Source organism: Nelumbo nucifera, chromosome 4 (genome assembly GCF_055504915.1).
Source record: "Nelumbo nucifera cultivar China Antique chromosome 4, China Antique-T2T, whole genome shotgun sequence".
In the NCBI taxonomy this organism is placed as follows: Eukaryota; Viridiplantae; Streptophyta; class Magnoliopsida; order Proteales; family Nelumbonaceae; genus Nelumbo; species Nelumbo nucifera.
The window spans coordinates 32,859,658-32,931,746 of NC_142652.1; the positions used below are offsets into that span (position 1 = coordinate 32,859,658).

The following is a 72,089-nucleotide window of genomic DNA, read 5'->3' on the forward strand; positions in this document are numbered from 1 at the left end:
AGGGAGTGTTTGATATAGGTGGGGACTGAAGAGCTAGCCATGATATGATGAGAGTGCAATTACCACATCTCACTAAGTCAATTTCCATAAACTGGTTTTAATAGCTCCCACCCACCCAAGCCATGCATTGCTAAATGCTAGCTCATGTGTTGCTTGCTTGCAATTTTTTGGCATCTTCATTATCTTCTTTGCATTGTCCTCTTCATATCATTGCAAGAGCAAAACCTTTACAATCCGGTCCCACCAGGCAGGCAGCTGGTTTGATAGCTGTCTACATTAATATTAATCAATTTACTTCATATCAGTCCCACTCATCAGGCATCATGTATTCCATATTTCACTGATCTTGGCTGTCCATCTTTATTGCTAAACCTAAGTCCTCAGTGGGAATTCCTTCAATCTATATTCTGGGTGGATTTTGATGAAGAACAAGATGAGTGAAACTTTCAACCAGTAGGTTAAAACAATGTTGTCAGACTTGAATCAGACCTGTTCTTTGGTTGCCCAGTTCTTTAGAAAATATTGATTGGTCAAGGTTATCATGTGCTTCCTTTTGATATGTAAAATAGTTTCAAAATTTGCTCTAGAACTACTTTGAAAGAATGGAACAATTGAACCGTTTGACCTGTGACAAATCACCCAAACACATTCATGTCTCATCCCAGCCTGACAACATTTCTGGGTGAAAAACAGATAGAAAGCGCTCTCTCTCTCTCTATGTGTGGGTGGGTTGGGGGGACTTTCTTTAAATAATTAAAGACAAATATAGAAGCTCTGTATCTGTATATTCTTCTCACCAAAATCCAAAATATGAAGAAGTCAGGTAGCAGAGAAGAGCTGTAACAAAGCTAGATTTCAAATTTCAAGTGTATTAATGTTTGTTCACGTGTGATGAAACTCCTGGAAAGAGTCATTTATAGCCTGAGACCGACTCTACTCACTACTTGGATGCACTCCAACAGCCCATCCTATGGACCCACGCGTCAAGGGGACCAGTGATTTTCTACCCGTACACGGTTGGGTACTTAAATAGGAGAAGTCTTGTCCACCTGTCAATCCAGCAGTTCTCCACGTGTAGAGTTCTGGGAGAGAGTTGACAGAATACCTCTCTCAAACCAAGTAACCTAACAGTCATTTTCCAGAAAAAAAAAAAAAAACAAAGTAACCTAACAGTGAATGCAGGAAATCTCTCTCTTTAACCGACCATCTTTAATCCCTGAAGGAATGTTTTATTTTACTGCCACTCCCCCCTTTTGCTTGGCCGGGTCACTTCCTTCCCTTTAATTTTAGAATAGTTATTGCATTGGACTAAATTACCCTCTAGATCATATTTATTCTCCAAAAGCTCCCTTCATTAATGCCACGTATATATGTCCAGATTAATGCCTACCCAATTATTTCATTCCTATCTCTATCATTGGATTCAATAAAATTAAATTCAATTGATTTAAAAGCTTGCTGGTTTAGGAAGTCCAAAAACTACCCTAGAGCTTGGGTCCCACCCCCACCCCAATATGATATAACCACTACCTTGTCAAAGTTCAAAAACTGATATGTATTTTTGTTTTAATGATTCTCAGTTTGGTTGCAGTGCAATAATGTGATTATGTGAATGTATGGGAGTGCAAATAACATAGGTAGTAAATTCTATTTTACTTTTGCTTCATATTTGACTTTGCTTTATTTGTTTGTGAGAAATAAAATAAGTAGCAAGATGAAGTTGTCCCCACCATTATAAAGAAGAGAATAGAGGAAGGTTATTTGTTTAGGAGTGTGGTTGGAAGTAGGGATGTTAATAGGTCAGGTCTGACCCGATGGAGTTGAACCGATTTAGCTGGTTTTGGTTTCAGGAACTAGGACCGACGGGTTGGTTTCGAGTCCTAATGTAGTATCCTGATTATTATTGGTTTAAAACCACTTCTATTCGATCCCGAACCGATTCAGACCTGACCCGAGTTATATTCATATAATACATAATATATATTAAATAAATTATATATAATATACATATAATATATATAATATTTAATATGTTAAACATATTTATTTATTATAACTGGGTCCACCGGGTCAGACCCGATTATCCCGAGAACCAATCGGTTTGGTTCTGGGTCTGAAATTATAAACCCTATCAAGTCCAGTTCAATTCTAGGTCTTCAATATTTCGTATCGGATTGGTTTTGGTTCTAGCTAGTCCCGGCCTAGACTCGACCCGTTGACAGCCCTAGTAGGAAGTTAAATATGCAAACCCTTCTTATCAAAAAAAGAAAAAAATGTAGGAAGCTAGATGATGTTGTCCCCACTTTATATGAGAGAGAATTGAGGTAGGTGGATACAAATTTGCACTGACAATGAATACAAATGAAACAAAAGGTACAAATTTTGTATTAGATAAGAGTTGAAATCGTGAATACAAACATGGATGCAAAAATGAACCGAGTGCAAAATCTATATCCAATTCGTATTTGCATTGCAGACGATAGAGCCTAAGGATTCAATCTAAATGCAAAAAGTGGTTTGGCTATTCATTTATATATGAGACCCAGCCTCAATTCAACTCCAAAGGGGCTTTGTCTTTTGCTTCATGGGCCCACACAAAGAGGGGTAATCTGTCACTCTAACAATAATCCTGCAACCCTGATAACAGCTGGATTTGATCCAAGTATGAAAATATGTATTAAGTCTTAGAAAGTCACTTTGTGCAATAAAATACTCAAATCTGTATTCAATTCATTAGTCCCAAGACCCCAACCATATTGCCAGAAGTTCATAAATTTCAGTTTCTTCTTTCAATGGAAAGATCGGCATTACCCTCATCACCTCATGGTTGCCTCCATTTTGAGAACAAAAACATTAAGGATATAATTGGTTTGAAGGAAAAAGTAGGAAAATGAAGGAAAAGGTAGGGAAGTCTTTACAAATCTTGTATAGGTTGTCCTATCTTTCCCTTCCTTTTCTTACTTTTTCCTTCAAACTAAACATGGGTGTATTCATCAACATGTATGAATTTGATACAAGGATGTTTTCCATGTATGATTTTGTTTTCTAAACAAAAACAACCTGTCACATTAGCAAAAATAATGTGTTCCACCAACGATCTTGATACCAGAAAAACGTGAAATCAATCAACTGGTATCATAAAAGAAATAACCAATGAGGTGGTTATTTATCATGGGGGGATTTGATTGGTCAAAGCCCTTCTGGTATCTTGTCTTTCTGGTAGCATAGATTTTTTTTCCAGGCCATGTGACAATTGCTTTTTGTTTCAAAAAACAAAATTGAAACACAAATAACATTAACCACGTGGCAATTCATAGGAGAACAGCTCTCCTAAGAATAATATATAGATGGGATTATGGTAGGATGATTATATGAGTATGGCCTTTTTCTTGAACCGATGAGGTAATGAGCACAGATAGATATCAACTTTCCCAGAAAGAAAAATAAACTTACAATCAATGCCTTCATTTCCTTCTTTTTCTTTCATCTAGCCAACTTCAGCAATTCATCATGTTCCATTTAATTACAGCACAGGAAAGCCATGGAAAATTGAAAATGTCTACCCAAAATCTAGCTCGGCTCTGTTTGGATTGAAAGAAAATAAAGAAAAAACTGAATCTTTCAAACCAAACACAGCCTAGGGACTGGATGTCTCCACTCTCCACTGAAAAAGTGGATGAACAATTTCTTGGGGTGTTTGGATGGTCAAAAATAAAAATTAAGCATTAATTGAAGGCACAACCACTTTACTGTTAGCAGGAAAGGAAGTGATTGAGTGGGCTTTGAATTTGGACAATTTTAGCATTAATGGAAATACCATAGGATGTAGAGGGACATGAGCTGGACGGTAATTTAACCCAAAGATCTGGTTGATAAATTAAAGAGGAGGGGGCCGACTTACGAGCAAAATAGGAAATGTTATTAGGGCTTGCCAATTATTTATTTAGACTGTCTTTTCTGTTTCTACCTAAAAAGTTTTAGATTGATTAATATAGGCGGTGTTTGAGGCATTTTTTCATGAGAAAATGGCGTTGCATATTTTTCAGGTTTTTTATTTGGTAACATTGATGTTTTTGCCATATAGGCATTTTTTAATGCCATGTCAGCATACTGTTGCTAGTAATATATAATAGAAAAAAACGGGAAAACCAAAAAAGGGTGTTTTCTCATGCCATATCTCTCCTGATTTTCAAGGCATAGTCTGAGAAAATGTTTTTCAGAAAAAGGCTAACCAAACAATAGATGTCTTCCAAAAACGGATTTCTGATATGGCACTGTTTTTCTGAGGAATTGGCATTGATATGGTCCTAACTTTTGGTTTTTTTGTACAAAGTGATTACTCTCATAACGTAGAATGCTTGCCGGGGAGGCATTTTATCATTACACCCAGTGATAACCCTTAAAAATACCTTAAAAGTGCATATGCCGGAGGCTATTTATAAAAACATTATGTTTGGTTTCGTGGGAGTTTCTTGAGAGGCATTTTTTTAGATAAATGTTTATCTGAAAAGTGTTACTTTAAATGTTTTTTATGCTTTTTCGGTTAGGTTGGATGTTTTATGAGGATTTTAAGTAATATCCCATAAAATTGCTTTCCACCTCAGATAAAGAGTGCAACATCAGCATTTCATTTCAAGAAATGCCCTTGGGGGAAATATGAATTTGACGTTTCTCCAAATGCCCTATGCACATAAATCAAAGCATTTTAGTTTTCTAATGTACATTTGATAAATGGTGAAACAAAACAGTTGTTTCATATGCAATAAACACCAATGCCTATGTGACACTGATGTGACAGCATTTTTTCAATAAACTCCCACGAACCAAACATATACCAATAATTGACACTTCTTACTCTAAGTGGGTGAATTCTAATCATTCTAACTCAAAGGAATCTTATATGTATGTGACAACACATGTTTCTCACCAATTTGTTCTGATCAACCGAAAACATTTCAGGTAGAAATGACAATGATACCAAACAAAACTTTAATTGGTCATCTATACCAATTAGCCATTCACAGGGCACTCTATTGAAGCAATAGCTTCTTCCAAAGCAACTACTTACAATCTAAGATAAAGGTTAAGCCCATTTAATCAGGCCCATTGGCAGTCAATCTACCTATATATTTGTTGAATAAGCTAGATTACTGCTTACCTTTATGCTGTTTGCAAATAATTTTCAGCTGTTTCTTTTTTCAAAGAGATTTGGAAAAAGAAAAAATAGAAAACTGAAAAACCAAATAACTTGAAGCATCTATTAACCTTTTCTTAGAACCATAAACAACCCTATTTTGATTGCATATGTTTATTTTTTTTTTCTTCCAAAATTGAAACCAAAAACGTTTTCTTGAGTTTCTGGTAAAAAACATGTTTCTATTTAATAATATCTCTTTATCTTGTTTCTTGAATCATGTAGCTTTGGTTTTAAAAACCTTCATCATCATGGTTTTCAAAAACATGAGTGGACGTTTTATGGCGGTTTCAGGAATAAATGAAAACAAAAAACATTCATATCGTATAATACCGCATTAGTGTAGTTTTCAAAAAATAACATAATGAGACTCTCCAGCCCGCCCACATGGAGAATTTTTTTTTGAAAAAATCCCACATGGAGAACTTTAATTAGCATTTTGAAAATACGATATAAAGGGTTTAATTTATGGTTACACCACAACTTGTGATATTCAAAATCAAGAATCAAAATATCGATAACCCGATACGCTCAGGTAAGCACGAGTGTGATACCTCACGTGAGTAGCTAGGTTGGCAAACCGGATCCATTTACATCCCTAATTACATTCTTTCTGTAACTTGAAGAGAAACCGGATTGTCCAATTTCACAGAAAACTGGGTTTCATTTAATAACATTACTCCCTGGGTTGTGATTGTGACTCCCTTGTCTTATTCTTAATATGAGTGGTTCTTCCCCAAGGCTATGTTTGGTTTGAAGAAAAAAGTAGGGAAAGGAAAGGAAAGATATCAAAACCTATACAAGGTTTGTAAATGTTTCCTTGCTTTTCCTTTCCTTCAAATCAAACATTGCCTAAATGTCAAGCAGCTGACAAAAAAAAAAAAGAACTCCTGCAAGTAGGAACCATATTAATATCAAGAGAACAACTAGAAACCCTTCTGGTATTTGATTTATATTGGTTTACTTGTTCAGTCAAATTGCTCAAATCACTCAAAGCTAACTCCTACCCAAGACTAATCTTTTATATATCCAAAGATAAGTACATAAAAAGCCCTTGAAAGTCTACTTTTGGTTAATGTTTTGTGATTTTCATTTTTGTACAAATATAATACACTTGCCAGAATTTCCTTTTTAAGTACAAATACATACAGAATACAAAGGTTTTACACTCGACATATTTGTATTTGTACTTCCAAACTGAGTCTTAGCCAGTGTGCTAAACTGAATCTGCATTACACCCGTGAACTCTTTGGTTCAGATTTTTCTTCTTCTGTTTTGGCAAAACCTCCCCTCTTGAGATTACCTTGTTTTGAACCAAAACTATAGATAACCAGAAATTTTCTTATGCTCTTTTGACCAAAAAACAATTAATCCAGAAAATATTTTCTTATCAAGTTTCCAACTAAAAATAAAATTATAAATGCTGCTTTAATTTATCTGTGTCTAAAATTGTTAAAAGGCTGATTACTTCAATTATTTGTGCAAGCTTGAAGTTGTCAATTATACAAGACCATTTCCCTGTCTTAGCAAAGGTATCTAACAAAGTTAGAAGTTAGAACCTATCTAAATCAGTGAAAGTAGAATGCAGTAGCCCCACAAGTAAAGAGTCTCATGCTGAGTGTAGCAGAGACCTAGACCCAATATGCCTTGATCAGGGTTGGGGAGTTTTGGGTTTGGGAGAGGGCTCCTGCTGCTGCTGGATATGGTTCTAACAATCTAACCTTTGCCTTCTTTTGCAGAAAGAAAGTGACCACTCTCAGACTGGAACCTGTGTTTCATGCTTATCAATCTGAGATTTGAATCCTCTGGAATACTTTTTAATTTTTGCCACTTCTCTTTCAAGGAAACCTCTCCCATGTTTTATTAATAAAAAATTTTCATTCACTACTAATAAAAAAGAATGTATAATAGAAACCAGAATATACCCCTACCATCTTTTTTCTGTGTTGAAGTTTGCTAAGGTCTAACAATAAGCATTGACCACATAAACATGAATAATATAGAATGGAGATTCTTGGGAACTAGTAGTTTTTTTAAAGGAGTTGCTGTCCATGTCATCTACAATATATTGACTGCCTCTTTTTCTGCTTGAAGCTTTGTACCGATGGCACAACCACAGTTGGTCATGCTTTATGACAACCACTTTATTACTGTACTCTTCTAATGTGTGCACCTATAGTGGTCTGATGTATGCTCTGCAGGCAGCTTCAAACATGAACCCAAATACATCAATCACTTGAAACCAGGGTTCAGAATCCTCAAATTTCAGCCCATAAAAAGTTAAAAGGTTCCTGGATGAGACTTGACTGCATCACTTGGAATTGATGATCAATTTATTTTTCATTTCTATGTTGAGGGCCCGAGAATAGGATCTCGTCACGGGTCGGTCCACGGGGAAAACCTCCTGTTTTCCCTTGTTCCTTCCTGCTCTTGATAAACCTATCTTGGCGCCTTGGTGATTTGTTCAAGAGATCACCAACTCTCCTAACTCACTTCTTTAACTGAATATTCGATATCTCATTCAATAATGGTGTCTCCTTAAATAGGAGATTACAAGAGTCCTAATTTTAGGGAGTCTCCTTGCTGAATAGGGAGACTTCCAGTTCTATCTTGCTAAGGATAAGATAAGTTAATCCTAATATGATAATCCACTAATAAGATAAGATAAGAGCAATAGAATAAGATAAGAACAATAAGATAAGAAGAAGCAAGATGATCTAATCTAATCTGCTGTTGCCGAACTGGGTAGGATGAGGATCATTGAATCACTGCTGCTGCTGGCGGTGGGTCAGGTTCCTGTTGCTGCCGGCGGCGATGATACTTTTTCCCGAGGAATGCGTCCATAACATTCTACTAGTGAGCCAACTCTAGCTCAAGTGCTGAACCAAATTCTTCTTTTGAGTTACAAACTTATAATCTAAGTGTTGATTCTCAAGTTTAGTTGATTAAGTTTTGAGTGGAATCAACTAGTTCTATTCTCACAAAGGAATGGAACAAGCTTTTGATACAAAAGCATGCAGTGTATAACCATTCAATCAAGAAAGTATGACATAAAGACAAACTGATCTGGCGGTTAAAAAAAAATCTAAAAACCAGTTGGTTATCTTGTATGGCCAGAGAATCAGAGAGCTGCTGGGTTGGAAAACTCACAAAATGGTGATTGGATCCAGTTAATAGCCCATATAGAAACTAGTAAAGCTTAAATGGATGTCCGACGGCAGGACTCGGTAGGAGTGCCAGTTAGCTTGCATCACCAAACACATCTCCCATATTCAAAACCCTGACTTCCTGTCCGGGCCATCTGGCCTAGTATGGTTAAGGATGCCACGTGCTCAATTGGATAGTGATCTGCTGTCTTTCTCTCAGTTTCAAGAAAAAAATGAATTACTAGCTGAACCAAGCTTCTATAGATTATCCGGCGGATGTTTTTTAGCTACATCACACGCTCAGACTGAGTCCTTTTCTCCACAGTGAAATCAATTCTACTCTCATATGATGCTTTTGATATGCTACTTGCTCAATCATGGCTAAGGACTCAGATACATCATTGGCCATTGACCTGAACAAGCATCAAATCCAGGCTTTAAATCAGTTGGAGAACCCCTCAATGTAGAATAACGAATGATGCCAAATCCCATCATTTGGAAGGTAGGGGGTCTTGATCTACCACAATGAAGTTTTTCCCCTCCACGAAAACTATAAATCTTTAAATGCCTTTTCTAGATCTGGCTCAAATCAGATCATGCTTATCAATAAGGAAAATCTCATCTATTATCACCAAAAATCCTTGCAAGAACAAAGACCATCTTTGAAATGATGGAAACGATTCTTATCTCTCATGATGATCTCTCTCTTGGTAATACTGGAGACAAGTTTGGAGAAAGTATGGCAGTCATCACAAATTCTTAAGTTCTTCATCACTCTTATGGGAGACTCACTTCTCACACTAATGAGGCCAAATGCAATAGCAAGTTTTTCACTGTGAGTGCTGAGTGTGGCTTCTTTCTCCTCAACTTGCACATCATGCAGCACAGCACTGGTATTTGGCATGTAACCAATACTGCTCATTTTCTTGGTTATCTCAGCTAACACCTCATATATACTTGTAGACAGTGGATGCGATTTATCCCCCCCATAGAAAACATGAATCTCACCATTTGATTCAACAGAGCTGTAACCAGCCACCTTCTTAATACTTTTTCCTCTCATTTTCTGCCTGACTTTTTTGACATCATCCCACCTCCCTGCTGCTGCATATATGTTCGACAATAGTACATAATAGGAGGCGGTTTCTGGAGCTAAGTCAAAAAGCACATCAGCTACTAGCTGGCCCAATTCAATATTGTTATGGGTTGAACATGCACCCAAAAGAGCACCCCAGACCCCTGAGTCTGGCTCAACTGGCATGCTTTTGATGAATCCATAAGCCTCCTCAAGATGTCCAGACCGGCCAAGAAGATCAACCATGCAGGCGTAATGCTCTAGTCTTGGATGGATATTACTGTCAGAGGACTCGACCATGTAGTTGAAATAATTCTTACCTTCACTTACTAAGCCTGCATGGCTACAGGCAGAGAGAACCCCAAGAAAGGTGACATGATTTGGCTTTACCCTCTCATGCTGCATCAGAGAGAAAAGATGCAGGGCTTTCTCAAAGTCCCCATTGATTGCATACCCTCCAATCATAGTGCTCCAGGAGATAATATTTCTCTCCTGCATCTCATTAAACAGACTGCTTGCAAGATCCATGTTTCCGCATTTCGCATACATGTCAAGCCGTGCATTGTTAACAAATATATTTCTCTCAAGCCCCTCGTCGACAACAAACTGATCAATCTGCTTTCCAATTCCCAAACACCCCAACTGAGCACAAGCCCCAAGCACACTCACAACAGTCACAGAATCAGGCTTAACTCCAGCTGGACCCATTTCACGGAACAATCGAAGAGCCTTACCTGCGTTTCCAATCTGCACATATGCCGCAATTAAAGCATTCCAAGAGACCAAATCTCTCTCACTCATACTCCTGAATAAATAATCTGCTGAACCCAATTCCCCAACTTTGGCATACAATAGCATCAATTCAGTCCTCACTATAGCATCAAAGTCTATGCCAAACTTAACAACCAGAGCATGAACCTCAGCACCAGCCCAAAAATCATCAATTTCGGCACACGCTTTGAGCACAAAGGGGAACGTATACTGATCGGGGCGGGCACCAAGGCAATGCATTTTTTGGTAAACAGCTATAGCCTCGACGGGAAGATTGTTTTTCACGTACCCTTTAATGAGGGTATTCCATAAGAAAGCTCGTGGCTTATGCATTTCGTCGAAGATCTGGCGGGCATATGTCATATCACCTAGTAACGTCAAAGAAGAAAGAATTTGGGTGATGAGGCTGTTCTTAATGGAGAGGCCGGCTGTCAGAAGTAGTGCATGAATTTGCTTCAGTTGGTTGGGCTGTGTAGAACAGCAGTTTATGAGAGAGGTGAAAGCTGGTTTAGTAAAGAGTGGTGATGGATTGGACTTGTGGGTATGGAGAGAATAGAATTGGAGGGTTGAAGCAAGGAATTTTAGTTGGGGAACGAAGTAGGGACTGATGGAGGGTGATCTCAGTATCATGATTTCTGCGTTCAGTCTCGTATGAAGACAATCTTCTTCATGAGGTCCGACCTCCGCTCCGCTCCGCATTGACCTATTGTCCGTGCTGCAATTTCTACTTGCCCGTGTCACGCTTACGGGTCTTCTCTATAGCAGATCCGGACTCAAATCATTTAACATTGGAGCGTGGAAGTCCGAATCATAAGAGCATAGAAGTCCATCAATCTGGTTCATCACACCCCGTGAGCTGTGAACTGATCCGATTCAAACCCGATGGGTTAAACCTTCTCCTGGTATTTTCAGAAAGACATTCGGTCTAATGCTCCATGGTGGGTTTGGATTTTGGAAAGAAAACCGGAAGTTAAATGGCAAAGTATTGCTCCATTTGGTTGCAGGTAAAATCAAGGAAAATGAATGATTTCCTGAAAACTGCTATTTAATGGAGTTTGGTTGCATGTAAAATAACTTTGGAAAATGGATATTTTTCAAGAAAATGAATGTTAGGAGAATGATATCTATTTTAATTTTCTGTAAGTCAATTTCCAAATGAGATGGTCACCTTTGATTCATATCTTCATGTATTTCTCTATTATCCATGTTTATTTCCCAAGTGAAACAACAGAGAAGAAGAAATATGATTTATTTTCCTATTGAATATCATTTTCCAATTAAATCATTCATTTTTTGTTTTCAATTTATGCAACCAAATGCGGCCTCGATTGACCATCCTAGTAGACAAAGGCTGCATTTGGAAGCAATGTAAATCAAAAACTGACATAGAAATTTATATCGGTTCGGTTTTGTAGGCATTTGGAAGAAGCGTGTAATTATGATCGACGTAAAACTCCACTTCGGTTCAGTTTTGTGTGCGTTTGGATGGGGTGGAGTTTTATATTGATAATTAATGTAAAACCTCATCAAGCATAAAGTTTTACATCGATAATCGATGTAAAAACTATATCGATTTTATCAATATAAAACTTTACACTCCTTCACCCATCACGTTTTTCAGAAAGCAATGGTCACTTTCACGGTTCAGTGTAAAACGTTATCAGTGTATTTTTACACCGATGACGCTTTACACTGATTCTAAACGCAGCCAAAGGGACCCAATCAGACCAACTCTGTGCTACAAGCAAGTTTCACTTACCAGTAACAGACTCAGAAATTGTTGCAAAGATACTTGACTGATTGAGACAAATCCATTTCAGAAATGGCTGAAATTTTCAAGATTCTAAAACCATGGACCAAAAATCAGCTTAGTGTATACTGAAGCTACTCCAGTTTATGATAGGTAAAGGCTATGAATCCAAATCAATCATTCTACACATGAATAGCATAAATTGCATTGTTGTGTTATTTATTGACAACATAAATAACACTTGATAACCTATTGCCAGATCTGCATATTTATTTCTGAGAGTCCAACTACCAACTGTCCAATGCGAAATTCCACTCATTTATCTCCTTATTATGTTGTTTCTTTCTTTTTTTTTTTTTTTTTTTCTCTTTTACATGTTTATGTGGATATCCTTGAAGCTTTTGTCGTGCCAATTTGATCAAACCCTCTTCCTTCTATACATTGAATCCCCATATTTAATTAGAAATTATATTTATGAAATGAAAGCTCAAAACGACAATATAAAGAAGATCTTCTCAGCTCATGACCCTGAAGGAAAGGCCATTTTTACAAAATTTACCAAACCAGTGGCACCCAAGACACAGAAAACTGGCTAGAAATAACAAAATATTAGGTATGTCCTCCATGACTGGTCAGTAATTAGTCTATGAAATTAAGTGTCAAGGTTTGGACTTTGATATTAAGCAGCAGTGTGCTTTCACTATTAGGAACTAATTATGAAGACCATAAACTGACGACTGAAGGAAAGAAACAAACCTTCAGTTTACTTGCCAGTTTTGGCAAGTTTTCCCCTCTCCTTTGTTACTCCATTCACTAGCATCTGCTCTACTGCTTTGTTACTCCATTCACTAGCAACTGCTCCACTGCTTTCATACTTCATTAGTTCATTTCTTCGAACTCCGTATTGGCTTTCACAGGATAACCTTGTTCAGCAGCATTGCCATCTTCCTGGGAGCTCACTTCTGATTCTACATTAACTTCAACTTCAGAAACTTGCTTTATATGATTAATATCACTTTGCTCATCAACATTGTTCGCCTTGAATTCATTCTTATTGACTACACCTTGTAGAGAAGATTCTTTCTTTGAGACCTTACATGGTGAGGAAGATTCTTCATTGCCAATCTCATACGAGTGCTTGAATGCCCTATCTCTTCCCCATGTGAGGTTAATGTTATTGTCAGGATTGTATGTCCTGCCAATCAACATTGCCTCCTTTTTCCTTGCTTTGGAGTGTGAACTGATATGCCCTCCTAAAGCCTGACTAGTAGGGAATACCTTGCAGCATATAGTACATACATGGATGTCATTGTTATTGGTCCAATGTCTAGTAATTGGGATCTGGCTAAGAGGTGGTTGTTTTTTGTTGGAAACTAAATGATACATATCAGGCTTAGTAATGGAGGAACTAGAAAAGGACTCTTGCTGGTTTGTCATTGGTAATGAGCTATAAGGATTTAGTTGAGAAATAGCGGTATGGGTAGTATCAAGTCTTGGGTGTTTTCTCAATGGGATGGAACCATTTGAGTCGAAACAAGGTGCCGAGGTAGGGATAAGAGAAAGGGCTAAGTTGTTTGGCATTTTGAAGAATCCACTTGAGTCAGGGATGTATGCTTTGCCAAAGGTAGCATGGTTAGTTAGTTGGTGCTTCACAGGAAAAGATCCTTCTGAACTAAAACAATGTCTGCTAGGAAAACTTTGAACATGATTTTGTTGGTTTCTTATGGAAACAAGTCCATCTTGGCCAAATAAAGATGTATGAGCCAGACTTGGGACATGGGGACGTTGTTGTTTGAAGCCAAACCTAGGTGTATTGGAAGGATTAGGATTGTAAGTTGGCTGGCTTGCCCTAGGGAAGTAATCGTTTGATCCAAAGGAAGCTGAGGCACTAAGGACAGGAACATGGGTCTGCTGGTTTCTCAAAGGGATGGAACCATCTGAGCTAAAGCAAGATGTATTGGGAGAAATAGGAACATGGGCTTTTTCATCTCTCATTGGAAGAAAGCCAACTGAGCTTAAACTAGGTCCATTAGTAAAGACAGGAACATCTCTAATTGAAAATGAACCATTTGAGCCCATTGAAAGGTTGCTTGCGAAGTTACAAACAGGTGTTCCAATTGGTGTTGTGATAGTTGAGACAAATGAAGTTACCTCAATACAGCTGGAGACATGGGCTTGTTGAGCCATTGTGGAAGTGGTGTTGAATCCAAAAGAAGGCTCATCTGTAGATCTTATTGTATTCTGGGAGTCTAGGAATGGTCCTTCCAGAGCTGATGTAGATGCATGTACTAAGCTAGGAGTAATCAAAAGATCTGGAGCAAACGAATAGTCAGCATCACAATGTGGGTTTATTGTGCTTGAGATACTTGGGAGTTTGAATTCTGATGCAGATGGGCTTGCCAAGTCAAACAAACCTTCATTGAGTTGGGCTAAAACATTCTGGTGTCTGTTCTCCATCAGCTAAGAAATCAGTTTAGTTAGGGAAGGTGTTGGAAGAAGATGGATATATAAAGGATTTTAGAACTAATGAGATTCCTACATTGACATATAACAATTCTTAAACTTTTGATTCTTAAGAAGGAAAGAGGAAGGGAGGGAGGCCTCTATCACCCAAACTATGTTTCTGAGAAATGTTAATAGACTCGATAAGGTAGCATAAAAATAAAGATGCAAATATGGAAAGTGATTATTTATCTATATATTTTACTCGAATTTCATGTCAAGTAATAAACTCAATATATATCTTAAATGGTTCTTATAAACCAAGGGCTGAATGCCGGAAAAAAAATACCAATTTGAAAATCTGAGATTTTATCACTCAGTAATCTGCATCATTATTGCCGAATATGTTGAAAAGATTCCAATGTTTAGTGACTATTTACTCCTAGAGCCTTTATTATATTCCCAAAAATAGACCTAGAATTCAGGAAGATTTTCATGTTTAAAATTTTCCAGCATTGAGCATTTAATTCCTAATTCATCTGTTATCAAATACCACCTTTAGGGTGCTTATGATTTCTTTTTATTTTTTATTTTGGATAGCTAGCATATAATTTCTGCTTCAAATTTAGCTAAGAGTCTGACACTTCAATTGGTTCATATCTAGTCTAAATAAAGGAAATCAGCTTGGGTCATGCTTGATTTTCTTATACTCCATCTGTTTCTCCATAAAATTGACACATCTTCTTTTCAGGTTGAAATACTTCAGATATAATTTCCACCCCTTTATAGTGAATGAATTTCCAGCTCTTCTAATTTGTTTGATGTTAAATTACATGGAAAAGAATGGTTTTATCTTAAAAAGGAAGAAAATATAGCTGAAATACTTCAGCCTGAAGAAATTTATGCCAATTTATAGAGAAACAGAAGCAGCCTACTAGGAAAACAATAGTAAGTAGATAAAAAGATAGAAAGAGAAATAATCTAATGGCTACATTGATCTATCAGGAACTGTTTGTTTTACAATATTTATATGAAAATCTTCAGGATGAAAAGCTATAAACTAAATTTGCGAGGGGTGACGAGTTTAAATGGAGAGTATTTTCTTCATCCTCTTTCAATCCTATTTACTTCAGCTTATGGATTCCCCATTGGGTGCCCCAAAACTGTACCTTCAATTAGTATCATGTTTCTCAGATATGCAGTAATCCCATTCAGGATGTTGGACCTCGAAAGGCTGCATCTGCTTTATCAGAATATTACTGAGAAAGGGAAAGTTGTGCAAAAGTCCTTGAGGGATTTTGAAAGTCCTTAACTACTTACCATTTCTTGCTTATTTTCCAGGAAAGCAATACATATTCTGTATTTTCATATTTTCAGTCATTATTTATTTCATTTTCGCCATAAACAAATATAGCATTCTCATATAATGTTAGTATGTGCTTCTTATGCTGAAACATGATGATACCCATGAAAACACATTAAAAAACAAAAGTTGATATGTGCACCACCATGTCTGTAGCCTGCAGAAGTCAAGGTAGATGCATAAAGTGCAACCTGAATGAATCTAAATAAAAAAAAAGAAAAGAAGAAACTGCAAACTCACCATGATGCAATCCCAATTTTATTTTGAATGAAATTCTAGGAGATGGTTATAAAACCCACCTAAGAAATGCTTGAGGCTTGTTTGCGCAAGAAGAAAAATAGATACTAATCTAGTTTTCGTCTTAGAGGCTAGCTCTCTAGTCTCCCTTGCTCAATATGGACTGATCACTTTCTTTAATTTTGTGTATAAAATAAATTTGTGGTGTTCTGTGAAAAGTTCTAAGAAGAATGATCATCATGTACTTGTGTCTCATGAATTATTTTACTTCTTAAGAAGGAAGATGAAGAATAGTAACAAAGAGATGGCTATGGCACCTAAATTGATATGGACAAGACACAATCAAGGGAGGCTTTCTCATTAAGATTATTTAATTCATAGAATTACATATTTACAGGTGCTTTTCTTGGATTTCATAAATGGCAACCAAACAAAGTATTTCAAACATTTTATAAGACAAGTGGATCAGGCCCTATAATTTCCTATGTGTTTATAACACCATTCAGATTATCTAATAAAGCAGTACATGCTACAGGAAAAAAATGGTGTCATGTCTGACTCTGTAATAAACAGCATCTCAGGGCAATTTATCAGCTATGTAGCTCCAGATCTCATCCTTATTTATCATTGGAAGAAGGTCCAATTACCTTCCATGAACTAAATAGGTAACCACCCACATAGAAGTCCCCCCCCCGAAAAAAAAAAAAAAAATACATAGAATCGGAAAAGGATAAGATAATGTCCTATGGGAAATAAGAATTAAGAACTTAGGTCCCTAGGAGAGAGAGCAATGATTTGGGCACATTCCATTTTTGATAAACAGGGCACACCCCTGGTCAAAAGACTTCCTTCACATGCTGTAAATATTGTACATTGTGCAATGTTAGATTTACAGCCTTAGTTTACAGAGGTTTTGGGTTGAAACTTTATGAGCCAAGTTGGCAAGATTTATAGTACTACAATGATTTTGTAGCAGTAGTGGACCAAGAAAACAAACTTAATCTCTTTCAAATATACAGAACATTATTGGCCCAAGAGGATGGGATGATATCATTCAACTAGAAAGTGGCCAAGAACTGTACAATAATAAAGGCCTTCGTTTTCAATGTAGCTGTTAGACAACTAAATGGATCCTAAGGATGTTCTCAATAGTAATGAAATCCAATTTCAGCTTCAGCCACTAAGGAACCCACATCCTCTTAAAAACTTATTCACTAAAAAGCAAAGAAATAAGCCTTTCAGTTCAGCCACTTCAGATGTTATCAAAGGGCTCCCTATTTAAATTGGATAAGATCTGATAACAGGTGCCTCAGAATGGGGCCAAGCCGGACTAGTTGACATCCCTGTTAGATTCCACAAGATTTTCTATTAAATATCCAAAAAACATTCCACCTTTTTGAGGCTACAGTGAAGGACCTGGTTTTAGCCATGCATCTACATTAGCTATTATGGTGTCCTTAATAAATGTTGAATTTCTCTGCTTGCATTCTCTATGTACACAGATTGGTCAAACAAGAAATGCATGACGCCATAGATATCCACCTTTCATCCAAAATCCCATTAGTCTATTAATAAAGATCGAATCATTATTATAAGTTAATTGTTATCCTGTCAATACATTAACAATTAGAGGTGTTTTGTTTAATGAGGAATTATCTCCCTAAATGCAAATGAGATAAAATCATCTAAATACCCCCTTTGTGTTATGCATATAGGGTTCTTATTTTGGTAACTATCTAGGGTTCTTATCAAAATCAAGATATTAAAAAAAAAAACAATTATCAAAATATCCTTCGTCTCTCCATATTCTACATAAAAATGCACAAATACCCCTACAAGAGAAGATGGCATAGCATTCCATTTTTGTTCAATATATGGGATTTTTTTTAACTTTGTATATTGACCAAAATTACTAATACATGCTGACTAAATTACCATTTTTAAATTATTTTTCACATTAATACCAGTCTAAGAGTAGCGGCCATTACTTGGTGTAACAGTAAAAGCTTAGGATGGCAAGCATGAGAACATGGATTCGAGTCTGAGAGTGGTCACTTTGTGCAAAGAAAATATCAAGGCCTTGTTCGTTTACAAAGTGGCCATTTACCTAGATAAGTGCACTTACCCATGTTCTTTTTTGTAAATTTACCTATGTAAATGAGGCTTCACAACTTTTCCATGTTCTTTGTCGCACCCACTTTCCCTAGGTAGGTGGTTAATTTTTCTATCTTTTGTCATTTTTACCCTTGGGCCCAAGTCCATGATTTTAGGATTATATTGTTTTAATGGGTATTTTTGACATATTATATTTTGAGCATTCACTCTCCCACTTGGGAAAGTGGGAGAAGGGTAACACTTCCCTGAGTAAGTGATATTTGGGGAAAACATATTTACCATGGATCTCACCTAAATCTTAAAAAAGAACGCAGGAGAATTGGTCAATGCGAATCACAATCCTATTGACCGACTTTCCCTCCTATTAAAAATCCGCGATACAAACGAGGCCCAAAGCTTTACCCCTCTCAAGACCCTAAATAGCTGGGACCAATTAGTATGTTTAGTTAAAGATGATGGCGGCAATTCATTCATCAAGAAGTACTTATCAGATTACATTGAATTAGTACCACCATTACCATACTTGGGGCTGCAACTTGGGACAGGTTGGTTCAGGCATTTATCAATTTCTCACTGGATTAAAGTCCAAACCTGAGCCCGATGTAGTTGAAATTATTCTTCACGACTTGTAACTCCAACCGTAGTTGCATCTAAACCAATTGTTGGTGCTTGTGTAAATGTAAACATTTTCCTATGAATGTTCCGTAGGGTAGAAGTTGAAAATGGCATTCATTGCCGGTGTTACTACCTTGGTAGAATTCTACGGACCCATCAACATCGTATCTGCATTGCAACACATGAAGAATCTCATTGGCTGTTCAGGTATCTTGCTTGTGAGACGATGTTGATGGGTTCATAGAATGGAGAAAAAAAAAATCAATGCATGGTTTCTTGAAAATTGATATTCAATAAAAAATGGATTTTTTTTGCTCTACTTGAAAAATCAAGGTGGACTGATAGCTATCTAAGGCAAGTGTTAAAAGATATGAAGTGAGAGGACCAATCCTGTTTGAAAACCAACTACGAAAAGATGGAAGGAATTTAATTGTCTTACAATTATTATTCACTTTTTGGAAAAAGTTCAGTTTTCGCAGACATTAATAGCATTTTTTTTTGGAGTACTTATGAAATTTGTTACAGACTTACAGTGTTTCTTGCCTGCTGCTGATGATGGTGCCTTTCTCACAGTATTATGTTGTGAAATCCATCAGTCATGGGGAAAACTGCTGATTTCATCTCCATTGTAGTTATCAATTTCTCTCTTTCTTTTTTTTTTCTCTCTCATTAAAACACCTGGAATCACCCTTTGATTTGATATCACATGGGAGATAAAAGACACATGAGCAAAGACCTTTCAACTTCAATCTCTCTCTCTCTCTCTTAATTGTGCCCAAGCTCATCAGATATTAAATAATCAGCTTTTCAATACATAAATCAGAAAATTATATTAAGAGGGTGATACCCATTTCCTAGGTGGGTAAATAACTTTTCCACCTAGGGAAAAGTTGCTAACACTTGAATGGGACAAAAATGCCTCTTTTAATAATGGGTTTTTAAGGCTAAAATGGTCACTATCGTATTTACCTAGGAAATAAAAGAACATGGGTAAATGCACTTACCCAGTTAAGTGTTTCCCAAGAAAAACTTATCCAAATAATTGCATTTACCCGGATAAATAACTTACTGAAAAGTAAACGGGCCTTAAGAATGAAACTAGGCCTAATCAATTGAAAATCCCTTCCTTGACCCCAACCCTCCACCTCAAATAATCCCTTCCTTGCAAGGGGGTTTTCACCCTAGATTTGAGACGTTTTCACCATAGATTATGACTATGTTGACCCAAATGCAATGGACAACCACAATAAAATAGTGTTGTACAAAATCAAGCTAAAAAGGAAAAAGACTTTTTGACTTTTTAACTCGATCCATACAATATTAATCTGTAAAAGATGATAAGAACTAACCAGTTCTTGGGATAATGGGTGGTACCCAAAGAAACAACATTATTGAATGATATATATTTTTCCGGTTCTAAAAAATATGTTGTTTATACTATCTAAATGATCACATTAAGGCTGTGTTTGGTTTGAAAGAAAAGGTAAGTAAACATGGTTCAAAACAAACACAACTTAAAAGAGTCCTGATCAACATGAGTGCTTTTATATATACTAGTAAGTGTGATGTTCTCCGCACATGGCAATTTTTGATATGATGATGATAGTAAATAATATGTTTTTAATTTTTTATAATATTTTTATATTTTATATGCTTATAAAAATTATTTTTATTTGTTACACTTATTTTTGTTTAATATGACAAGCATATGATATTAGAGATGTGCTCAAATGTTTATAATTGTTTTTATTTTTTATACTTTTGTTTGTGTGTTTTCGTCTTTTTTAATTTTTATTATTATTTAATTATGACATCAAAGGCCGACACCTATGGCCTAAAAGGTGGAATTGTTGACTCACCATCAAATAAGAAAACAATTCCATTTTGTGGGTTGGTTTTTTAATTTGTATTTTATTTCTATCACCAATAAAAACAATTATTCTTTGCCGCACTTATTTTTTTTAACATTGTTAATTAATATATCATTCAATTAAAGAATAGGAGTTAATACCTTGAATATAAGATTTAATGAGAGGTAATTGAAAGAGGATAAATGTAGCAAGTCAAATTACATTTTGTGCCCTCACAATAAGAGAGAAACCAAATTTAAAAATAAGGGCGTTCTAGTCAAGAATAAGATTTACTAACTGTTAATGAGAATTAATACCTTACATATAAGATTTAATGAAAGAGTTTTGAATGAAGAGAAAAGCCATTGTATAAATAATATTTTTATCATTACAATTAGAGAAGGACCAAATTCAAAGATAGGGGTAATCTAGTCAAGAATAGGATTCAATAAATGTTAATGAGAGTTAGTATCTTAAATATAAGACCTAAGCAAAGGGACTTGAATGAAGAGAAAAGTGGCTGTTCAAATAACATTAATTTCTAACCATTTAATTAGAGAGGGACCAAATTCATAAGGAAAATTGTCTAAAACTCACCATGAGTTTTCAGCATTTCTCTTAAACTTACCACAACTTTTCAAAACGTCTAAAACTCACCATGTCAGTAAGTTTTTATTTTCCAAAACTCACCTTCCGTTAGTGCATCGTTAATGTTTCTTAACAGAGGTGTCCATGTCAGCAAAAATAACAATTTTTATGACCAAATCACCCTTGAATGGTGAGTTAGAGGAAAAGGGTCTTTTTCATTTTTCAATTTTCATTTTTTTTTACATTTTAGTGTTTTGTTATAATTTCTAATGTTTTTTTACAATTTCTGTTTTTTTTTTTTATTTTCAATTTCTATGTTTTTCTAAAATTTTTGGTGTTTTTTCTACAATTTTTATTTTCTGATTTTTTTTTTCATTTTCTATAGTTTCTATAATTTAAAAATAATTTTTTATTTTTCGTGCAATTTCTATAATTTTTATATTCTTTGCAATTTCTGTGTTTTTATGCATTTTATATTTAAAAATATTTTTTGAACATTTTCCTTTCTTCATATCTAAATATTAAAATATATGTATATATTTTATACTTTTCTATGAATATTAAAATGGTAATATATTAACAGCCGTTAGTCTCTTTAACATCAAGTTAGTGACATGGTGAGTTTTAGACATTTTGAAAAGTTGTGGTGAGTTTAAGAGAAATGCTAAAAACTCATAGTGAGTTTTTGACAATTTCCCAATTCATAAATTGGGTATTTTAGTTAAACAAATGTTAAACATTCTCATTCACACTTTTAATGGTAGTATAAACAGATATAGATACAAATATAAAATTCTTAATTCTTAAAAAAATAAAAATAATCAAAACCAAAGAAAAATAAAACAGAATAAAGCATGTTCAACACCCATTTTTGAAACCAATAAAATGTTAATTTTCAATAATGCAAACACGTTTTTATTTTCAGGTTTTCTGATGTGTGTTGTTTTCATGAAAAGCATCCTTGTTTCTTAAACCAGTAAAAAGAAGCTTTCAAAAGTAATCTCCTATAGACCCTCTCATAAGTCATAAGTGCATGCTGCTTTTCTCTTTCCGATAATTCTCTCAAATGAACTCAGGTTGAAAATATAAACAAAAAAAAAAAAAAAGTGAACTGATCTCTATTGGAGCAGAATATCAAACCCTGAAAAGAAATCATGTTTTTGAAACTAAATTAAACAATATCAAACACTGAAATCACAACAAAGAAAACAATTTATGTTAGAGAACACCACACACTGAACCAATCAGGTTCAGTTTTGGCATTAGATATTTTCTTTGGGTTGAACCCACTGAATGGTGAATGGTGGGCCCTTAACATATGCAACAATTGTGAAGGACAAAGGACAAGGAACGGTTGTTGGAATCGACCTAAAGTCTTCCAACATTACTCGGACCATTAAATCCTTTCATTTCACGTGGCGTTGGAATAGGCTATCAGACTATCAGTAGTCTTCTTCAATAGAAGAATTATTAAATATGTGGGGTATAGAACTGATAGGGAGTGATGCGGAGAGGGCAATGGAAATTGGCCACTGTTCTTGATGATCAAGGCAGTCAACCAGCTCAGCGTATCAACTACGCTGAGCTTTATCCTGTTCAACTTCAGCTCTTATAACAACTGTTAGCTATGCTCGGACTTCAGACTTTGCAAAAGCTTCCGGTTATGAGTGGCACTGGGCTGGGTTCGGGGCGAGGCATGCTGATTTTTTTCCGCCCTCAAGTAATCAATTAAAAATATATTAAATTTTAGGAATATTTAAACTAGGGTTATGAAAATTTCGGGTATTTTAGAAATGAGATTATAAGATTTTTAGAATTTTAGAAATTTGATAGAAACATCTCAAAAATCCTTCAGTACAGCGCCCAATTATAAATTCCTCAAAGTATTGAATTAGCTAGGTTCTACTATGATACCAATCAGCCAGTATCATAAAAGAGGTGACCGGTCGGATGGTATTCATAAAAAATCATGAGGATGCTTTGATTGATCAAAACTATTCTGGTACGATGTCTTTCTCGTAACATAGATTTTCTCGTTCAACTGTTGATGCTATCCTTACTTTTTTTTTGAAAGTCTATCCTTGTCCCTCTCCCTTAGCCGAAAGTAGATCTGTTCATGGGCTGGATAGCCTGATGGCCCGGCCCAGCCCCCGGATGGGCTTGAACACAGATTTGAGCTCGTGGGCTTGACCTCAGGCCTAAAAGCCCTGTTCGAATTTATTTCACGTCAGACTTGGAATTTGTCAAAGTAACCCAACTTGGCCTGACCTTTAGGTTGTACCAAAAACCCTAACCCTAAATATCCTAACCCCTCTCTTCTCACTCATCTCTTTCTCTTAGTCTTAGCCGAACCCCAATTCTCTCTTCTCAGTTTTCACAGTCACAACCTCACAATCTCATGCATACAGAACTGACGCAACCAGTGAACTCCGCCAGACTGCCGGTTTGGTTATGTTTTGTAAAGGTTTCCCAAACTTTCCCTTTATTTCCCTGTTTTTTCCTTCAAACCAAACACAACCTTAGGGTTGGTCTCTCAAATTTCTTTCTCCCTTAGCCAAACGATATCATGATTGGTAGAGAAGGCTGATGGAATACCAAGTTTCATCTATTCCTCCCTCATTCTGCCAAACAAGATCACCGTTGCAAGATCATTGCCAGTAGAAAATAGTGATGCATAGCAAGGTTCGTCCGCTCTTCCCTCACTCTGTCAAACAAGATGCTGCTACCAAGATCGTTGTCGGTGGAGAACCCTAATGGGATAGCAAGTTTTATCCACTCCAGTTAAACAGTTCTCTCTCTCTCTCTCTCTCCCCTATGGTCACTCGTTCAATTTTCTTTTCTTCTTTAGGTTTCTCAGAAAACAGGGGTTCTTCCTCCCTATGCTTTATCAACACAAACTCAGCACTGGCAAACACAATCACGCGAACTCAGCACCGGCGACCATCTTTCTATTAGGTCGACAATAGGTCGGGCTTCGGGCTTGGGCCTGGGCCCAGGCTTCAGACTTTTTATTAGGGTTGGGCTTGGACCCAAGTTGTAGGCTCGTTTGTCGGGTCGGGCTCAGGCTCGGACCTAAGAAAATCCTGTTTATGAAGAGTAAAAGCCTAACCCAAGCCCAGCCCGGCCTGGCCCATGAACAGGTCTAGTTGAAAGGTACACATTAGTGAATTCATCTCCTACTACACCTGTCTATTTATATTCAAGCACCTGCAATGGTCAATCGGCCTGGTGCTTTTACTATTAACCTACTACATGACATGACCCAAGTGGGGGCCTATAAATACAATAGGTGTTTCTTTGTCTTCATCACGAACCACAAGCACTTTGGCATCTCCAGCTGATATTACTTCAATTGTTTGGTTGGGGGAAATTGGAATTCCATTCCCATCCCTAGTGGAATGGTATTTCCTCATTTGAGGGAATGGTCATTCCTTCCCCCTTCATTGAAAATGAATTCCCATTTCATCTGATTGGAATTCCCATTTTGATTCAGATTCCGATTTTGACTATGAACCAAACGGACCCTTGCAACTCTTCCCAATAATGGAACTTGAGAATTTGTTCCACTTGATTTAACACAAAATTTAGGGTCTGTTTTGTTCATAGTCAAAATTAGAATCGAAATCCTTCAGAATTGGAATCGGAATGGTCTATTCCCATAGTTTGTTTGGTTCATACAGGAATCGGAATGAGAATTGAAATCAACTGGAATGGGGGAGTTCATTCCCAAGGCAAGGGGAGGGAATGGTCATTCCCTCAAATGAAGGAATGTCGTTCCACCAAGAAAGGGAATGGGATTCCGATTCTGTCCAACCAAACAGTTGGATTCAGAATGACCCATTCCAATTCCAATTCTAGACCCCTATTCCTACAAACCAAACAGGACCTTAGTGTGTGGATGGGTCAAATGAATGTTACAAAGCATGACTTGTAGCTAAAAGCTCTTATCAACGCCCCATTGTAGACTATAAAGATATGTTTTAGTCCTATTATCAAACCAACAACCATTCACATGGTTCTTCCCATTGCAGTTTCCTTAAGTTGGTCTATTAGGAAATTGGATGTTTATAATGCTTTTTTGTGTGACACTCGAATGAAAAGATGTATATGTCAATGTTTTAAAAGCTGACCTGGAGGCCGAACTATTTTTGCCTCCGGTGGGTCACTGGTTCATCCGACTGGGTTGAACGGTACAGATTGTGCCACATCAACGCATAAATATATATATATATATTGAACATTAAGCTGTTTGAGAATTAACCCATCAAACCATTAAGCAGTCAAGGAGCTTACAATTGCTTCAGTGTTTATACATTGACTAAAAGACAACCCAATGAACTATTAAGTACAAACAAATTAGTCATCACCAAACTGTCTCTTGGGATCATGACATACTGCTTTAGTATCACAAAGTGTATATTTGTGTATGTATAGTTTGAATTGCTGTATTTTTGGCATTATAATATTTCTAAAGTTTGATATCCGGATTAAATATATATATTTGAGCATTAAGCTGTTTGAGAATTAACCCATCAAACCATTAAGCAATTAAGGAGCTTACAATTGCTTCAGTGTTTATACATTGACTAAAAGACAACCCAATGAACTATTAAGTACAAGCAAATTAGTCATCACCAAACTGTCTCTTGGGATCATGACATACTGCTTCAGTATCACAAAGTGTATATTTATGTACGTATAGTTTGAATTGCTGTATTTTTGGCATTATAATATATCTAAAGTTTGATATCCGGATTAAATATGTTTGCTGAAGTTTGTGATCATGGTTAGCTTTCTGTTTTAATAGTTTTGATCATAGTGAATATGATATTTGGTGTTTTTTAATACCTCTAAACCAATGTTCTGAAACAAGACTGATCTAATTGATTGGATTCAACCAGGTTCACCTGGTAGAGACACTTCAGTTCTGTACCACAGGCATAATAGTCAAATGCTTGTTTATGTTCTATTTTGTATAAATCCATCCCAACTTACATGGGGCAGACCGGAAAATTAGACACTCTATACATAACCTCTATTTGTAATGGTTGACTAGGAGAGGGAGACCAACTTTTTCTTCCCATAGGATCACATTCAGACTTTCTCTTCTGTTGCTACACACACTTCAAGAACACCATATCCTAATTTCAGAATACTTCTAAAATACAATGCTTCTGTTTATAAATATTCAACTCCAATATTTGAAAACAAAATAGCAAAAAGAAAAAAAAGTTGCTGCCTTGCAGTATTATACATTAACCATAGATTTATAGAGGCTGACTAGGTTGGATAAGATCTACTAAAATGATGGAAAAAAAAAAGAAGACATGAGGTGGTAAGAGAAAAATGGAACCTCTTGATAATTATATGGTCTATTTGTTATGTTTTTTGTGTTACAGGAAGACTTGGCATTATAGAGCAATGGAGGTTGCAAACTTGTAGTAGAAATCTATGATAAACCTGCAAGCTGCAACAAAGTCATGGACTATGTGTTGACTTCTTGAATTCAAATTTTCTCATTTGGGCTTAGGTGTTATTTCAATTATTCTGTGTTTACATATGCTGCCTTATGTAGGCAAGTTTAGTTTGGCATAAGTATTTGTATATAGTTTATGGTGAATGTATGAAGATTAAGGTTGATAAATTGTCTGTAATTACATTCCAGAATTTCAATAAGTTAAATATCATGTGAATTGTATGGACCACACCCTGCATTTGTTGGATGTTTTCAGACTTCTAAAATGATGAAACCACCCTACAGTCATCCAACAATCTAGGAAGCTAAATATCATGTGAATAGTATGGACATGGATGCATATCTTTTATGCAAGAAATTGAAATTACATCTGCCATAAAATTGGCGCATAGAAAGGTCAGGTCTGTGTAATTACTTGGTAGCATCGTGAAATGTGCTTGTAAAATAGTTAATTAATCTAATCAGAAATTTACAACTGGAAGACAAACTTCTTTCTACTTAGCCTTTATCCTTTTTTTTTTCTCACAAAAGATTTTGTACTCTTTTCACTTGTACTTTAGCCTTTATCATTTTGGTTAAGTAATGCCCAAGAGCTTTATTTATAGTTAGATTTATTCTTTTTTAATTACGTATAAAGTTCGACATGCCCATCAGCCCATGTGACAATGTGCTCATGCTAAGTGAAACCTTAACCTTGAACTAAAGACACTAATAAAAGAGAGAGAGAACCAAAGCAACAAGAGCTTGTTGGCTTATTAGCGTGAAGCCTAACATGCCAGACCCAACTTCTAAAAAAGCTTAATAAGGCTAAGTCAGTCTATGTTAATTATTTATAGTCAAGGTTCAAAGTATCGATTGATTGATACATATCGTGCCGATGGTTTTCTGATACACCCTTCCAAGGGTTGTATTGGGTCAGCCACTGGTTCAGAGGGTAGCTGGGCCTTAAACCAATTCCTCTGAACCGGTTCCAAAAAAAAAACAAAAATGTAAAACCTAAAAGAAACTATCGATACAGCCTGATATGCCTCTACCGGCGTATCAATATTTTGAGCCTTGTTTATAATCAATTTGGCATATGGCAAAGATGATTATGTAGAGAGAGAGAGAGAAAATTCTACTTGTACAAGCATGGAATGATGGAAATGTTAAAACAATAAGGCAAACTAGAGAGAAAAACACAAAAGGTTGCAAAAAAAATCATGTCCACCTTTAATTATTTTCTCACAAAACAAACATAGGAAAATGAATTTTCTCATTATTTTTCCTTGTATAACCAAATAATGGAAAATAAAATTTACACACTTTCTCATCTCATCCCATCCCACTTTGTCCACAAACCAAACGAAGCAGCATAATTGGATTTAAATTTGGCTCAAAATTGCATTTAGACCAAATCGAATTGGAACTTTTCACAAAGCCAAATAAGTCGTGAATAACTTGATTCGTATCCACCCCTATTCCTCACTATCGTTGTTATCTGTGTGAATAACAAATAAATATCAGCCTTTTGTCTCGTCTTTCACCACCCACTCCTTGCTCTGCCTGCTGATCATATAAATAAAATATTAAATATGTTGAATCGCGATATTTTTTTTGTCCTCTCGATTTTTTTAGTTTACCATTTTACCCTTACACTGGTTGGCACCTGGAACTCTGGTGCTGGCTTAAAAACAGAGAGACGTTTGGGCCATTTATTACTCCCTCCGAATTTTCAGAAATTTCTGCTGTTCTGATCTCTCCTGAAGGTTCTGCTCGTCCATGGCATCAACGTCAACATGGAGATGGTCATGGAAGACAACGAGCGACTCTTCTTTCACGGTCTCGTCTTCTCGCACCTCTTCCATCTTCTCATTCTCTATTCGCAGAAGAAAGAGAGGAAGAACCCATTACGCCAAATTCTCTCTAGACCACTCTTCTTCTTCTTCTTCTTCTTCTTTAAAAGAGTGGAATCTTGAAATTCCTGCCACTACTGTTGCAAAGGAAGTCAAGAGAAAAGCTTCCCAGTTGGGCGGACTGGCTGAAGGAACCATTTTATTGCCCGTGGATGAAGAATTGCCCTCGAAATTCAAAAAACCAGTTAGAGTTGAGCCGAAGGTTAAGATTGTGAGTAGTTTGGGTAGGAAATTAATCCATAAAGGTTTAAAATTGTTGTTCGGAAAAAGACCCTTTTGGCGGAGGATCTTATTTGCACCCAGGAAGGTCAGGAGCATCGTTTTACTTAATATTATCACCATTGTATATGGTATGTTTCTCCTCTTCCCTTATCTCTATCTTATTTATCCTTTGATAGTGCTATTATGTTTAGAATTTGGATGGTAATCGTCTCTGTTGTAGTTGGTTCAATATGGGTCATCGTAATCAGTAGTATTTTTGGTGGAATTTGATGGAAAAAACCACCCAACTTGGCTGCTTATTTCATTCTGTAGGGTCGTAGTTACCCGGTCTCCATATCTGGATTTAGTTCACTTCAAGGTTCAATGTTGGCCTACTGAGAACAAATTGCCTAATTTTGCCTTGAATTGCTTAATTTTATGTTAATTTGCTGCGTTTTTAGAATTTGTTTTGTTGGTTGTTTTCTTTATTATCTCCTGGTAATGAAAAAATGGTCTTAATAATATGAACTGAATGGGGATGATTAGGATTTGTACCTTTGCGAGTTATCAGGTGACAAGGTTAGATTTGAGGTATCTAGTACGTGCTGTGTTGCCGTGGGTGGCAAAGTAGTCAACTACAAGTTCTCTTACCTGCATACATGGCATATCTAGTAGATATGGAACTTTTCAAAAAGATTCTAGAGGAATTGGGTTGCTCTTGAAGTTTTCAGTTTTGCTGGAACTTGTATTTCAATCCCACTGATCTGTGTCTTTATTACAACTAGCAAAGTTTCATTATCATAATACATTTGTAATTAAGTTTTTGTATAATCCATCTTACAATCTTTCTTTGATTCGTATTGATCTCATGTTTCAGCGAGTGAAGTTCTAGTGTTGAAAGATGCTGAAGCGATCATGGATCCAGCAGCCTTTACAGTTGTGCGATTTGCTGTTTCAGCAATCCCATTTTTACCATTTGTTTTACGGTCACGAGATGATGTTCAGACCCGGACTGCAGGGATGGAGTTGGGATTCTGGGTCAGTTTGGGCTACTTTATGCAAGCCCTTGGGCTACTTACATCTGATGTTGGGCGTGCATCATTTCTTTCTTTGTTCACAGTAAGTTACTTAGTTCAGATTATCTGAATGTCATGCACTTTTGATGTATCATTAAGTAATTTATTGCTCTCTAGGGAAAGAAAGAGCATGTTTTAAAACTATTCTGGGTGATTTGAGCAGGTAATTGTTGTACCACTGCTAGATGGCATGCTAGGAGCAACAGTGCCAGCCCGAACCTGGTTTGGAGCTCTAATGTCCGTCTTGGGGTTGACAATGCTGGAATCAAGTGGATCTCCTCCCTGTGTATGTATTGCATGACCCATTGCCAATTCTTTAATATTGGTGGCAGTTCAAAAGCTTACCAGTTTATGTTAATCTATTTCAGGTTGGGGATCTTTTGAACTTTTTGAGTGCAGTATTTTTTGGGATCCACATGCTGAGAACAGAGCATATCTCACGAAGTACAAAGAAGGAAAATTTTTTACCACTCCTTGGATATGAGGTTAGTTTCCTCAGAATGGTGAATTATTCCCATAAGGTTCCTCTACAAATTTCCATGTATAAATTTTGGATTCTATAGTTTATCAGGCATTGGTTTCATGCATGGTTTGACATCTCTGTGTTTTAATTCAGGTATGTGTCGTTGCTTTACTGTCAACAATGTGGTATTTTATAGGAGGCTGGTTTAGTGGCATGCAAGAATGGGACCCAGCATCCTGGACGTGGACAATGGTGTGGGATTCGATAGTTACTTTTCCATGGATACCTGCACTCTATACAGGAGTATTTTCAACTGGGGTATGCTTATGGATAGAGGTATAACTTTTTCAGTTCAACTATAGATTGTAGAACAGAACTGTTTGATTTAAACATTCATGTCTCCCCTCTTTTAAAATTAACAGAACTTTGTACAAACAACTAGTATCTTTTTCTATTATTTTTAATGGGGCTTAAAATTTGGTTGTATAGATGGCTGCAATGCGTGACATATCAGCAACAGAAACTGCCATTGTTTATGGTTTGGAACCAGTATGGGGTGCCGGTTTTGCTTGGTTTCTACTTGGTGAGAGGTGGGGTGTTGTTGGATGGATTGGTGCTGCCCTTATACTTGGTAAGATGACATGACCTCTTATCTTGCTGATTTTATTTGTTGTATAATCTTAAGTTTTTTTTAGGAAACTTAACCATTGAAATTACCAATGATTTAAAAGGCACGCCTCAGCCACGCCTAGGCATAGAGACAAGGTGCATTTTAGGGTATGTGCCTCGCCCAGGTCCTAGACTCCTAGGCGCACGCCTAGTGTGCCTTGCGCCTCATCCCAGGTGTGCGCGCTTGGTGAACCCCCTATTTGCTAATGTTGTTCATTCATTCCCGGGTATGTGCCTCGCCTAGGTCCTAGACTCCTAGGCGCACGCCTAGTGTGCCTTGCGCCTCATCCCAGGTGTGCGCGCTTGGTGAACCCCCTATTTGCTAATGTTGTTCATTCATTCCAGGGTATGTGCCTCGCCCAGGTCCTAGACTCCTAGGCGCACGCCTAGTGTGCCTTGCGCCTCATCCTAGGTGTGCGCGCTTGGTGAACCCCCTATTTGCTAATGTTGTTCATTCATTCCTTCTAATAAAATATCTTCTTAAAAGGCAATTAAAGTTATAAAATCATTATTTTTTATGTGAGAAAATAAGAATTTAAGACCCTAACATGGACTTATTCAGGCTTGCCTCGAGGGGCATGGTACAAAGGCAACTTGTAGAATCAAGAATGCAATATGTTTTACATCACATTAGCTACTTGAAGTAATGCAACTAAGGAAGAAAAAGAGATTGTGGGTTTTATATGCTTGAAAATGCTTTATATATTTGCTTTTATTTTTAAATTTTCATTTGAATATGCTTTACACGTTGTGCTTATGTATTTTAATTTTAGATAATAGGTTTTTAAATTATTTATTTTAAAATTTAAGTTTATATTTTTTATTAATGTTATGTTTATTATTTTTGATTTTTTTTGCATTTTTTTTTGAATTTTCTGACTTTTTTTTTTGAATTTTTAGCTTTTTTTTTTTGTAATTTTGCACCTTGCTTCAAAAAGGTGTGTGCCTCACGTTACGCCTTGCGCTTTTAAAACACTGTAAATGACAAATAATTTGTTGATGCCACCAAATCTTCTCTTGAACATCAAGAAAGACTAATCATTTATGCGGACTTTGAAAGAAAAGAAAAACCCCCTCAATAATTCATGAACTATTTCATTAATCTATTGGATGAAATCAAGAAATGGTAGTTCAAAATTTCAAAGTACTAAGCTTTGAGGAGGACCATTTAATGATTAAACAAATAAACATTGCAATAAAGTAATCAATCTATTGTCTTGAAATGACTCTTATTTTTCTACTTGGATAGGTTACCTTACAATGATCCTAGAGACTTGAGAGTGTAGAAAATAAAGGCATAATTTCAATACATTAGCCAAACCAATACGTGCAGGTTACTGTTAAACTGATTAATATCAGCAACTATAAGATAACTGAACATGAGTTTTCCTATAATCTTCTGGTTTCCAGCAAGAGCTGGGGGCTACCTGATTGTTTTGATTTTTTGAGGGATGTTGGGGTCTTGTCTTCATGTAGATGAATAGATGGATTAACAGATAGCCCAGATGAATAGATAGATTAACATATATCCCTTACATGTGATAAGTGATAACTATCTCATTCCCAGAGCATTGTCATTATTAACCTGTTTTCTAGGGTTTATATTGCAATCTGCATCCTGGCAGCACCACAGGTGTTCAGTTATCTCACTCTTTCCACTTATATGGTCACTTGTTTTTTCTCTATCTAAAACTGACAATTTTGTGTCTGTAAACTGAAAATGTTTTAACTATATTTTCGGCCTTGGTTCATTGTAGTTGGAAGCTTAACAGTTCAGATCATGGGGTCATCTCCCAGTGAATCTAGTGAAGACCAAGAGAATATCAGGCGAAGTGATCACCTATTGGTTTCGGATAAAAGAAATGGGTTTTCCACGTCACCAGTTGTTGTTAGCACCCGAAAGAATGTTTCAGATATATTGAAGAAGTAAGCCGTTTCTCTGTCTGTAATCTATGTATATCCTTCCTGTCATTTCATATATTATAACGTAGTTCTTTTGTAATACAAAAGGTATATTATTAGGGGATTCTGAAGGCTTTTTGCCCTTCTCATACATGTATATATATATATATATATATATATATATATATATATATATATATATATATTTTAATCCCACATTAATATATGCTTCAACATATGAGAAATGTACCCATTAAAAGAGCCTTGAAATTTTATATTAAAATCCATTCAATATTTGTCAATTTGTGAGTCATCCTTGTGCAAGTGCCATGTTAACTTCTCTCTGCTCCAATTTTATCAAATGTATTTGAATGAAGAGGATATGCCCCTTTCAGCAAGTAAACAATGGATCCATTTTGAACCACAAACAAAAAACGGTTTGACTATGATACTGGAAAAATTTACAACCAATCAACCGGTGTCATGAAAGTAGTAACATCAGGGTGGTTGGTCAATGCTCTTCTGCTCTTCTGATATTATACCTTTCCGGCATCATAGGTTCCCAAACCCGAGCCTGGACCAATTCAACCCTCAATTTATAAGGGTTGGGCTTCAAATTTTTATACTTGAGCTGGGTTTGGGCCCAAAAGTTCAGGTTTTTAATTTTTTTGGGTTGGCTTGGATCTAGCCCTTGGGAATTCTGAACCCAGCCTGAGCATAATCCGATCTTATCCCAACCAAAGCCTAGCTTAATTATGGGGGTGTTCTGTGGTGTAAATGAGAAATTGGTGGTGTGGACTGGTCCACACCACACCCTGTGGTAGGGACGAATCCACACCATACGACAGTCCACAACTGTTCTTAACTGTGAACAAACCATGTGAACTAGACCAATCCACACCCACAGTGGCGTTTTGTAGCGTGGTGTGGATTAGTCCGCATCATACTTTTTTGATTTCATGTATCTCATATACATTTTATGAATGATATACATAGTTAATTATGAATATCTAATTTTTGCATTTTATATGATAAATATTTTAAAAAAATGCATCAATGAATTAATATTAACCAATAAATCATGGTTTTCAAAACTGGGTTGGACCAAATGGTTGGATCGAAAAAATTGGGAACCGGTTAGGTGGTCGGTTATGCTTTTCTCTAAAATCATAAATTTGCAAAAAAAAAAATGTTGATTTGGTCAGCCAACTGCTGACCCGGGTGGTTGAACTGTTTGACCCAGGAACCGGACCCCTAACCGGTTCGTTCTCTGGGTCTATTTTAAAAACCTTGCAATAAAAATTAATTTTTTTATAAAACAATAGTAAAATAATAAAAAATTAAAAAATATATTTTAAATATTTAAAAATATTATTTTATTGATAAAAACATTAAAAATTTATAAAAATAAAAAATTAAGTAAAATAATATTTTAGATCATACAGTTGAAATGCAACTACAGGAATTTCAGAGATAAAATTGAAGGTATATCTTTGTGTATCTGTAGTCTGTCTTAGATTATACAGCCTCTAACCCCTGTTCGAAGCATGTGATAAAAAATAAACTGTAGACGGGACGTATCTACGAATTTTTCCTGTTGACGATATATTGGGGTGTGGACGGGACCTGTCCACAATATATTGGGGTTTGGCATGGACCGATCCCACCCACACCTAGTCGAATGGGACCAAATCCCATGGTTTCGGTCCCATCCATAAGATATACGTGGTGCCGAACACTGCCTATATACATGTATATGTGTATATATAGACACATATTTGCGTGCATGTATATATCAATTTTTAGTGTGTGCTAATTGACCAATTCGAGCCTAGTCTAAGCCTGAACCAAATCCAAAGTGCATCAAATTTTAATGTGGACTGGGCTCCAGTTGAATAGCTTGGATTTGACCTCAGGCTCAAGCTTTAGGCCCTGTAAGGGGATAGATTATACTAAAGTATTGCCGTGGACTAGCCGCAATAGGACTACAGGCTCCACGGTTGTTAGTAGTGTTTGTTCAAGGAGGACCATAAACTATTTCTGCAGAGGCCAGTTGTGGACACTCTTCACACTTAGACCTCAATTGCAGATACTCTTCTTGGGATGCAAGACAAAGTAAATAAAGCAAGCCATGGTCGAGGGAGCAAATAACTAAAAAGGTTGTTTGTATGGCAAATCTTGTCTCCCTTGAGACGACACGTGGTAGGAGTCTACGGGTGTGGGAATCAGGATGAACATGCTCTTGCATCGTAGCCCATGTGTGTCCTTATTAGAACATACCTAGGGACCAGAGCCCTTAACCACCCAAGGAATGTTCTAGAATTCTTGATCCTTGCCCATGCACGAAGTGAGTCCTTCATCTACAAATAGTTGGGTTCATGATGTGAAAGGGGGTTATTTGTCAAGTCATTGATATTTCCGGAGTCATTTTGTTTTGTCTCCAATGACTTAATCTAGAGTTACCTAGAGCTGCTTCAGCTCAGTTGAGCATTCTAGCCCTAGCATCATTTCGACCTTTATTCCTTGATAGTTCTATTCTCATCTTCCCAATCCAGTCTTATCTTTGATGCCTTGTTTTTTCCAGCATCCTACACTCTACTTCTAGAATTTGGACCATTTTCGCATTTTTATACCTACAGGTCCAATTCTTAGGGTTGGGCCTAAGTTGAGCTAAAACCCGGCCAAGCCCACTTGACTTGTGCTCCTACATGTACATAGAATAAAACTGGAAGAGCCAAACTGGACTACACTATAGTAGTTGAACCCAATCATACAAACTAGATTGGGCTGGTATGGGAATTCAAGGTGTATATTTGGGATTGGGTGCAATATATGGTAAGGTTTTAAATATCAATATGCTCGATACGCTGGTAGGGGTGTATCGGGCAATATCAATACTTTTTTTTTATTTTTTTTTTCAAAATCTGTTCAGGGGGCGGTTTAAGGTTCCTTCACCCCTGAACCAGTCAGAACCCTGAAACACCCTCTGTAGGGGCGTATCGGGGTGCTCCTGATATGATATGTATCAATCGATGGGCCGATACATGTCAATTTTTTGAACCTTGATATATGGGCTATGCTTGATCATCAAGCGAGTGAGAGAATTAGACATGCAAGCAAAAAAATCATAAAAAAAATGTCAATATGAGTTGAATTATGCATTAATCAAATAATCATCATTGCATACAATTCATTGTAGATAGTCAATTGAATCAGACGAATTAATCCAAAACAAACAGAACCATTGATAACGGTTCAAACAGGATAAGGAGTGTTGGTTTGGCTACACTAAACATTCATTAGTTGAAGGAGCAACACTAGCTTAATGGCACCCTTACCAGACCCAACATTGGTACTGCATGTGACTACCTGCTTATAGGGGTGTCAATGGTATTCGAAAATCGATTTTGAATTCAAGATTCGATATAATTGAGTCAAATTTGAATAATTGAAATATTTAATCGGTCAAATTCAGATATGACTTGATTCGATTCGATATATATCTAAATTCAATTGAATATTATTTTTTATATATAATAACTAATTTATATATTTATATACTTTATATAAATAAAATATTTATTTTATATATTTATTAATTATGTAAAATAATTAATTGGTCGAATTCAAAATGAATCGAATATTCAAATATTTAATCGAATTCGAATATTAATTTTCAATATCCGTTAGATATTGAATCGAGTTCAGATATCAAATTTTCTAATTGAATTTGAATTCGGATATTGCTTGATTCAATTCGAATTCAATCTGTTTACACCCTTACCCGCTTAGTTATCCTTAGTCACAACATCAACCAAAATATTATAAATTAATTACAATTTATGTTAAAATATAAAAACAATAAATAAATAAATATATATCCCAAAATCCCCAAACACTTGAAAACCCAAAACCCCAACCAAAATGGAAGCTTAAGATGAAACATCATTCACAAGAGAAACCAAAATCCCCAACACTCAAAAACCTAAAACCCCAACTGAAAACCCTCACAGATCAAAACTCCAAACACACACGCGAAGACAAATAATTCCAAAAAAAATAACAATTGGATGACTTGCCAATGCAAAAAAAAAAAAAAAAAAAAACTCTAATCAAAGCCTCAAACTGAAGAAAAAAAAAAACCCTAATCCCAAACAACGATCAACAGGTCGGGATGGTGAGGAAGAAAAATAGAACAAAGAAAAAGTGCGGAACTCTAGAGAAAATGCACAAACAACACTACAACATGTTGAAATTCCATTTACCGTAAAATGAATGTTCCATCCATACTTTCCTTTTTCACTTCTAAGGTTTTATGCTTCTTTCAAATTGACTCCTCTAAGGTTTAAACTTTAAGGTTATGTATGGTTTGAAGAAAAAGGTAGGAAAAGGGAAAGAAAGATAGAAAAACCAACAGGGAAACTAAATATACCCTAAAGTAGTATGATTTTTCCACTCCTAGTTCAGGCTGTTGAACCAATCACAAAGTCCCACGTTAGTCATAAAATGCTTAGGACCCACAATAAAAATTATGTATTTTATGAGTGGTGTCCTTTCAAGAGCCTGCCAAACAGTTATTGTGTTCAATAATCCTATTTCAATTTAAGGTGGTATAGCAAATATTAAAAAAAAAAAAAAAAAAAATCGGCTTTAAGATACGTGTCAAAACACATTTGAAAAAAACCAATAACAAGTGGAAAGTTTGAGAAAAACTTCAATAAGCAAACTTTGGGTAAATTTCAAACATACACCATGATATTACATTTAAAGACTCAAATAGATAAGAGTGGTAAAAAAAAAATACATATAAAATCTAATATATATATTATATGTATTGGGACCCGTACCAATGATACAATAATGGGCCTATAGGCCAATCTTTCTAATATTTCAGTTGGTTATTTGATGTGCGTCTCGTTCCTCCGGATTAAATAAGAATTCATCTATCAAAAATACAGTTTTCGCTTATCAAGTAAATTTTTGTATTAAATAAGAATTTCTTGGTCTTTCCTCCATCTCTTGGGGAGTGTGGATTAATGTTAAGCCCATGGGCTTCAAAAAAAAAATAAAAAAATAAAAATAAATTTTTATATTTAATTTATCTTCAAAAACAAGAATATTTTTTGATAAACTGTTTATTAACAACTAAGAACCATTAGATATCACATCAGCAAATTTAACATTGGGAGAAGTGTTAAAATAAAGCTTTCCCCAATGATTGATGTAACATGACACCATTTATTAAATAAACAGAAATTATACCAAATACCACCTAAATATGAGATCAAGCATCTGTTTGGCATTGATGTCATTGCTCCAGAAAATGGTGATACATCAACACCACCTTAGAAAAAACAGTACTCAACAAATGTCTATTTGTCTAGAACTGCCAACAAAAACGTTAGGTACTAATGCATAGACTTTCTATAATGAGTACCAGTACTGAAAACAGATAACTGATACCAATCAGAAAGTATTGTTGCTCAGAAAGGCAGCAACGTATCCAAAGTTCCAAACAAAAAAAATCCCTGTTTCTGGTATCTGCAGCATCGATGCTAAACGTGTACCAAATCTAGCCCAAATTTATCACGTAAAAAGAGCAAAGTTATATTCCAATAACAATAAAAGGAGAGGGGGCGGTGGCTTGGTCTTGGGTGGCTCTGATACACTTGACAGTGACTAATAACTGCGATAATCACGGAGATATCTTTCTGGCTTTTAATCGCTCTTTTTTTTTTATTTCTTTCTCTCCTTCACAAATCTACACTTTCGATATTTTTTAAGAGAAAATATCAAAACTCTAAACAATTGGAACAAACTGCCAATTATTTGCAACCGGATAACTGGTTACAAACTGGTGCATGTACAAGGATTACTGCAAATACAAACACAACTATTAATCAAGAGTGCCCTCTTGCAGTTGCAGACCCATACTACCACTGCATGGATCATCAACCGCTTGTTTTATTTAATGGAGACCAAGCAAAAGATGCCTTTGACTACACAAACCTTTAAAATATACTAAAAGCTCACTGCAGCACCAAACAAGTATTGGGGTAAAGTGGGTTGGGGGTTGGCCCTAGAGCCTCAAATATATACAAAAACCATTAAAATAGACCAAGCATAAAGCATCACTGCAGCACCAGACAATCCTGGGGAAAATGTGGAGTGGGGGTTGGCCCTGGAGCCTCAAATGGAGCTTCTTCCTGCTCCTCGTTTCCAACATTGGCCACCTCCACACAAGCCTCTTGCAACCCTGCAGCTTCCAATATGTAAGCCTTCACCTCTTCAAACCTCTCCTTTGAGAGAGAGACCTCAGCCAGGAGCCTCCAAGCATAGTCCTCTGATGCATCTTCATAATCTTTCCTCCTCTTCAACACCATGTGCCCGCTTATCTCCCACACTGCAGGGTTTACTTGGGTGTCTAGAAGCTCCTGGTTCACTTCTCCAAGTGCCTGCTTCTCTGCATAACACTATTCAAACATTGGCAGCAGTCGATTAGTTTTTTCATTTGTTAATGCAAGCATCTAGATTGTAATCACAGTTTAACAAAATTCCTGTGACTTGACTGAGTGAACACAGCAGCTGGTTAGGAAGAGTTTGAAGAATTCTGACTAGAAACAGTGAAACCTACCTGCTTATATATTTTAAGTGTTGTCTTTCTCCTTTTTCTTTGGTTACAAGTTGTCTTCTTCTTCAATGAAGATAAGAATTAAGACGAAACACTAATATAATACTCGATGAAAATCACATGTTGTAATCTTATTTTGTTTTATTTTTCACGTAAACACTGATCAGATCTAATGTATAGAGAGCAATTAGATTAAAAATACATTATATATTTGACATTATTCAAATCATGGACCATTTGGTCAATTATAGTGTCTCATTTCAGGATAATTAGGTAAGATGTAACAATATTACCATGTTTTATATGATTAAAAAAGAACAAGTAGAACAGGGATGATTTCCCACAATGTGGCCTAACTTTTTTGAGGCAAGCTGTAAGGTGATGCTAACCTCATTTATGTGGGTCATATGTTTCTACTTTCTAGCCACACCCTAACATTTTTTTTTTCAGAAATGGTGGGCTTTCTATCAGTAGAAGAAAAGGATAAAGGCTGCTGAGGGAGAGGCTTCCTAAACAGCCGATTACAATAAAGCAGTAATAGTACTTTCAGAAGGAAAAGCCTTACAATACAAAGTCTATCGACAAAATACTACTCCAATGGCTAGAGAAAAGGATAAACTTGAAACCCTTAGGCTATGTTTGGTTTGAAGAAAAATATAGGGAAAGGAAGGGAAAGGTAGGGAAACCTTTACAAACCTTGTATTGGTTTCCCTGTCTTTCCCTTCCTTTCCCTGCCTTTTCCTTCAAACCAAACATAGCCTTAAAGAGTGTTGGCTGATGCAAGCTTTTCACTATTTGTTAACCTAAAAATCAACCGAAACTTTGGTCTTTGACCAGGGTTCAGTGATCAAATTGTTTTACAGGTGCAGTTGCTGGACTGCAATCCATGTAAGAGATAGACTACAACCGGATGATCTAGCTCCATGAACACAAGAAGCAACTTACACTGAACCTCTTAGGTAATACTGTAATATTAACTATAATCATTCTTTTTCTATGTTTTTTTTTTTTTTTGATCAGTAGACTTTCTTGTTCTGTCTTAAATGATTATAAAACTATGACATTATGCAAAAGGATTATTACACTGATCTAATGATTTTGTAGAGAAGTCTTCAGTGCACGTAAACATTCCAAATTTTCCTGGGGGTAGTCATATTAATGAATCATTCAGAATATGTAGATATAACCCAACATAGCTTCATAATCTGTGCTAATTAGTTAGATACAACAAAGATATCTGCAGCCTCAAGTAAAGTAATTGCAAAATGAGCCGCCAATTTAAGATTGCATCTGAAGCGGAGTTTGGGTAGCAACAAATTACCTGAGGGAAAAGGAAGACCCGCTTGCCACAATCAGAGATGAGAATATTGTATGGAATGTTGTTATCTTGGAGGCAGATGCAAGAACTAGCGACAGCATCAGACAGATCTTTCATTGTTTTTCCACCCTCAAAAACCAGTCCCCTAACTGGATAGTTCAACAGTTTGGACACTATCACCCCATTATCTGGTACATTCTTCACCGTGATAATTTTCTGAGTTGGGACCTTCTCGACCGGGAAGGGAACCGACAGGTAATATGCCTGTGGCAATGGAATAAATTGTCGATTGTACACATAAATTGAACCAATCTGAACAACTACTGCTAATAAAGACAACAGGTAGGAATTTCTGTGAAACAAGATCATGCAATCAACCGTAGTAGTTATCTACCTGGAAATGGAGGTGATTGATGGTGGCAAAGGCACCCAAGCTGTTGTAGCCCAGCCGGAAGAATGGATTTGCTGCTTCATCTGCCATATGAAGAGCAAGCAAGAAGCTTTCATGGTCAATCCTCTGAGGCAAGCAATCGAGGACACGGGGAATCAGAAGTACATGTCCATACTCAATGGGGCTAACCTGAAAACCAGATGGAACAAATATCAAATCAAACAGAGCGATTTCACAACTAATTGTCTTACAGATTCTACCACCATCAGAGATGAAATAATCTGAAATCGAATTGGGCATACATTAATGGCAATGACGCTGGGAGACTTGGAATTCTGGCCGACAGGCGCATTGGGAAAATACTTAGTCTCATCGTCCTCACCCTCCTCGAACCTGAAGAGTACCTCTTCTTGGCCCACCTTAGTGAAATTGAACTTCTTCTCATCAAAGGGCTGGAGGACCCGGTCGACACGGAACTCGGTTGGCCGTTTCTTCAGGTGACGACCTTCGTTGAGCTGCGCAATGAAACCATAATCCCCAGGAATAACCTTGGTCTCACAGGTCGTCACGTCGTAGCGGAAGAGGCCTTGGCTCATCCGGTTCTCCCACTGCCCCAGCAGCAAATCGTTGAGGAAACAAACCTGGTTGCTCTCCTCGGATTGGACTGCTCCCTCGCCTTTGATCGAATCGCTGCCATCTCTTTTGAAAGCGTAGAGAGGAAGTTTCGACACTGAACAATTAACGAAGACCCATTTCAAAATTTCTAAAATTTCTATGCAATTGAGAGATCAAACATGGAACCAGAGAAGGGTCTTAGCCTTACCGGGTACGCAACACTTGCCGAGGCAATTCCGGCCGCAACCGAGTGCTTCAGGGCTTTCTTCCTGGAAGTTAGAGACGACGGTGGGGACCCTTTTAATGGTCAACATCGTGGACAAAAAACCAGTTGGTTTCTCGGACAAACAAGGTCACGACGACGTGAATATCGGAAAAAAGTTAGGTAGGTCAGTGGCTGTTATTAGCCCCCCTATTCGACCCGAACGGAAAAGGTGGAAAAGGGGAGATGGGTTAGGGGGAAGGAGGGGAAGAGACCACCACCGCCGGCGAGGAAGAGGAGATCGGAGGGGCTTCCGCCTTCGGAGGGTAGAGCACCCCTACCACCGTGAGGGGAAGGAATTCTCTTCTCTACAAGAAAGTTCTGAAATTGGTCCACTTGAGATGGATTCTCCTCGTGGTGGAGATTCCACCCGACGGCTCCAAGTATAGCCGTGATGACTCAACTCGAATTCCTTCCTCTCGTTCCTCTCCGCTCGTTCTCTCTCGCACTCAGGCGCTCAGACGCTCTCCCGCTTTCTGTTTTTTGCTTGGCCTAAGGAGAAGAGGAAGGCCTTTATAGGATACCGAAAATATCGATACCGTATATTTATACGCATTCAAACACGTATCGTCGGAATAAAATAGTATATTAGAGGCGTACTACCATGTGGGAACCGAGGTGGGATCTGCTCCTCACATAGCGCCTCACAACGATCCCACCGTGTATTGAGGTCGGTGTAAGGCGCCATGAGGAAGGAGCAGACCCGGTGTCGTGGGAACTCTCATTCTATTCTCCGTGAGATACCCTTTTAAGCTGCCATGTGTCTAAGTAGAGAAGATCGGGACCCATTGTTTGAATAGAAAATTGAAATTTTTAGATGCGGAATTGATGGTTGATCTAGATCTCGTCTCTGGAGCGACACGTGGCAATTGAATTTGAATGGAGGAGATCTCATCTCATTGTAACAACGATGGATGTCTCCCATTGCAGTATTGCTCTAATATAAAACGTGTAGTAATAGTTCGAAGGCGAACTTCGACCAGAGACAAAAGAGAATCTTGAGGACAATATCTTAACACGTTTAAGTTGGTTACAGTCACACATTATTACGGATCCGATAATGATACGGAAAAGATATAATATAAAAAACGGAGAAATACGGAGACACACAATGCACAATTCTTAATTCCAGCCCCCCGGTAAACTAGCCCTCTCCCCCTATAAACCACAATTCACGGTCAGAATGCATTCTCCTGTACTTGGGGCCTAGTAAATTCTGAGCTGGGCTGATTGGTACTTCTTCGTATCATATTTTTTGCATCATAGGTTTTCCCATTATTAAGTGTGGGAAGATGTTTTCAATGCACGGATGTGATTTACTGTAAGATTAGTATGAGGTGCGGTCCGTGGAGGCTGGATCTGCTCCTCACACCTACGTCCTACCATGCATTAGGAACATCTCCCTTACTTATTAGTTATTATTCACGGGAGATGTTCTTAATGCACAGTGGCGCCTATTTGTGAGGAATAGATCCAATTTCGCGCTCTGTGAAGAATAAATCCAATTACGAGGAGGCGGGATTTGTTCCTCACACTTGGGCGCCTCACATGCACATCCACCGTGCATTGGGAACATTTCTAGTGAATAATAACTTAAAAGTACGAGAAATGTCCCCAATGCATGGTAAGATGTGCGTGTGAGGCACCCTCTTTGAGGAGTAGATCCGGTCTCATTTTCAAGGAAATCAACAATTAAATTAAAGGGTAAATTTCTTAAACTACCCTTATGGTTTAGCTAATTGACTAAATGTACCCTTACTATTTGAAAATTGAGTGATGCTGCTTTTATTGTTCCTGACAATTGTCTAAGTCTTATCAGTGCCTTTAAACATGGATGGAAAGTCTAAAATGTCCGCTTTACCCTTTAACTCAAATATTTGATTGATTAACAAAGTTACCTTTTTATCCCTTGTACCTACGGGTTCACTTAGCTTGGATGAGTGGCCATCGATCTCTGCTCGCTACAGCTGCCGCTAATCTTTGCTTAAAGGAAACATTACATGATCAGCTGCCGCCGGTTGTTGATGGTGATGAAGGAAGATTTGGCCCAACCTCGTAATCACTCAACACGTGGCAAAGGCAACAACTCGGCACAACAGCGCACCCAAGGCGCGAGCACCGAAGGGAGGAACCAACAGTCCGAACTCCCTACCAGTAGTCCGAATTCCCTACTAGGGGCCCGAACTCCCTACAAGGAGCCCAAACTCTCCCTTAGGCCCCGAGCCTCACACAAGGCAACAACCCGAACTGGCCCGCCCCATTGCAGTTTGGGACACTCCCCTATCCAAACTCAAGACTTCACCTCGCTCACCACCCCAGCACTTCGCCTCCAGGATACCGAACTGAACAAACGTACCATAACTAACACCGAGGAGGTCCGTATCCAAGGGCGGCGCACCTGACGTGGGATCTGACGCTTGAGAGCCGCACTTCAACGGCCACCTGCCACCGTCATCGCCAGCCGCAGAGACGGCTCCGACAAAGAGAGCAGTGGCGGTTCTGTCTAGCAGAGGGGATGACATCCGAACTGGCAGGAGCTCAGAAGTAATCATACCCGATCTGACAGAAGCTTAGAAGTGAGTGCGCGAGGTGGTTAGAAAAGGCTCCCTACCCCCCAAGAACGAGGTATGTGAATTTTGCACCATCTGGTTTTATCTTGCCTTTGAGAGAGTTCTAACTTGAGCTTCGGAGCAATCACACCGAGTTCCCCCCGGAGCTTCCTCATCTTCTCCATTTCAGTTTCCCTGTAGCTCCGTTCAGAGGCAAGGTCATTGATAGCTAGGACCGGCCGGATTGCGCTCCATCAATTGGCGCCGTCTGTGGGAAAGCTTCTAAAAGCCTCCCTTTAAAACTCTCATAACCTCTTCTTTTTTTTTTCTCCAAAACCTTAACACTCATGGCTTCTTCCAGCAATGTCGGACGTGGCACAGAGATGAACGCCACCGGGGAACAACTCCAAGTCCCCGTAGTGTGCATCGAACAGTTCACCATCCCCCTCCCGGTGGATGGGATCCCCAGCTTGAATGCGCCACAAACAGTGGCGCCCGTAAACCTTCCTGCCATGAACGTCCCCTTTCCACTCCCTATCGAAACAACTTTTGCTGAACCAACTGCTGTCCCCCTGGCGACCCGCCAGAACCAGTTTGACGATCTGATGCAATGCATGCGGGCAATGCAAGCCCAAATGCAACAATTCCAACAGCATCAACTCCAGCAGCACCAAGTACTACACCACCTCTCTCAACATCACTATCAACAGCAGTTCCCCCAACTACCCCCGAACCAGTCACTGCTTCCACCCCGGCACCCTGCTCCGAAGCCGGTTAAGGCCTCCCCTCAGGGTGGACGCCCTCACCGAGGAGAAGCCTCCCAACTCCAGAACCCCCCTAACAGCCAGGCTTCATCCCCAGGCCGAAGGGAAAGGAAAACCACCCCCGCCTCGCAGCTCGCAGGCGGGTCGGGAACTTCGCCCACAAAGTCAGCACCTTGGCACTCCAAGCCTGAGTTCCCGCTCACAGAGAACCGATTCAGCGCCCTAGCAGCAGACTACCAACATTCCGGGCCCATCGAGCTCGGCAACACAGAGGCCAGCAGCGCCAGTACCAGGCCCACTCGACAATGAAGGCGCCGGGGAAGTTGCCGAACTGCCACCCGTGTCCTGCCCGAGCTCAGAGGTAGGGAAGAGACGAGCTCGGATGAGGTAAAAGCCGCCCCAATTCTCTTAGTTCCCTCCCCCCTCGCATCAGAACTCCTAGTAGTCCCCATGCCCAGAGACTTCAAGCTCCCACCTTTGGACAAGTATGATGGGTCCTTTGACCCCAACGACCACGTCGATGCTTTCCAGTCCCAAATGCACCTCGCTAGGGCCAGTGAATCGTCCATGTGCGTGGCCTTCACCACCACCTTCAGGGGGGTGGCCCGCACCTGGTACAGGAACCTAGCCCCCGGGTCAATAAGAAGCTAGACCTAGTTCGTGCAGGTCTTCACCGCACACTTCGTTACCAGCAAGCGGTGCCCCAAAGCCGAGGAAAGCATCTTTGGAGTAGTCCAGAAAGAAGGAGAATCCATCCGGGGCTACATCAAGCGGTTCAATGAAGCGTGCCTGCAGATACTGCGATTAGACCCCGCGGTACAGCTCGCGGCGGCCAAGAGAGGAGTAACGCACAAGGAGTTCAAATGGCACATGGTAGCCAGCCAGCCCGCGACCGTGGCCGAATTCCTCAAGCTCGCGGACAAGTTCATGAGAACAGAGGAAGAGATCAACCAAAGGACCGAAGGCGGGGTCGAGAAAAGGAAAAGAGAAGGTGAGCCCTCCAACCAAGGTGACAGGAGAAACCTGGCCCGAGAGGCGAAGCCAAGCCAGCCATCCCGAGCTCCCTTAGCAGTTCGGACAGATTACACACCGTTAAACACGAGGCGGACCGAAATCTTGATGACAATCAAAGACGCCCCATACGTAAAGTGGTCGCCTCGCCTAAAGGGGAATCCAAACGAGAGAAATAAAAATTTGTACTGTAGTTTTCATAGAGATCACGGTCATAGTATCGAACAGTGTAATAATCTCCGGGACGAGATAGAGTGACTCATCCGTCGCGGGTACTTGAGAAATTTTGTACAGCATAATAATAATAGTAACAATAAGGCAGGTCGGCAAGGGGAGCACGGAAAGGATGCCCCCGAATCCAGTAGTAGACCAGTTGAAGCGTTGCAACGGCAACCTCCGGAAGAGAGGCCAGTTCGGGGAACCATCCATGTAATAGTGGGAGGTTCGGTGGTGGCAGGGTGTACTTCGGCAACAGCCCGAACGTCAGTTCGCAAGGCAGCCCGAGAAGAACAGGACCCTCCAAAGAGGCCAAAGACAGAAGAACCGATCTTCTTCACGGAAGACGATGCGCGAGGTGTCCACTACCCCCACGATGACGCGCTTGTCATAAAACTAAGGATCAGCGACTTCGAGGTCAGGCGCGTATTTGTGGATTCAGGTAGTTCGGCGGACATCCTCTTCAAGTCAGCATTTGACCAGCTATAGTTGCAGAGAAGCGAGCTGAAGCCTACAAACACTCCTCTGGTGGGCTTCAGCGGAGAGGAAGTCAGGCCCCTCGGGAAGATAACAGTACCTGTGGAAGTCGGCACATGGCCTTGTGTGGTCAGACTCAGCCACGATTTTCTGGTGGTCGCGACCCCCTCCCCATACAATGCCATAATAGGGCGGCCAATTACGCATGTTCTGCGGGCAGTGGTCTCCACCTACTATCTGGCAATGAAGTTCCCTATAGACTTTGGTGTGGGGGTAGCGCGGGGCGACCAACTTGAGTCCCGCAAGTGTTATGTTGCCGCTCTGAAGGGAAAAACCAAGGCGGCTGACGACTTCGAGTTGGAGCGGCCTATGGAGCAGGGCGAGGAACGAGCTTCACCCATAGAGGAAACGGTTGCGATCCCGACTTCGGCTACGGATCTGGTTCGGACGCTACAGATCGGTGCTTCCGTCAAGGAGCCCCTACGAACCGAACTGGTGAGTTTCTTACTTCAAAATTTAGATATTTTTGCGTGGTTCGCGGCCGATATGCCCGGTATTGATCTTGGCCTTATAACTCACAAACTTAATACTGACCCTGTAGTCAGACCCATTAGATAGAAGAAACGCAACTTAGCCCCAGAGCGTTGGGGGGCGGTCGATGAGGAGGTCGAAAAGCTCCTCGCAACAGACTTTATAAGGGAAGTTCATTACCCGAGCTGGGTTGCCAACCTAGTACTGGTGAAAAAGGCAAACGGCAAGTGGCGCATGTGCGTCGACTACACCGACCTGAACTGAGCTTGCCCAAAAGACTACTTTCCCCTACCCAGAATTGACTGCCTAGTGGACGCGACCTCGGGACATGAGTTGCTAAGCTTCTTGGACGCCTACTCAGGCTACAACCAAATCAGGATGGACCAGTCCGATGAGGAAAAGACCAGCATCATAACTGAGTTTGGCCTGTACTACTACAAGGTCATGCCCTTCGGACTGAAGAATGCTGGGGCGACCTTCCAAAGACTTGTAAATAAGCTGTTTCGGCCCTTAATTGGCACGAAAGTAGAGTGTTATGTAGACGACATGGTCGTCAAGACACAGTTCTCACAGGAATTAATACAAGACTTAGATTCTGTCTTCCAAATTCTGCGTCAATTTGACATGGTCTTCCAAATTCATAACTGAACCCCAACAAATGTGTCTTCAGTGTTACCTCGGGTAAGTTCCTAGGGTACATTGTCAACCGGCGCGGTATTGAGGCCAACCCGGACAAGATAAAGGCCATCCTAGACATGAGACTACCCCGAAAAGTAAAAGAAGTTCAGAGGCTAAACGGCCGCATAGCCGCTCTGAGTCGCTTCATGTCCAAATCAGCAGACCGCTGTCTGCCTTTCTTTAAGGCAATCAAAGGCAAAGGGTTCGAATGGACCCGAGACTGCCAGCTCGCATTCGACGAGCTAAAGAGCTACCTCGCTACCGTGCCAACCTTAGCCAGACTCGAGGAGGGCGAGGTCTTAGAACTATACCTCTCGGCAAGCGACGAGGTGGTCAGTTCGGTACTAATAAAAGAAGTAGATCGGGTCCAGTGGCCCGTCTATTATGTTAGTAAAATTCTGCAGGGAGCAGAGGCGAAATACCCGTAGATAGAAAAGCTAGCATATGCACTAGTAATTGCAGCTCGGAAACTCCACCCATATTTCCAGGCTCACACAGTCGTGGTCTTGACCGACAAACCTCTGAGGCAAGTCTTACTCAAGCCTGAGGTTTCTGGTCGGCTAACAAAGTGGGCCATTGAGCTCAGCGAGTACGACCTCCAGTATAAGCCACGAACTGCTATTAAGGCCCAAGCCTTGGCAGATTTTATCGCCGAGTGCACATTCAGCCTCGAAGCCCCTGGGCCGGTTGAGCCTAAGATCCCCAGTTCGGGTGAGCCCGGAGCTCCCAAGCCAATAGAGTCTGAACCCCGTGAAGTAGCAGCCAGTGTGGCATCTCTCCTGGTTAGGACAAACGTGAACTGGGATGAGGAGCCCTGGATCCTTCACGTAGATGGCTCCTCGAACCAGCAGGGCAACGGGGCTGGAATAGTCTTACGCGGCCCGAGTGGCACGAAATTGGAATACGCACTACGCTTTGAGTTCGCGGCATCCAACAACGAGGCAGAGTACGAGGCATTGATAGCCGGGCTGAACCTAGCGCAAAAGGTAAGAGCAAAGCACATAGTTATCTGCAGCGATTCCCAGCTCGTGGTCAACCAGGTTACGGGTGAATACGAAGCACGCGAGCTCACTATGATCGCATACTTGGCGAAAGTAAAGGAGGCTCTACTCAACTTCCAGTCACACTTCATCAGGCAAATATCGAGGTCAGAGAACACTGAGGCCGACGCCCTGTCCCGGTTAGCCAGCACGAGTCACAACACCATGAGAACCGTGTACATAGAGGACTTACCTCGTTCTAGCATTCTCGGTGGGGCAGAGGAGGTCGCTCCTGTCCTTAAAGCAGAGCCGAGCTGGATCGACCCACTCGCGAGCTTCTTGCTAGATGGAACCCTCCCTACGGACCGCAATGCAGCCAAGAGGGTGCAACGCCAGGCAGCCAAATACGTCATAATAGACGAACGGCTGTACCGACGGTCCTACACGCTGCCCTACCTGCGCTGCTTGCGACCTACCGAAGCCGAGTTTGTGCTCCGCGACACTCATGAAGGTCTGTGCGGCGGACACTTGGGAGGCAGAGCCCTCGCTCAAAAGGCACTTCGACAAGGGTACTACTGGCCAACGATGAAGGTAGAAGCCGTCGAGCTCGTCAGAAAATGCGACAAGTGTCAGAAGCATGCCAATGTCCACCATTAGCCTGTTGCCGACCTCAAGTACCTCACCAGTCCATGGCCTTTTGCGCAATGAGGCATCGACCTCCTGGGGCCATTCCCACCAGCAACAGGTGGGAGAAAGTTCCTAGTGGTGGTAGTAGATTACTTCACAAAATGGATAGAAGCTGAATCTCTGGCAACAGTTACAACCCGAAACATACAGGACTTCTTTTGGAAGAACATAGTATGTCGCTTCAGGCTACCTCGGGTACTGATCTCCGACAACGGCAAGTAGTTCGAGGATATCAAGTTCCAAGAATGGTGCCAAGATATGGGAATTCGTCAGAACTTCACATCGGTCGCACACCCACAAGCAAACGGTCAGACAAAAGTAATGAACAAAGCCATCCTTCGCGGACTGAAAGCACGACTAGACCGAGCTAAAGGGTTGTGGGTGAATGAGCTACCAAGTGTTCTATGGGCTCACCGAACTACGGAAAAAGCCGCCATGGGAGAGACCCCCTTTAACCTCACCTACGGCACTGAAGCGGTAATCCCGGCGGAAATTGAAATACTTACACTACGACTAGAAGCATATGACGATCAGACAAACGGAGACAAGTTATGTACCAACCTCGACCTACTGGATGAGGTAAGAGACCTTGCGCACATCCGGACAGTGGTCTACCGGCAAAAAGTAGCTCGGTACTACAATGCCAGAGTAAAGAAGCGGAGCTTCCGCGTCGGCGACCTGGTTCTCCGGAAGATCATGGTGCCCGAACCCGGCGTGGGCAAACTTGGACCAAATTGGGAAGGGCCCTACAGAGTTAAGAAAGCACTTGGGGGGGGGGCATACGAGCTCGAAACCTTAGAGGGTAAACAAGTCCCCCAAGCGTGGAACATCGTCAACTTAAGGCGATACTACCTATAGACCACCAAGCGAAGTGGACAAAATCGCTACCAGAGCCTAAGGGCTAGGGTGCCGAGCTAACGAAGGAACCTCGACATAGACAAGCAAAGAAAAGTCGGCCAAAGGCGAAGCGGAGACAACGAGCTAATAGGGACATCGGCATCCCAGAGACTAAGTATTAACACCAAAACAGGCAGTGCGAATGGAGTAACCTGGGCAAGAAACAGATCGGACGTATGGTCAGTTCGGCAAATATGATCAGTTCGGGAGAAAGAACAATCAACACTTAACCAAAAGAAAAGCCATTCCATTTAAAAATAAGGGAGTGTACATTTCAAAAAAAAAAGAAAAAGAAAATTTACATTTCACAGGCATGGAGCTACTTCTTCATTATCGAAAGGCACTTCAACGATACCCGAAGGCCTTGCCTCGCCCTCGGAATCTGGGTCACCATCAGCAGCATTGGCCATCTCCTGAGTTATGCGCAAAGTGGATATGGCACTGATATCGAGCTCGGGGTACGTATTCCGGATCATCCACCAGCTTAGTTTAAAACCCCTTTTGTACGAGTCCACCATCAGGTCATCAAAGCGCGGCGAGGCGATGTACTCATCGGCGGCCTTCTTCTTGGCATCTTCGACGCGTTGAGAAAAGATCTGTGTCCTCTCCCTAATGTCCTCCTGAAGGTACTCAACCTGATGCTGCAGATCTAGCCTCAAGTCCGCCATGTGCTTCACCACTACTCTCATTGCCTCGGCATCTCTCTAAGACCTCGCCTGCCTGATCTGTGCAACGCGAGCAGCCGCCTCAGCAGCTCGGGAAGTCGTCTCGGCAGCACGGAGAGCCTCTTCGGCAGCTCGTGCCTGCCTCGAGCTCCTTTCCACCTGGGCCGCCAAGGCATGGATAGAAGATTTCACCTACCAAAAGGAAAGAACAAGTGATCAAAAGTACAACAGCAAGAGGGATAAAAGCAAAAGAGCTCGACAAAAAATCTGACTTACCACCATGGCATGAGTGATAGCACGACAGGCCACCTGGTTCAAAGGGACATCAGTCCACGCCGCGACCTCCTCGGGAAAAATGGCCTCCCTACTCTTCTGAAGAGCGTGGTTCGGCGACAACACACTCCTGAATTCCCCTTGGGCCCCCGAGCCTGAGGGCCCAGCTCGCGTATAAGCAGACCCAGAGTAAGCGAGAGCACCAGAGTAAGTGGGAGCCCCCGTGTAAGTAGTCTCAGCATAAGGAGCCCCTGCCGCTTCTTGCATTGGAGGAGCCATCTCGGGCTCCCTGGGTGGATCCTCTTACGGGTAGTCTGGTACCTCGGGCTCCGCATCCCAGGGCAGCTCGGCACGAGTTCGTTTGGCGACTCGCTTCCTCCTCTTCATGCCTTGAAACAGGTGCCCACCGCGAGTCCTTTCTGAGTCCATCACACCTGCAAAAGGAGTTCGGCATCAGATAAAACAAAAGGAACAGAGCAAAACAAAAAACCTCCAAGTAAGGAACTTACCCGAACTCAGGCCGGCCACAATGAGCTTGGCCTCCGTCATATACTGATGGCACTTTAGCCCAAGCCGCGCCCATTGCCGGAGGCCCTTCACCGTCTCTTTATCAAGCGTAACACCGAAATCAGGGGCGGCCATTCCCCACCCGTTCTGAAACGGCCACCCCAGTACACTTCGCACCCCGAAGTAGTCTCGCTTCCACGCCGGGACCTTGTTGGGAAGTTCATGTAAAAGCTTAAAACCCGGGAGTATGCCTACGCCCGGGAAGGGGACCCGCTTGCTTCTTAAGCATCAAGATGGAAGAGAAGATCTCCAAGTCTAAAGGAAAGCCCTGTTCGCAAAATAGGGAGATTGTCCCCACCAAGTTACGAATGGAGTTCGGGTGAAGTTGGCCGACAGTAACGCCGAAGTGGTTCAGGACCTCGACAAGGAGAGGGTGGAAAGGCAAGCATAACCCCGCGGCGAGCTGCTCCCGGAATATCACGATCTCATCGGGACTGTGCTCCCAAGGGAAACTGCCCGAAGGTATGAAGTAGGTGTACTCCCCAGGTAGGTTAAACTAAGTAATAAGGGATTGAAGCCCCTCGGGCATCATGGTCGAGGGCCCAGACTTGTCTGACATCCGACCTCAACGAGAGGTGGACGCCAAACTGCCCAAGCCAACTCAGCCTACGGGCTCGAACTCTTCCTCAAGTTCTACCTCAGGTTCACTAGGACCATCGGGGGATGCAACCTGCATCGGACCCCCTTGAAGAACTGTCTGAGCTATCCGAGCTAGACATCGAGAGGAGAAGATTGATTCCAGGAAAGTACTCACCCGGAAAAAGGCTTGAATGTACTATGGAAACTTGAACACGAGCTAAAATCTTGAGTGCGAACTGAAAGCTTGAACGCGAGCTGAAACTTGGACGCGAGCTCAAGAAGCAAAGCGTAGAAGTGACAAAGCGACTGGGGTCCCCCGCTATTTATACCCACAGTAACCAAGGATCAACGGCTCAGATCAAAGCCAATTCGACGGCCCGCGGTTGCGCTGACCACACATCCACCAAGACCGAGACGTGATTGGTGCACGTCTTTCTGAAACTGACAGAACGTCAGCACACGTTTTTCTGAAACTGATAGAAAGCCATCGCACGTCTCCTCGCATTAAAGGCGGCAGCGGCGCATTTTTTCAAATTTGAAAAGACCCGCTGTCACGTCTCCCAGCGGCGTGCATTTTTGAAATTTGAGATAAATGCGCGCCGCCACATTTGTCAGCATTTTTAGATAGATTGGCACGTTTCTCGTCTCTCTGGCGCTCAAGAAACTCGAAAAAATCCGGACGAACACCTCGTGCTATCAGTCAAAACCAGTTCGAAGTACGGGACAAATCCACCTGCCACCTTGCAAACTCCTCGCGCCAAGGCAAGTCCCTTGAACACGAGGAGTAGGGGGCAATTGATGAAGGAAGATTTGGCCCGACCTCGTAATCACTCAACACGTGGCAAAGGCAACAGCTCAGCACAACAGCGCGCCCAAGGCGCGAGCACCGAAGGGAGGAACCAGCAGTCCGAACTCCCTACTAGCAGTCTGAATTCCTTACTAGGGGCCTGAACTCCCTACAAGGAGCCCAAACTCTCCCTTAGGCCCCGAGCCTCACACAAGGCAACAACCCGAACTGGCCCGCCCCATGGCAGTTCGGGACACTCCCCTATCCGAACTCAAGACTTCACCTCGCTCACCACCCCAGCACTTCGCCTCCAGGATACCGAACTGAACAAACGTACCATACCTGACACCGAGGAGGTCCGTATCCAAGGGCGGCGCACCTGACTTGGGATCTGACGCTTGACAGCCGCACTTCAACGGCCACCTGCCACCGCCACCTACCATCGTCATCGCCAGTCGCAGAGACGACTCCGACAAACAGAGCAGTGGCGGTTCTGTCCAGCAGAGGGGATGACATCCGAACTGGCAGGAGCTCAGAAATAATCATACCCGATTTGACAGAAGCTTAGAAGTGAGTGCGCGAGGTGGTTATAAAAGGCTCCCTACCCCCCAAGAACGAGGTATGTGAACTTTGCGCCATCTGGTTTTATCTTGCCTTTGAGAGAGTTCTAACTTGAGCTTTGGAGCAATCACACCGGGTTCCCCCCGGAGCTTCCTCATCTTCTCCATTTCAGTTTCCCTGTAGCTCCGTTCAGAGGCAAGGTCATTGACAGGTAGGACCGGCCGGATTGCGCTCCATCAGATGGTAATAACACTATTTAATACTCATTGAATATGGGTTGGATTAAATATTAATTGTATTTCTCTATTTATTAATTAATATAGATATTCTAAGTGAGGTTTTAGGAATTGATTGGAGAGTGGGGTAACATGATACGTTCCTAATGGCTTAGAGGAGATGCCTTGGGAGAGAGATTCTAGGAAGATTTTTAAGTAGTTGGGTTAGGAATGGTGGCATGGCTTAATGGGAGTAGTGAAAAGGGGAGAGGAGAGAGAGTCAAAGAGAATGTAGGGTGGGGGTAATGGAGTAAGGGTCTTCCTATATATATACTAGTGGGGATTAAGTGAAAGCTAAACAATAGAAGTACATAAGAGTATATAATTGTTTTATATTTCAACTTTTTAATAATCAATTTGATAGAACTTGACCCAAGTTGATCAGTTTACTAGTATTTTCCGTTCGACTTTGGTTCAACAACTTTCCAACCTAACCAAGTTAGGTCAGTTTCGGTTTGGCCTTGTAAACTGACCAAAATTGAACTGACTCAACCATAGATATATATTAATATTTTTTATTTAAAATATGGATTTTTAATACAGGAAAGTGGAAATAATCCCATATTTCTTAGTCTAAAATATTTTATATAATAAATCCAATTCTTTTTAATTTATTTTTTATTAATATCACTATAATTTATTAAATTTAAATTCAATAATGGTTAGTTAGTTTTGGGTGACAAACTCTCGAGTTGACCAAGTCAATTTGGTTGGCAAAACAGCCTACAACCAAACTGAACCAATTCATGAACAATACAATAAAAACTGAAGATATATTAAATTAGTCAATAAATAGTGTAATCTCAAATAATGGTTCAATTTATAATAAATATTAATCAATAAATTATAAAACATATATAATTACTAAAAATAAATTTCTAACAAAAATACAATAATTTAATTTCAAAAGTTAAATAATAGTTGTTTAATCTCCAATAATTATTGACAATTTTCTATTAAATAACAAAACAAAAATATATTTATAAGTAATTATTGAAAACATATTTATAAAAAAATACAATAAATAATTACTGAAAATAAAATAAATATTAATTTTAGTACATATAAATATTTAACGAATATACATTATTATCGTAAAATTATTACTAATAAATATTAAATTATTTGAAAGTTATTTTCTATAATTATTAATTTATATAAGTGAAATTAGTTACTTACAAAATTTTTTAATTATTTAAATTGTTGCAATCTTAATTATTTATTGAATTTAATAATATGTAAAACTATAATTAGTAATATTAGTACATAATTTGTTATTAATTTTGTAAAATATTAAATTATCATTATTTCAATTTTGTTTATTTTAAATTTATCACGTAATATGAAATATTTTTTAATATAATTATTTATCTATTTTTAATGTTATGATATTTAAGATGTTTAGTTATTGAAATATTTAAATAATGTTTTAGTTTTTAATGTTAATTTTTTATTATTTGAATAAAATTTAAATTGAATAATTCAGAAAATTATAGTTTATATTGTTACTACATAGATTCATGATGAATTTTGTAAAAATATAGAATTATTAATAATATGAATATTATTAAATCTATTATAATTAATTTTTGTGTTTTGGATAAATATTTTGAAGTTACTATATAATTTTGGGCCTGCTTGGCAAGTCTTTTTGAGAAGATTTTCTTGTAGCTTTGACAGTCAAATGACAAATTGAGCTTTTTACATATGATTTGGGCAGCCCGGAGACAATTTGGTAGATGCGCGTCTTTCTGCACGAGATTAAAACGCGAAAGACGCGAGAAGTTTCACTTAGAGTTTTCCGAAATCAGCCCAAAATGGTCTTCTCGCATATTTTTAGCGTTCCATCTTTTGGTGGATAGATCTTCTGCGTGCCAAACAGAAATAGTTAATTGATTTAATAACTTTCTTCTGATTTTTAAATAATTCTGATTTGAATAATTCTGATTTTTTTTAAACCACACCAAATGCCCCCTTTGTTATAATATTTAAATAATTATGATTTTTTTAATTGAAACTTTCTTCAGATAAATGAAGATAAAAAGTGGGGGAGAGGATAAATAAGAATTAGAGATAGTTTAGGGGGGAATCTCTCTACTAAATTAGAGATAATTTAAGAGATAAATATGAATTAGAGATAATTTAGGAGATAAATAGGAATTATAGACAACTTAGAAGAAAGTGGGGGAATGGAGCCACTTGACTAAACATTAGAAAAACAAATCCTTCTTTCTTTATGGTCGCTAGAAATAGTTAATTGTGTGTTATTTCTTTATTGGTTTAATGTGTAATTATATAAAATTAAAAGAATTAAAAAAAAAGGAAATTAGGAAAGGGGGTTTGGAGGAAGGGGAAGAGAGGAGGCATGGTAACTGGACTGTTTTGCTATATATATAGATAGATATATGTGTGTGTGGTTCATTTTTTGGACCCAAAAATGGTCTTGGTTTAGCCTCACTCGGTTCAATTGGCATATGTAGGTCCAGTCCAATTTAAAAAGAAAAGCTGCTAAATTCTTCAATAGGATTGTGAACAACCATATTTTCTCACTTATAAGGGTCCATTTGATTTACAGTTTGAATGAGAATCGAAATCCATCAGAACCAGAATTGAAATGATTTATTCCCATAGCTAATTTGGTTCAGATGGGAAGTAACACTGGAATTGAAATCAGTTGGATGCGAAAATAGAAATGAGGTTCCAATTCCACCCAACCATAAGATTGTATATTCCGAATCTGATTCTGATTCCAGACCCCTATTCCCATAAAATCAACCTTAACAGAATTCTTCACGTAATTCCAGACCCTTTTTTTTTTTTCTTGTCCATGAAAGGAAAAAGAGAAGTAATTTGGGCAGGTCCCATATTTTGTAAAGTTGCATGCATTTTCCACATGGAGTGGTTGATTTAAAGCTCAAAAAGACAATATTGTCTCCATCACCCTCTTTATTTAATTTCTTGTATCTATTCACATTAATTCACACACAAATCAATTTTAGTTTGACCAGAAATATAACCCACCTTTTCCTGCATTCTATGATAAAAATGGAAGCAAGAATGAATAATGGACAGGAAGATGTTTTCAAAGTTGGATCAGGAAGAGTATGCCTTTTATACATGAGTTCGTATCTACTGACCACAAACACGCTGGCCACGTTCTATGCACAAGACACATTACAGCCATACATCGGGAACATCTCCATGATCAGTAGATCTGGATCTGAACTCATGATTAATACGCTCAATGAAACATCTCCCATTGAGCCCAATGTGAAGGAAATAAATTCAAGAAAGGCTCATAGTTACCTATTATCTCCCATTGTGCAATTTTATTTGTATTAATGCAAATGCAAATTTTGATCTAATTTTTGTTTTGGGTTTTACTTTGTTGTGCTTCAAGTCTTATATTACTTCATTTGCATTGCAACCAAACAAAATAAGGTAAAATTGTAAACAAAAATAAATCAGCCCTCACACTTACTGCAAAGCAGTTGAGACGTGCAAGTAGAAGTTATAGCCCTGTCATGGTTAATGAGACATCTCTCACCATGAAAAGCCAAAGCCAAAGTAATGGATGAATTTGATGAGCTTGTTAGGTCCAGACACAAACAAGCCCCAAACAAATTAAAAGAGGCTGAATGAGTATGTGGTTGGTATTCAGTCCCAATTAATGTCGTGGCTTTTATTTGAAAGCTGCTGTTTAGGCTTTAGAGTTGTGGTTCAAAATTAAGTCCTGTGTCACGTCTTCCAATGAAGAAAATGTGCAAAGAAATCGAGTGGGCGTGAGGGTGAGACTTGAGAGAAGGTGTTGGGCCTGTTGGCTGAGGCTGATAGTGATAGCTCTCAAGAGGATTGACGTGTTGCTTCTCTCTCCGCTTGGCTTATTGATATATTCTCTACGTAGATTCGCTTTCTTTGTTTCTACTTGGTTGAATCATGAATGGTGGACATCCATTATCTTTCTCACCTGTTCAATTGCCTGCCTACATTGACCCACCATTTTTGGACGTAGATCTACTGTTCCAATACGAGTTTGTGGATCCAACGCTTGGAAGTTCACATCTACGCCCCATAATGCCCCCCACAGCACATCCCCACCTTGTATTAAGAATATCTCTTCATGATGTTTCATCATCTTTCGTATTTATTATTGGGAGATGTTCCTAATACAAGGTGGAGATATGCTGTGGGGCGCAGATGTCAGCTCAACGCTAGGTTCTACACGTAGGGCTTAGGGTCCACATGACCCATGGACTGTGCCTGCTTAGTGTTTAGCTTGTCATTTGAGGGGATCAAGACAATTCGATAATAATTTTCCTTTTACCATGCCAAAAGCAGCTCGATTGTCGATCTTGTTTGTGGGCCCATATGCAAATTTACATGGGTTAGGATAATAAGCAACCCAAGTTAGGAAAATTTTGGCTGTCTAAATTTGACCAATTCAGATTAGTTGAAAGTTTTGGCTGTTCAGCAGGCTGTGGAAATAATAATGAGGTTCCACACCAGTAATAAAAACATGGGCCCGCACCTTTCACAGTAGGGCTCATGAATCTATTACAGGCGCAGAACCTTATCATTGATTCGACAGCCTGCTAAACAGCCAAAATATTCAGTTAAACTTTGCTCAAATTTGACAGCTGGCACTATCAATTGGGTTTTTCATGCATGATACATTGCAGGCTTGGTTCGCACTGATGGTGTGGATACATTGTGGGCTTTGATATACTACCCACAAGTTATTCCCACATCTTTATCCATGGGATATTACAATTATGCATTGAGAATATCTTCTTTGTCATTCATAATAAACAAAGGTGTTATGTGGGTAGGGACGTTTGAATAGTTGTGGGTAGCAGATCCAAAGTGCATTGTAGGGTGAATTAGGGGTGTTAAAACTTAAAACAACTATCAAATAAGGAAAAATTATAATGTATTTATTGATGTGGCAGCTATTTTCGTTTTCAAAAATAAAACCAAACATGTTGAACAACCCCCTATATGGTGCAGGGTCACAGCTCACAGGGAGCTCTGTTGACAGCTCAGACTGTCAAATGTAGATAGCTAAAGTTTTCTCACGCAAACCTAGTGAGACTTGAGTAGGTGGTGTAAAGAAAAACCTTCCCACCAAGCATCAGAATATTCAAACACTTTGATATGACAGAAGGGGTGTATCAATACATTGAACTTAATGTGATAATGCCTTATGTTAGAGCACCTAATAGCTTAAGATTTTAAGTTGAATAGTTCTTTAACATGTTAATAGAAACTATTTAATAAAGTGGTCTAGTGTTCAATCTTTATTGTCCCCAATATAATTAATTAAATTAAGCATAAGGTATGAATGGGCCTCTACTTGTCCACGCTTAAGCCCAATAAACTTTCACGTGAGGGGATGTATTAAAGAATAAAAACCTAATCAGGGACATCCCTTAACAGCTTAAGCTTTTAGCTTTTAGGTTGAACAGATCTTTGACACCTTATATTTCTTTTTGTTAGTAATTTTTTTTCAAAATTTGGGAAGGATTGAAATGATGTTAATTAATGTTTAAAACAAAGTGTTAAAATCAATGTATCAGTTACTGGCCAATTGATACGATGCAGAATTTTGATCCATGCCTCCCATAGTGTTAGGGGTTTTGGAAATTTCAATCAGCTTCTCGGTTAAACAGTTAAGGTTTCTCTTTTGAATGTATATAGCTTATAATATAGAAGGAACCAATGAGAAAGTGGCCCAGTTAAAGACAAACTAGACTCAGGCCTGGCCCAGATTTTGGGCCCAAAGTTCAGCTCAGTTTATATTTGGGCTGATCTTGGTCCAGCCTACGGGTCGAGGTTCGGATTGACCCATATTTAAATATGACACAATGACCCAGACGAACCATTGAATTCAGTAACATCAAATCCTAATAGCTGTAGAGTACCAACTGATTCTTGTCCTAGTTGATTTTCTAAGTAGGATCTGTCAGAAAATTGGACAGATGGCAAGTTATATGAGGTCTAGACCCTTAGATCCTAGGAAAAAAAGGTTTCTTAACCAACTAGATCACATTTTATGCCACATAATTCAGCCACGTGGGCCGATCTGGACCTTCCACCAGAATGGATCCCTTTTGTATTGGTCATTTGTTCACTTTTGTATTCGTCATCAGCCCTATGTGGCGGTCTTTTTGGTTTGTGGAAGATTCAAAATGACCTCATTAGCACCTCCTCTTCCTTTATCATATTCAAAACATATAATTTGTTTAGAAATAGGTCTCTAAAATTGGGCTGACCTGAGTCCAGTCGAACTCCATAACTAAGTTGGGTTGATGAAATTCATTAGAGCCCAGTTTGAGTCTTGACGGGACCCTATTTACATGACCGGGCTGGGTCACTCAGCTCGATTCAAAACTTACGGGGTGTTCTACAATTCAAAACAACTAAGGATCTGTTTGGTTGTAGGAATAGGGGTCTAGGATCGGAATCGGAATGGGTTATTCCGATTTCAACTGTTTGGTTGGGTGGAATCGGAATCCCATTCCCATTCCTGCTGGAATAGCATTCCCCCATGTGAGGGAATAGCTATTCCTTGCCCCTTTCTTGGGAATTGAATTCCATTCCTGCTGATTTTAATTCTCATTTCCATTCCTATTTAAATCAAACAGACTATGGGAATGGACCATTCCAATTCTGATTCCGGAGGATTTTGATTCCGCTTCAGACTACGAACAGAACAGACCCTAAAAATATGTTCTTGAACCGTTTTATTGTTTTGAGATGCAAAAATAAATTGGTTTTATTCCAAAAATAATTTATGTTTCGAACTTGCTCTTGGTTTTAATTTGGGAAACAAAAGAGGCATATACATCCAGAAATGTGTTTTCCAATTTTTTTTTTTATTTTATTTTAAGAGTCAATTTATTTTCAAATCAAATGGTTTTGATTTAATTTTAAAACCCAACTACAAGAAAAACAATTCATATTGGAAAACACCCCTTAAATCATTGCCCAAGATTTAAGAAAAGCCGAAGCAAAACGGTGAAATTAATTCTTGTATTATGACCTTAATCTTGTTTTTTTGTTTTTTTTGTTTTTTAACATTTGAAGTTGGGTCAATAGGAGTGAGTTGGATTTAAGTAGTGAGATCATGGGCCAGGCCGGGCTGGGTTTTGGGCGATCCGATGATCTTAGCTATCTAGTGTATTGGGAGGGGTGGGGTGGATATGGTCCTGACCTTTGGCATTTTTTAGCACAATCTTGATCCCATTTTCTCATGCTTTACAGTTTGAGATTTATATGATAGCCCAAGATTTATAGGGGATTTTACATTTAGGCAGCAGCAGGGTTGATAATGGGGTCAGTTCTGCCTGACTGATCAAACTGGTTATGCTGATTCAAATTCCATGGTTTTGTCCCAATTAATTAATTGGATTAGTTTCGGTCTTTGCTTGTTCTGAACTGATTCGGATCCGAATCAATTATTTTAATAGATAATATTTATTAAAAACAATTGATTTATTAACATAATAAATAATTAACAACTTTGCAGACGATATTATCACAATCCAAGTTTTAAGTTATTATTTAAATAAATAAAATATAACTGTCAGTATGAGTGTATTTTATTGGATGGGACCCGATTATCCCGATTATTAATCCGAACGATTCTGGAGCCATGATTTTGTTGAAATTAATAATTGGGAGTAGGGCACCTTATCGTGAGCTTGACGCATTCTTATTTCCCACTGATTGGGGACCAGAAGCATGTGGTGGTAATAGGTGCAATGCTGATAATAGCGAGATGTGGTTGTGGCCAGTTGGTGGGAAAAAGAATATAAATTTGTCAGCTCCAATCAATGTTCTATGCTTCTAAAAACAGTCAACCAATCCACTCTTAAAAAATCTGCTGCCACTGCGGTTGCATGCGACTCGAGTGAGAATTGTGAGATGAGAATATTATTATTATATTTATTTTAAAAAGGAGAATATTATTTTTTTGTGCGTTTAAAAGAAAAGATCAATTTGGCTTCAGAAAAAAAAAAAAGAAAAATCAGTTTTGTATTTTTTGACATGCGACCACAGTTGCAGCAGACACGCAAGAACTTCCAAACCCTTCATTCCATTTCATTAAGGCGGTGTTCGGTACCGTAGTAAACCCATGATATAGTGGGTACATATGGTCTCGGGGTGTGGATTATACCACACTCCAAAATATCGACCACACCATTATCTCATAGTCACAACCACACAATTGTTTGTCTTATATATAATTCATACAATATTTTTAATTGTTTGTCTTATATATAATTAATAATATTTATTTTACCATTATAATCGTTTTTATTTTGTATTAAAAGTAGGAATTTTACTTTTTTATATTTTTACTAATTTCAATAAATCTAGATTAGTTTTTTATTAATTATTTATCATGAATATTAGTTCTCTTATGTGTGTTTTAATTATTTTTAATTTTTGAGTTCATTCGTTAATTTTTTATTAATTCATATTAACTATGGCTAAATCAATCACATGTTAAATTAATTTGTTTTGCTTCAAAAAACAAAAGAAAAATTATTATTCTTGAGCGATAGATGATTTCACGTTGTGTATTTGAGATACATGGAATCAAAACATAAGGTGTGGCCTTTACCACACCACACCTCCACACCTTACAAAGCACCTATATAGGTGTGGTGTGGTTTAAACTACCTATTTTTGTTCACAATACCGAACGCCTATACTAGTGTGGCCTGGTGTGCTCTCAATCAACCACACCTATAGTGTGATTGAGAATACACTACCCAATTTATCATCACATTATAGAACACCCCCTAAGCTTAGGTTTTTTAATTATCATAGGGCCCATTATCCCCCATTTTTTATTAAGATTCCATTGACAGCACTAAAAGTAGTCATTTTTTGGAGAGGGCCCAAGCTAGACTGAGGCCTGTCACTTTGTCACTTTGTTCTTCTTAGGGTTTGGTTGGTTCTCTGAAATAGGCACCTGGAATGGGAATCAAAACAACCTATTTCGATTCTAGTCGTTTGTTTGGATAGAATGGCCATTCCAGGTGCATTTCGAAGTTTCTCAAAAAAAAAAATGTAATAATAAAGTAATAAAAAACCCAAGCTAATAATAATAAAAATATTATTGAAGTAATAATAATGATAATGTAATAATAATATATTAGTAATTAAACAATAATATAATAAAATTAAAATAATAAGCAAAATAAGAAAATATTAATTAATTAATAAGAAGATAATAATAAAATAATAAAGGAAAAATTTCTTAAACTATCTCTATTGTTTAGCTAATTGACAAACTGTATCCTTATTATTTAATTATTGTCTTAAACCACCCCTATTCTTTCTGACAATTGACTAATTCTACCCCTGCCTTTTAATTAGTACACATATAACACTACATCCCTACACAATTTTTTTTAAATCCAATATTACCCTCTTCCTCTTTAATCTCAAATCTGAGAGAGACCCTTCATCCCACAGTGACACCACCACCGGATGGAACCGTGGCAAGTTCTCCCTACCAGAGGCAATGAGCTAGCCCCTTGATGTCCTTCACCAACTGCAAAATATAAAGAAATAAGAACAAAAAAAGATTTAGAATGAAGATGAAGATGAAAAAACCCAACTCCAGATCTATAAAAACCCAGAGATTCGAATAAATTGTTTTAAGGTCATTGGCAGAGGGCTGGAGGTTTCCGCCCAAGACAGCAAGCAAGTACGCAGCGATGACGGTGGATCCTCCAGTTTTGATTCTAGAATGAGTCTTTCATTGCACCTCGACGTAATAAACTAATCTAAAAGTTTTACTGTTCACCTTCTTCTCCACTCGACACAAAGCGACGCAAAGCGGTAGCACCCCCTTTCTTCCGATTTCTTCTCGTTTTCTCTTTTCCCTCTCCCTCTCTATTCCTCTTTCTCTCTCTCTCTCTCTCTTCTTCTTCATCAATCTCACATCCCTTGTTTTAGTCTGAGACCACATTATCGTCGCTGCAACTTCTAGCAGTGGCGGTGGTCTCTCTCTTCCATTATGCGCTTATAAGTAAAGATTAGCGTTTACTTCCTAGGGGTTCACTTTCATTGCGAATGACTTTTATGTAACTGATCTTTGTCGCTTGCAATCCAGTAGGTTTTCATTTTCTGTTCACTGTTTTTCCATTTCTCCTTCTAATTTCTGAAAAATAAATTCTTTCCATTACCTTGCATAAGTAGATTCATATAATTTACCAAACATATAATTTTTCATTACCTTCACGCCTATTCCTATCGCCACTGTTGATTTTACCAACTGAAATATCACCACCTAAACCTCCACCCCTCTCTGAATTAATTTATCACGTCAATAGCTGTTGGGCTGCTGCTTTGTCAATACTTTTATGTCTTGTTATGCCTTCACTAGCTCCTGTATTGTTTCTCCTATTCCACTCTCCGCCACACCGTCTTTCTTGCCAGACATTTGGCTTGGGGAAGGTACGTAGTTTCAGTTTCGTGTATCAGGGCACCCTCCCCTCTGTTGTTGACGCTGGTGACAACGGAATTTCAAGGACCATCGAAAAGAAAAAGAAGAGCCAGAACATCGCCTTCTGATATAAGGGTAAAAGATGCATTTCATCCTTTCCATTATGGTTTAACGGCAATAACAATTGTCACGGTAGGATAGATTAATGGTACAGTTTATCAATTTTAACTAAATTGTAAGGATAATTTAAGAAATTTGTTTAATAATAAATTATTCATAAAATAGTAATAACATATTAGTAAAGTAATAATAAAATATTCATAAGTTATTAATTATTAAATACTAATAAACTAATAATAATGAAGTATTAATACACTATTAATATAATAATAAACATAATAATACAATATTAATAAACTAATATAATAATAATAATAATAATAATATAAAAACTATAAAGTAAAAATAAAATAGTACAAATCAAAAAATTTTGATCGATTCTGGTTCCAACTCCAGATAAACTAAATAACAATGATTGGAATCTAACTATGGTTCCATCTAAACCAAATAGACATTGGGAATAGAAATTCAGATTTTGATTCCAAGTGATTTCAATTTCTATCTTAATCATGAACCAAAGAGACCCTCAATCAAAACTTTTGTTCTTAGCTTGTTACATATCTTTAGAAAGTTGGACGAAACAAGTTCCAGCACCCTTCCAACATCTGATCACCATGAAGCTGAGACCACCATGTATGAGTAGGGGTGAGCAAACGCTTTACTCGGTTAAAAACCAAACCGAATAAATCAATATTTTTAATGAAAAAATGAACCGAAACTGAAATATTGAAAAACCAAAATATTTTAATCAACAAAAAAATACTGGAATATTCAGTAATTTAGATAGGAGTAAAATTACTGAAATGATCATTAAAAGAGATTTTTGTTGAGTTAAAATGGGTTATTTCAGTAATTTTGTATATAAAATAATTTATAAGAGGGTAGAATGGGTGTTTGGAAAAACTGGTGCATCAATCTAACATTTCCAAGGGAAGTTTTTGTTGAGTTTCTAAAAAGTTCAGGGGAGGCATTTGTTAAAATGAAACTATAAGGGTGATTTTTATGATTGTCAGAAACTTCAGAGGAGGTTTTTATATTTTACTATAATGGGAATAACAAGATAGAAGATTAGACCACTTGGTCAAAGTGGCTTTTATAACATCTCAAAACCATTCAACCTAAAAGCTTAAGCTATTAAGCTATTAGGTGAGGTCCTTGGTTGATATTCTCCAATAAGTAGAGAGGAGTTAGAAACTTTAGCAGAATTTTACTTAAAGGGGAGGAGGTAAGTATCCCAAAAGTGGTGGGAGGGGAGAAATTGCTTCTGGAAGAGGAAGAGCAGACGACGGTTTCCTTGACAGTCTGGTGATGGATGCACATACGAGCGTTGGTAATTAAGGGAACCCTCAAAGAAAGAGAGGGAATGTTTTGAAAAAGAATGGATATAAGACTATGAAAATGGCAAAAACCTTTGGGTTGTTCTTATTAGGGGGAGAAGAAAATGCGAAGGATGTTTTTAAAAGTCTGGAGGAGGAAGAAAGGGAGGCAAAGGAGGACGAAGAGCGGGAGGAGGAGGAAAACAGAGAAGAAAATGAATCCCTAAAAGAAGCAGACGAAGTCTTTACGCTTGGGGGTCTGCCGGGAAGCAGAAAATTAAGAAGGTTGATTGAGTTATATTTAGATTGCTCAGTGCAAGTGGCTAAAGATTTGAAAAATCACAGCCCTAGGGGAAGGTGTAGAAAAAGAAGGGGTCATTAGTTCTATAAAGAATGTTTTAATTAATTCACACCCAATCCACCCATTTGCCACCCCTACTTGGAAAGAAGAGAATCAACATATAGTCTGTACTGGTGAGTTGTATGAAGTATGAACATTAATATATTGCATTATAATACAACTAATTAATTAATAAAGAAGAGAAAGAAAAGGAAAGTGTTGTGCAGCTTAACCAAATGAACTGCAAAATAACACCATTTTTATCTATACTTCTCGTAAGGTTTATTAAATCAATTAATAATCCATAAGTTTACATGCCATGGTTCGACTAACAATCCATAAATGAAAGTGAACACTTTAATTGTAGGATTTCCACACGCATGCATGGTTAGTTTACAATCAGGAGCAATCTTAATTAAGACTTCTATATAAAGAAAAACTCTAGTAGACATTTGGTCCTTAATTCCAGTAATTTTTTCATTCAAATAATAACTAATCTCACATCTATCCTCCCAAATAAATTTACTAAGAAGTAATATCCATTTCTAATGATAATAGGTCCCAAATGTTTCCATTAAAATTCAAGTAGTTATCCCGTTCATCAGTACTGTTGCCTGTTTCCAAAGAACAAGTGTTTCCACCCTCTGTTGTTGGTTGCATCTCTTTAACCGCAAGTCCATTTTCTTCAGACCCAGTAGCAGAACTACGTACTGATAGGGCAGGAGGTCTCCATCTTAGTTTCATCTAAGACACTCTTCCACCATTGCGAAAGATCGTCTGCAGGCGGTGGAAGACTAGGCATTTCTCCTGATTGCTTACTTGTGCCCACAGTGGTATAATTATCAGAGGCCGCCTTGTTAAGCATTTCTCCTGATTGACTCGTAGTGCCCACAGTGGTTTGATCAGCCAATCGTTTAAACCATCGAGAGCTTTTTGAGAAGGTACAAGGTTGAGGCCTGATAGCTTTGATCTTCTCAACTGTGGCTTGGGTTTTCTCCCCTTCTTCTTTGCAAACAAGCTTCTAGCTCAACCGAGTTTTGCAATAGTTCTTTATATCGTCTGCTGTTCTTCCGGGAAATCTGCCGGCAATTAACGACCATCTGAGAATTAAAAGAAGAGAAAGATAATATTTTAGTCGATCTGCTCTTCTGAAGGAACTGATCGATCAGCTGGTCATCTCCAAGATGATCTATTTCAATGCCATTTCAACCGTATGGAACTTGAGCCACTAACGAAACGAACATGGTGGCCTATAACCTTTGGATTTCCATTCTTTTTCTCTAGCTCCATCAGACTTTCTGTTGATTGTATTGGTCTCCAAGAGGCCAATCACTTAAGCTTTCTACAATTGTGGACATGGATCGCCAATGATATTAAAGACTCACATTCAACATCTGCATATATACTGAAAATTTTCCATATCATTTTCCACTTGGAATGATACGCGCGTACATTCATGCTTATATATGTATACACACACTCATACTAGCGGGGACCGGGACCGGGACCCACGTGATGGATAGGATTTGTTAAGGGAAAGTGAATAGGATTTGTTAAGGGAATTTGAAATAATAAAACTGATAACTATTATAAGGAAATAATGTAATATTGTTTAATATAATTAATTTTTATTTTAGCAAATTTGGATTAATTATATTAATAATTGTTAACAAAACAATAATTTACTGCTAATTACTTAATAAAATAATTATTTTTTCCATTTTATTTGTTAGTTGTTCTATTTTATTTATTCTACTTTATTAATGGTTAAATATAATATTTTGTAAACATTACTTAAATATTTAAAATACTTAAATATTAATAAATATATAAAATTAGATCGTAATCATAATTAAATTAATCTAAGCCCGACCTCGAGGTTTACTTTGGATTGGGCTTTGGTTGATTGTCAACATGATCTAACCACCCAAGTTACACCTCGAAGATTAATGTGACATTCGTAATTAGATTTAACCAAACATTTTTGGGGTTTTTAACTATTTTTAGTTAAAAATTGTTAATATTGAAGCTAAAGGAATTATGAGGGATGGGATACCCCTATTTTGTAGCCTAATGAATTAAAAAAGTAAATATATCGAGCAAGAATTTTACAATGTATTAACAGTTTTTTTTGAAGAGTAAAAGGTAAATATTTATTAAAAGCATAAAACAATTTTTAAGGTTGCTTGGCCCACCCTAGCCCACACCCTAAGCATAATAATATTTGTCTGGGCCTAAGGTAGGGATAGACTTGTCCCTGGCCCACACCCACACCCTGTTTGATAGTTTGATGAAATGCGAATTTAACCCCATCCGATCCAACTAAAATCCGAATTTAATAAAAATTATCATTTAATGTATTTATGTGGTATAATTATGGTATTATATATAATTATATAAAGTTTATAATTGATAGATTTAAAATTTTATATTTATATACATCTATTACACACACACACACACACACACACACACATATATATATATATATATATATATATATATATATATATATATACTTTAAAAATAATTAATTTTTTTAAACGTTTTTAACATTTTGGTCATTTTAAACACAATAAGATGGTTATAGATTAAATCTAAATTAGTTAAAAAATCCAACATAATAATTGGATATAGAGATTTCATAAATGGATGCAGATGCAAATGCAATTGGATCAGATCTAAACATGATCCATTTACAACTCTACTACCTATATTATGTGTGGGCTTGATGCAGTTTTGATCTAGACCTAACTCAAAAGAAAATAGTTGCTTAAGCTTGAAAATATGATTATTGGGTTGGGCTAAGTTATAAATGATCACTTGTAAGTATGAAGTCTTATGACATTTCTAGTTAGGCCATTATAAGTTTTACTATTTTAGTTAAGTTTTATAATTTTAAATGGTATGCAACTGATGTATTTTATTACTTTTAAAAATTTTTTGTACTTCTTATTATTAATATTAATTATCTTACTAATGTTAGTTATTTTTAAATAGAATTTAAATATATTTTAATTTTTAATCTCTAAAGTACTATTTTTTAAATTTAATATTTTTTTATTAATTTTAATTAGTAGATTTCAAATTATAATTTATTGACAATTAACCAGCTAAATAGAATTTGAATATGAAACAAATAAATAGAATTTGGATGAGAATAAAATTCTCTTTGTCTTGGAAATACAATAGGCTAATAGTGGAAGAAGCCTCTAGAAATATGTTAAAATATGTTAGTGATGTAAGGGATGGGACCTATATCTTAGAATTCCCTCTCTCTCTCTCTCATTATTTTTTGGTGATTAACTATTTATTATATTTTTATTAATTAATTTTTAAACTGTTACTTGTTTATAGGATGGGTTGGGCCCATGGTGGCCTCTCCATTTTCTCCCTTACCCAACTAGGCTTCTCCTTAGTTCCCACTCCTAAAAATATCATTCCATACACTTTCAGCTTGTCACCTCACCACCCCATTTTCCTAATCTCTCTCTCTCTCTTTCTCTCTCTCTCTCTCACTAAGGTTTCCAATCACCTAAATCATCTCATTTCCTAAAATTTCTTCTAAACTATTTCCCCACCTAAAATTTCCTCCTAAAATAATTCATAATCTCGCCTCCGCCCTCCTCTCTGTCTATTATTTTCATCTCTATCTCTATCCACCTTGCAAATACATGCATTTAATTTCTCATTATATAATGTATTAAAATATTATCATTTTAGTTAATTTTTTTTGAAAACAGTTTAACTGACAACTTAAATATTGGAATAAGATGAATAAAAAGTATCTAGAAGAATAATAAGAGAAACATGGATAATACAATAAGACAAATAATAAAAGTAAAGTAAAAATTTAATAATTAACTAAAATCTTATTATAATTATAAATAATACAATTACAAAATTAAATACAGTTAACAAACTAAGTAGATTTAATTACTGTTATTCATTAAACACATAATTAATTATAGTTAACTAATTAAGTAGACTAGATAATTAATTATGATTAATTAATTAGTTAAAGAATTACTCTAAATAATTGATAAGTAATTATAGTTAATTAATTACCAAACTTTTCAAAAATTTTATTTAATTATAAGTGACCATATTTAATGAATTATTTAAGTAAAACATCAATAATTAAAATAATATTACTTTAATAAAAAATTACTGTTAAATTAGTGAATTTACCATAATTTTGTTAACTAAAATAACTAATTATTTAAGTAAAATATCACACTAATTAAAATAATTTCATTAAGTAAATTAATTTTACAGTAATTAAGTTCAGTCCTAACCATTAGAATTGAGCTTAAGGCCCAAGCTTGAGGTCAATCGGGGTCTATCCAACCCGAGCCGAACTCACACTAAAATTTGATACACTCAGATTGGGCTCAGGCCTTGGATGCCGGGCTTGGATTAGTCAATAAACACACCAGAATTAATCATTTAGTTCCATACTACATTCAAACAGGGCTCCATTAAATTAACTTTGGAATTACCTGTTCCCTAAGAGCTTATGAAACCTTATAATGAGATCAACTTCATCTGACGTGAATTCCCCTCTCTTGATACCCGGCCGGAGATAGTTCAACCATCTAAGCCTACAGCTCTTTCGACATCTATTCAGCCCTGATAATGCAATAACAATAACAATCAAGAAAGGTGGAAGAAATAAAAAAATATAAATCGATCATCAGATATATAAACCATAGACGAAGAACAAATAAACAGTGTAGATAGGTCGGTACCTGCTCTAAGAGGAACCTTACACCACTTGCCTTCTCCATACCTCTCAATGAACTTCCTCAGAAGAATATCTTTTTCTTCAGTCCATTTACCTTTTCTCAAACCCAAACCACCATCCATAACTTCAGAAGATCGCGTTTTGCTCTGCATGCTGCAATGCCACCAGCCCACGGTACCAAATCCATTTATTTATATTCTCGTCTCCATTCTTTCAGGCTTACAAACTCTGCTACGTGCATATATCCCCAACCACATACGTGAGGCTTCAATTCTCTGTTTCTGAGAAAGCTCAACTTACCGATTATTATCAACGAACCCGGATTTCCTGCACTTGGTATGGTGTGGGATGTGGTATACTTCCAATGAGATTCAGCCACGTCCCACTCCACATGTATTCCCAATTCACATGTGCAGATGTGGTTTAACGGTAAGATTAGGGGTGTTAGTCTCCAATTTGACTGCCCAGTCGAACTAGGAAAGAGGCTAAACAAAAAAAAGGAAACTGAAGCTTTTTCAAATCCAGACGCCATTAACAACCAATTTTTAGAAAAGTGAAA

The 72,089-nt window shown here is 38.2% G+C and overlaps 3 protein-coding genes, 1 non-coding gene and 2 pseudogenes across 4 annotated transcripts; 2 read left to right on the forward strand and 4 right to left on the reverse strand.

Moving 5' to 3' along the window:
• Positions 1-8,193: 8,193 nt before the first annotated feature.
• LOC104609966 (Tetratricopeptide repeat (TPR)-like superfamily protein) lies at positions 8,194-11,156 on the reverse strand. Its single transcript, XM_010276418.3, has one exon. It carries the CDS (start codon positions 10,883-10,885, stop codon positions 8,969-8,971), a length of 1,917 nt encoding a protein of 638 aa, XP_010274720.1. The 5' UTR covers positions 10,886-11,156; the 3' UTR covers positions 8,194-8,968.
• A 17,148-nt stretch (positions 11,157-28,304) lies between these two features.
• On the forward strand, positions 28,305-33,122 carry LOC104609967 (uncharacterized). The gene is made up of 7 exons (XM_010276419.3): positions 28,305-28,867; positions 29,596-29,837; positions 29,958-30,080; positions 30,163-30,279; positions 30,411-30,593; positions 30,747-30,888; positions 32,684-33,122. The coding sequence occupies exons 1-7, from the start codon at positions 28,384-28,386 to the stop codon at positions 32,854-32,856; spliced, it is 1,464 nt and encodes a 487-aa protein (XP_010274721.1). The 5' UTR covers positions 28,305-28,383; the 3' UTR covers positions 32,857-33,122.
• On the reverse strand, positions 33,107-33,207 carry LOC148792141 (U6 spliceosomal RNA). The gene has a single exon (XR_016072946.1). It is a non-coding gene; the product is annotated as a U6 spliceosomal RNA (small nuclear RNA).
• Positions 33,208-38,536: 5,329 nt separating this feature from the next.
• Positions 38,537-42,535, reverse strand: LOC104609968 (GDP-L-galactose phosphorylase 1-like). The gene is made up of 5 exons (XM_010276420.3): positions 41,992-42,535; positions 41,471-41,898; positions 41,172-41,357; positions 40,781-41,041; positions 38,537-39,301 (listed from the first exon to the last, which is right to left on the reverse strand). Exons 1-5 carry the CDS (start codon positions 42,095-42,097, stop codon positions 38,960-38,962), a joined length of 1,323 nt encoding a protein of 440 aa, XP_010274722.1. The 5' UTR covers positions 42,098-42,535; the 3' UTR covers positions 38,537-38,959.
• A 24,773-nt stretch (positions 42,536-67,308) lies between these two features.
• Positions 67,309-71,652, reverse strand: LOC104610006 (transcription repressor MYB6-like; annotated as a pseudogene).
• Positions 71,653-71,878: 226 nt separating this feature from the next.
• Positions 71,879-72,089, forward strand: part of LOC148792142 (protein FAR1-RELATED SEQUENCE 5-like) — a 3,131-nt pseudogene continuing 2,920 nt past the window's right edge.

What these genes read in the sequence shown, in the direction of transcription:
- LOC104609966 (XM_010276418.3), bottom strand. Translation starts at nt 10,885, where the DNA reads ATGCGGAGCGGAGCGGAGGTCGGACCTCATGAAGAAGATTGTCTTCAT.
- LOC104609967 (XM_010276419.3), top strand. Translation starts at nt 28,384, where the DNA reads ATGGCATCAACGTCAACATGGAGATGGTCATGGAAGACAACGAGCGAC. An exon ending in TATTATCACCATTGTATATG is followed by an intron (nt 28,868 to 29,595) that starts GTATGTTTCTCC and finishes CTCATGTTTCAG; the next exon opens with CGAGTGAAGTTCTAGTGTTG. An exon ending in GGGTATGCTTATGGATAGAG is followed by an intron (nt 30,594 to 30,746) that starts GTATAACTTTTT and finishes TTGGTTGTATAG; the next exon opens with ATGGCTGCAATGCGTGACAT.
- LOC104609968 (XM_010276420.3), bottom strand. Translation starts at nt 42,097, where the DNA reads ATGTTGACCATTAAAAGGGTCCCCACCGTCGTCTCTAACTTCCAGGAA. An exon ending in CCAGCGTCATTGCCATTAAT is followed by an intron (nt 41,358 to 41,470) that starts GTATGCCCAATT and finishes TCTGGTTTTCAG; the next exon opens with GTTAGCCCCATTGAGTATGG. An exon ending in GGGTCTTCCTTTTCCCTCAG is followed by an intron (nt 39,302 to 40,780) that starts GTAATTTGTTGC and finishes ATGTTTGAATAG; the next exon opens with TGTTATGCAGAGAAGCAGGC.